Source organism: Narcine bancroftii, chromosome 3 (genome assembly GCF_036971445.1).
Source record: "Narcine bancroftii isolate sNarBan1 chromosome 3, sNarBan1.hap1, whole genome shotgun sequence".
Taxonomy (NCBI): domain Eukaryota; kingdom Metazoa; phylum Chordata; class Chondrichthyes; order Torpediniformes; family Narcinidae; genus Narcine; species Narcine bancroftii.
The window spans coordinates 238,761,294-238,829,895 of record NC_091471.1 but is presented as its reverse complement, the minus strand read 5'-3'; the positions used below and the strand labels follow the sequence as shown (position 1 = coordinate 238,829,895).

At 44.2% G+C, this 68,602-nt stretch overlaps 2 protein-coding genes across 2 annotated transcripts; both read right to left on the bottom strand.

The window, feature by feature from the left end:
* Positions 1 to 36,087: 36,087 nt before the first annotated feature.
* Positions 36,088 to 41,789, bottom strand: c3h19orf53 (chromosome 3 C19orf53 homolog). Its single transcript, XM_069927209.1, has 3 exons — positions 41,654 to 41,789; positions 40,880 to 40,935; positions 36,088 to 36,395 (listed from the first exon to the last, which is right to left on the bottom strand). Exons 1-3 carry the CDS (start codon positions 41,730 to 41,732, stop codon positions 36,273 to 36,275), a joined length of 258 nt encoding a protein of 85 aa, XP_069783310.1. The 5' UTR covers positions 41,733 to 41,789; the 3' UTR covers positions 36,088 to 36,272.
* A 1,121-nt stretch (positions 41,790 to 42,910) lies between these two features.
* On the bottom strand, positions 42,911 to 66,182 carry mri1 (methylthioribose-1-phosphate isomerase 1). The gene is made up of 6 exons (XM_069927208.1): positions 65,904 to 66,182; positions 58,360 to 58,595; positions 55,592 to 55,761; positions 53,934 to 54,110; positions 45,362 to 45,586; positions 42,911 to 44,196 (listed from the first exon to the last, which is right to left on the bottom strand). The coding sequence occupies exons 1-6, from the start codon at positions 66,171 to 66,173 to the stop codon at positions 44,063 to 44,065; spliced, it is 1,212 nt and encodes a 403-aa protein (XP_069783309.1). The 5' UTR covers positions 66,174 to 66,182; the 3' UTR covers positions 42,911 to 44,062.
* Between the last annotated feature and the right edge of the window lie 2,420 nt (positions 66,183 to 68,602).

Here is a 68,602-nt window from a genome sequence, read left to right as displayed (position 1 = left end):
AATTTTTGGCACAGTCAGTTTGGTGGGGTTCTGGTCATGCTTCTGAGGAGAGTTGGTGTTGATGGAATATTTCCCCTCTTGGGGAATCGAGAACCAGGGGGAACAGCTTCAGAAGAAGAGGTCACCCATTCATGGACTCCCAGGAACTTGAAGGCACTGACCCTCACCGCCATCATCCTATCAATGAATGGCATCAAAGGGTACAGTCATGTTGTAGGCAATGGAGGGAGGCTGACTCTGTCAGTGTCCAATTGTCGATTTTCATCCCTGATTCAAGATTCCTTTATTTTCATGTAATGAAAACCATGCAGTATTACACTGTATTTGCTTTCATCTGCCATAAGGCAGCCAGATTTGCCATCAGCAGAAATTGCCAGAAATGCTTCTTGCAGTCAGAGAAAGAGAATCCCCTCAGAGTCACCGAGCGTCTGTGGATTCCCATCCAGCGCTTCCACAGTCCAGTCCATCAGCAACCTGAGCTTCAGATCCGAACCTCTGACAGGATCACGAACCCTTCAGCACCCTAGGCACCTACTCTCATCCCGGTTCCTATCCCTGGCACCCCTTCAGCAAGTCTCCAGCCCGGTGCAAATCCCTTGACCTCAACAGCCCACAGCCCGTGTGGGTTCCTTGCCTCCGGTCACTAGCAGCCTGCCTCCTATGGGTTCTTCAGCTGCAGAGACCCTCACTGTTCCGCCGCCGTGGTCACCGTCCTCTGGGTTGTCTCCTCAGCTTCCCCTCAAATGGGGGAGGGGGAGGGTGTTCTCCCCTTTTTCTGGTGCCAGTCCTCTGCTCCTCTGGTGGCTCCTGCTGATCTTGGGTACCGCCGCCACCTTGGGCCCAAGACCCCGTGGTCGATGGATTTTAAATAAAACCACCGTCAGCTCTAGTTACGGGCCATTTAAAGCCTGTACGAAGCTGACAGCAGTTGGACTACCACATCCGAGCAGACAGGTGGAGAATAGTCCCTCAGTAAAAGGGGCACCAAACCCAATTGACTCACAGCACTGTGTTCTAAATGATGGGTCTCGGATGTCAGATGTTTTCTTTTCGTCTGCTATTCGACAGGATTGTTAGAATATTTTTCTGGTAAGATCTGTGCTGAGCTCCATCTGTGACACATGTTCTTTATTGATAAAATGCCAAACAGATGTAAGGATTATTGATTGTACAAAGGAGCAAAAGGGCACCACAAACATAAAAATGGGCTAATTTTCATCCTCAGGCATTTCGACCCAACCAACAAGTTGAATTTGTTTCAATAGAGACAATTTGAGAAGGCCTTTTTTTTTCAGTAATGACATCCAATTATCAACCCTGTTTCATCCCAGAAGCCAACCGAATTTCTCTTTCCGTGCAAAACTGAAGCCAATGTTTCTCATTTCCTCTTCACATTGTTTAAAGCTCAAACATAAGGAGCAGGAGGAGCACCAGGCCTTTCAAGCTTGCTCTATGAAACCCACGCTGATCAAGACCATGATCACCGCCCACCGTTAAGTCAACCTTCTACGAGGGCTCTATCGAGAGAGTCCTGGCCAGGTGCATCACAGTGCGACACGGTTGGCACGGTGGTTAGCGCAACACTTTTACAGTGCCGGCGATCGGATCCTTTTCTGCCTGTACATTTGTATGTTCTTTACGTGTCTGCAGGGGTTTTAGTCTAAATTTTGTTTTAAATAGATCGGAGGTGTGGTGTATTGTATGTGTTGTATGAGCTGGCCCGCCCCCTAAACCTGTGACTTCTCCCTCCCAAATATCCCCTTAAAGGCTGTTATGCCCAAACTCCTCCCTCAGTACCTGCCTTAGAACTGGGTCAGTGAGATGTGCTGATGTCTTAAGGTGATTAAAGCCTATTAATCACAACTTTCTGTCTAATGTGCTTGATCGATAGTGCTACAGGAGGTCAACCCACAGGATCATAAGAGTGGCAGAGAAGATCACTGGAGTGTCTCCCACCATACCCCCCCCCCCCCCACATCGACGTAATCCACTGTGATTGTTGTCTGCAGAGGACGTGCAAAATCTCTTCCACCCCACACACATCTTTCAGGTGCACCCATCAGGATAATGATCCAGGAGACAGCACCACCAGGCTGAGAAACAGCTTCTTCCCACGGGCAGTGAGAATGCTGAATGACCAAAGGAACGGCTCACACTGACCCTCCGAGACACTCGTTTTCACGAAACAATATTTATTTATTAATCTGTATAGATGAAATGCTTGTCTTTCATATGTATGTTTGTCTGTCTGTGTTATGTCCAGTTATGTGCCTACACATTTTGCACAAAGGACCAGAGAACACTGTTTCATCGGGTTGTACTTGTCCAATTAGATGACAATAAACTTGAATTGACTTGACTTGGCTCATCTCAATCACCAGATCCCCAGACTTTTCAGCATCAAAAACCTGTTAAATACACCCAGCGTAGTTAGATTTTTGGACTCTAGTGGAACTAAGGACTAGGTTGAAGCCAAGAGCATATCAGCCATGATCATACTGTATCTCAAAGCAGGTTTGGGGAGGTGGGGGGGAAATGGCTTTGCCCAAAACTTGGCTAAAGTGTGGAATTCACAACCAAAGAGACTCGAGGCAAACGATATAGTTGTATTTCAAGTGCAAGCCAGAAAGTACATGAGGAAGCAAGAATCAGAATTTATTGTCATGAGCACGTCACAAAATTTGTTGTATAGCAGTAGCATCACAGTGCCAACCTTTCTATGAACCACCTTATAAAAAATAAATAAAAATAGTGCAAGAAAATGTTAAAGTAAGGTAGCGTCTGTGGTTCATTATTTATTCAGGAATCGGATGGCGGAGGGGAGGGGAAGAAGCCGTCCTTGTGCCATTGAATGTTCGTCTTCGGGCTCCTGTACCTTTTTCCTGATGGTAGCAGAGCCAAGAGGGCATGGCCTGGTGAGGGAGTCCTTGAGGATAGAGGCTGCTTTCTTAGGCAATGTCTTGTTCAGTCATCGAGGCCTGCAACATCTTGTCGATGTCCTCCATGGAGTGAAGGCCAGTGCCCGTGATGTTGCAGGCCTCGATGACTGAACAAATCAGAATACACCTGGGGTTCCAAGAGCTGTGAAGACAGCAACATCATATAGGGTCCCATTTTGTGCCTATATAGCTCATTCTACCCCTGCCTCCTGGCTACTATTTCAAGGCAGCACTGCCCCTCACTGAGCGGATCTTCGCTCCACCGGTATCGTTGAAGGAAAAGGGGCACTTGTCCACACAGGTGTTGGAGTTCTATGTGGACATCCTACCAGCCTCAGCCACAGCTCAGATGACAATACTCAGTGCTCAGATTTGTACAGCCTCATCCTAATTAAGCCTGGGCTTTCAGAAAAAGACCTCAGGTTCAGTTTGAGGAAGGGTTACACAGCAAGAAGACCCTCTTTCAAATGAGTCATTCAACTTGAATCCTGTCTGCTCTTAAAAACACAATGCTGGAGAAACTCAGCAGGTTAAACAATGTTCCTTACATAGCAAAGATGCATAACCAACATTTTGGGCCTGGGCCCTTCATCAAGATATCAAGGCACTCAAAGTTCTGCAGAGTCTGTCCATCGCAGGTTTTAAATACTTAATTACATAAACTAAACTCATCAGGGGTGTTCCACCACATGCTGAGTAATGCACCTTCAACAAATAGATAGATAAAAGCTTTCTTCAGTCTGTGTGCAATAAAATTGCACGATCCATGCTTTATTCTAGGGCACAGTCAATTTGCAGCAGCTGTTAAAGGATCTTCAGCCCAATGAGGACATTCCAGATTGTGATCCTTTCTCCGAGGCCTTCCTGCCTTCCAAGATTCCGGATACTTTTTTCTGCTTCTCCCGATCCCTGGCCATTAGAGAAATCATGGAGACTTGAAATATCTCACCTCACAGCTCATTCTAGACCCCTGTGAATATATATTTAAAAAGCAACAGTTGATGTATATATGCCTAAATCAATGGTTCTCAATTATTTTTTGCACTCAGATATCACCTTAAGTATTCCCTTACTAACTACAGAGCACCTATCCCATCCTCGGCCATGGGAATACTTAAGGTGGTATGTGAATCTAAAGAAAAAGGTTGAGAACCACTAGTTTAAATTATCCCAGTCTCTGAGCTACGTACAATCATCAAAACATTTCACAATATACAAGGATGGACTGGCTTTGGAGGTGATGCAGAGGACGTTGAATCACCAGGCTGATTCCAGAGATGAGGGAGTTGGCCTATTAAGATGCAGAGGAGGTTCACCAGGCTGATTCCAGAGATGAGGGGGTTGGCCTATTAGGATGAGAAGGGAGGACCAGGCTGATTCCAGAGATGAGGGGGTTGGCCTATTAGGGTGAGAAGGGAGGACCTTTTCTTTTATTTTTCAAATTCATGAAGAAGAACTTTGAACTTTCTCCTTCCTTTATTTCTGTTTCATTTGGGTTAGGTGTTTTTCTTTTTGTTTGATGTTATATTTTACGACACTATTACCAATGTACGTTGGTCCTTTGAATTATGTTCATATTGGATATCTTTTTTCTATTTTTTTAAGTGTATTGCACATTGTATAATTGTATAATTCATTTGTTTATATATTAAGTACCAAGAAAAATATTTTAAAAAGAGCCTCGAGTTTACTGTTATATGTACAACGTACAGATACATTAAAATTCTTACTCGCTGAAGTTACACCAACATAACTGTATAAATTAAATGACCACAATCTGCCATAAGACACAAAAGAGACAACAAATACGGTAAAACCCCTGGTATCCGGCACCTAAGGAGATTGGTAGATGCCAGATAAGTAAAATTTTCCGGTTCTTGAGACTGCATGTTGCATGATTGGTGAACAAAAGGTGAGACACACCTAATTTAAACTTCCGTATTTTTTACCTATTTATTTTCAATGATTTTTTTTGATGGTTGCTTGAATTCCAGATAACAGCAGTTTTACTGTATCAAAGGATTTGTAAATGATCACAGTTGCCATTAGAGCAATAAAAAATGTGACGTGATAGATCAAGTGGTCCTGGATTAATGTAGTGGTTAGGGTAGTACGTACGAGGAGGTTCAATTGCTATTGGAGAACTCGGTTCTTGAAACTCGAGGCACCATTCCTTTTGTCTCAGTGAGAATAGAGCATGGTCAGGGTGATGAATAGCTCAGCCTCTGAGTCGGAAGGTCACACAATCTGACGTCAGTGTCGGTCCATGTAAATCTCCACTGGCTCTTTGGCAGTGCCGAGGGGAGGCTGTTTCTCAGGTGTTAAGCTGAGGGGCCTGTTCCCTGTGTAAGTGGTGGGGCAAAAAGTCCCTCTGCATTTTTAGCAGAGGGCTTCCCCATGATGTTCATTCTGGCATCTCTGTGAACGAAAGAGATGAACTGGCTACCCTTCTCATTCCTGCCTTTCTTTTACAGCAGCAAAATAAATACCCCTAGATGAATCTCAAAAGTAATTCATTCGTGGACAGGAGAAGGTACAAATCCCTTCTTCTGGCAGGTCTACTTCTTCCACCCCACACACAGCATCTTTCAGCTGCTCCCGTCGGGGAAGAGATCCAGGAGAATCAGAGCCAGCACCACCAGGCTGAGGAACGACTTCTTCCCGCGGGCAGGGAGAATGCTGAAGAACCCAAGGAACTGCTCAGGTTCAGATTTATTGTCAGAGTACATACATGACATCATAAACAAACTTGTACTCACACTAACAATCATATTCATGAAACTATATTTATTTGAATATATGAATACTTGTCCGGCATATATATTGTCTGTATGTGTGTTATGTCTGGTTGTGTGCCTGCATGTTTTGCACCGAGGACCAGAGTTCACTGTTTCGTCGGGTTATACGTACAATCAGATGACAATAAACTTGACCTGACTTCTCCAGGGTTACTGTTGACTCGTCTGGTACTGCTGCAGGGCAGAGTTCAGTGCATGGGCTCTAACCCTGGAGATATGCAGGAGAAGGCAGATGCTGGAATCTGAAGCCAAACACAATCTGCTGGTGGAACTCAACGGGTCAAGCGGCAGACCTGATGAAGAGCTTCAGCTTGAAATGTCAACCATTCACTTTCTGCCACTGATGTTGCTCGACCTGCTGAGTTCCCACAGCAGTATGTGTATGGCTGGCTCTTTCCCTCATTAATAACCATCTCATTTCTGAATCAGTAAGTCCTAGGATAAGAGTCTGTATTTATATATAACAAGCACCATACTGTAGGACTCCAAAACTCCAGATGCCAGAAATCTGGACCAGCAAAGAATCCAAACTTTTCAAAAAAAATCACAAACTTTAAAAAATTTAGCAGGCTTTTGTGTGCATAAGCACCACAGATGGGACAGCGACAACCTGGTCACCATTTTGAAACGAGCAATCAGACTGTGACAACACTATAATTTACTGCATGAATGGGTTTTGGTAAAACGATCAGAAAATATGGCAATTCCCTTCTTAAATTGGAATTTGAAAAGTACTGCCTGAGAACTTGGACTGACCCAATCCCTGACCAGTCCAGAATTTTGGACTTCTACTAGACTAAAGAAACAATGCAGTTTGGTCTTAATGTGCACATTTCCATCCCCCATTAGCATCTCCTGAATAAACCCCAAAATAGATCTATTATTCTGCCCAGTCCAACTTACCTGCACCCAGCCCATCGCCCTCCACACCCCTCCCATCCATGTAGGTCCAAATTTTTCTTCAATGCTAAAATTGAGTCCATATTCAGCACCTCAGCTGACACCTTGTCCCACACTCCCACCACTCTCTGTGTGAAGAAATTACCCCTAATATTCTTCCTAAACCTATCCCCTTTCTCCACCAACCCATGTCCTCTGGTTTTTATCTCACTTAAATAGTAAAATGATGCTGCCTTCACTCCATACCAATTGCTGTCTCCATTATTCTGCACTTCTGTACTATCCTACTTGTACTATGTATGAGATGTCCACTGGTCTGCTCACAAAACAACCTCTGTCACAGGTGACAATACACTTGAACTTAAACTTGATTCCTCCAAACCCTGTGACAAATGTTTTTGGAGTGGAAGCATTGCTGAAACTTTAAAAACTCCGCTTCACTTTCCAAGTACCCAGGAGTTGCAAAGAACAAGAATCCAACATTGCAAGGTTTTCAAGATTCAAAATTCTTTTAATGTCATGTAACAAAACAGAAAATATATTAAACAAAATTTCCTTTTGTCTAACATCAGGCAAAGATTTGCCATCAGCAGAAATTACCTGGCACCCCTTACAGTCACAGAAAGAGTCAGAGTGCCCGTAGATTCACCTCCAGCACTCCCGCAGCCACACTGTCATCAGTCCACACCACCGGCGGCCCGAGCTCCAGATCCGAATCTCCGACAAGATCAGAAAGCCATCAGCACATCCCAGTTCCGATACCTGGTACCCCTTCAGCCAGTCTCCAGCAGTCCACACCCTGGTGAGTCCTTTGACCGCAGTTGCCAGCAGCCCACACAAATTATTCACCTCGAGTCGCCAACAGCCAACCCTCCTGTGTGGTTCCGTCAGCCTCAGAGTCCCTCGCTGGTCTGCCATCATGGTCACAGTCCCATGGGTCATCTCCTCTGCTTCTCCTTTTCAAAAGGGAGTTGCTTTATGGCATGGAAGAAATCAATACCAATAAATATTGTTCTTTTACAAAGAAATCTCCGAGCTCCTTCTCATAATGAATAATTATTCTGAAATGTACCAATGCATATTCAGGCAGGGGACATGCAGCAACCAACATCATGTGTGAGCAGATGATAGATTTAAATCCACAAAGCAAATGGAGTCTGCACAAATGGTCAAAAATAGTCTGCAATTGACAACAGATGACAAGGAAGTACCCACGGCTTTAACAATCCCAACATCTAAAAACCCAGACCACGCTATTGACTTTAGCAGCGGTAATCAAAAAGGCAAAGAGAATGTTGGCTTTTATCTCAAAGAAGCTGGATTACAAAGCAGAGGAAGTTGGCGGGCCCATCTGGAACACTGCCTTCCCTTCTGGGGAGGGTAAGTTCAGAGAGGTCCCATCTCGGTACCACAGCTCGGAGAGAGCATGGTGCAGGTTTCCCATGACATTGACATCCAAAGGGTTCGAGAGAAAGGTCAGATCTTTATTCCCCTGATTTTAGAAGGAAATGTTTTGCATTTATAGAGCACCTCTGCAGTTTAAAAAAAAACGTAGCACCTGTTTGACAATAAACTCACTGCCATCATTCAGTTGTCTACTTTAGTGCCGAAGACAATATTTAACCCTTTGGACTCTGTGTCCCGTTCCAGGACTAGTTTAATACCCAACCACCAGCTGGTTCGTACTGGTGTTCACACTGTAGTTTACCCACGGACCCAGTCCGGTGTATATATTATGAAAGGTTAAAAAAGGCCGGAGCACAAAGGATTAAATTGGGTGACACAGTTGGCATAGTGTTTAGCACAACGCCTTTACAGCACCACCAATCGGGAATGGGGTTCGAATCCCGCGCTGTCTGTAAGGAGTTTGTATATTCTCCCCATGTCTGCTTGGGTTTTCTCTGGGTGGGTGAGCTTCAGTTTCCTCCCACCATTTGAAATGTACCGGGGTTATAGGGTGAATGGGGTGTAAATTTGGCGGCACAGACTCATGGCCGGTTACTGCATTGAATGTCTACATTTAAATTTAAAATAAATACATTTAAAATAAATTACATAATTTCCACCAACTCATGGATGTATTGCAACAAAGACTGAAATATGATTTTAAAAAAATGCACTGAACCATTTGCAGAGTGCAAAGTGGCTTTTGATTAACAGAGTATGACAAGACAAATACATTCGAGGCTGCATCAAAATCCTCATCCCTTTCACATTGGGCATTTTAATCGAAAGTTTCCATGGGCACTTTTGAATTATGTACAGGCCCTTCGGCCCTTGATGTTAAGCTGACCCATATATTCCTTTGGTGTCCCACTCCCAACCCCATAACCCTCTATTTTTCGGGTCAGGCAGCATCCATGGAGAGCAAGAAATAGTTGATGTTTTGGGTCGAAGGGCGGTATAGTTAGTGAAGTGGTTAGCGCAACGTTGCTTCAGCACCAGCAACTGGGGTTTAAATCCGGCGCTGTCTGTGAGGAGTTTGAACGTTCTCCCTGTGTCTGCGTGGGTTTCTTCTGGATTGTTCATCTTATCCAGCAAAGAAGCAGAGAGATTCAATTGTGTTCCACCTTTCTCGTGGGACCTTCCAGACAGCCATTCTCAATGGGGGCTGTATGCGACCCTCCCACCTCCCCCATACACCCAAGAGGGAGTGAAGCATGGAAGCCTGCAGATGCTGTGGTTGTAGTAAACACTCAGCAATGCTAGTGGAATTCAGCAGCTCCTGCAGCGTTCATAAGGGGTAAAGATACATTACCGACATTTCACGCCGAAGCTCAGACCGGAGGCTGCTGGGGCCAGGGTGAGAAATTGTGTCAGACGTCGGTCCTTCGGGTTGCTGGGGCCAGGGTGAGAGTTGGGGCCACAACATGTTTAATGAGGGCTTCGGACTGAAATCATAAAGTTTTCTTTTCTTTTTTTAATGCAGTCAGTCAGAGAAAAGTACGGAAGAAATCAACTAAAGCCGACTGCTTCACAGTAGCATCCTGAGGGGGCCATAGCCAAAACGAGGTTGAGAATGACTATTCTAGACTATAAGAGGGGCAGTGTTGTGCAGAATATGGGGCACTGACACAAAGGAACATCCCATTTGGAGAAAGAAACTGCAGGCAAAGTTAAAGTGCAGGAAGGGCATTGTCCAGGGTGTGAGTGGGATATTACCATGCAGCGCTTCTGGGGGTGCTTCAGTTGGCCACAGAAGTAACACCTCAGGTGCTCAGCGGTAGAGGTGAGATCAGGATGCCCCTAAGCAGCGGTAGATTGGGACCACGCGCCCCAAGATGGCGGTGCATTTGTTCCTCACAAGGCGGCCGCATAGTCAGATGCGAAGGAGTCCAAGTTCCGGAGGGCTACATCCAGCATTTTGGAGACTTTGAAAGCTTTCTCCAAGGTTAGTTCATCAAGTTCCAGCAACCGCTGGCAGATATAGTCTGAGCAAATCCCCGTTACGCAGGCATCCCGTATGAGCTCGTCTGTGTTGACTTCTGTAGACACATCTCTACAGACATCCGAGTTCACGCAGGCTCCGAATGTATTCTTCAAGGAGCTCACCGGGCTGTTGCTTATGTGCAGCCAGTAGATGTCTGGCGTAGACTGCATAAGTCCTGGGCCTGTACCAGCCACGAAGTTTGTTTATGGCCTCATCGAACTTCGAGCAGCCTCTATTGATAGCGTAAGCTTCAATCGTAGCAGGCGCAGCTTGTTGTCGTCGGAACTCATGACTCGAGCGTGAGCGTGTAAGAAGCTGTTAAAACAGAGAAGCCAGAGCTCTGGAACTTCAGGTGTTTGGGGATCTATGTTCAGTTGGTCCAGCTTTTGCGGCTTGTCCATCACAGTAAAAAAAACCTTTATGGCAATAAAAGCCTGTCATTCTCCAACTCCAGCCTTTTGTATAATTGATAGTGTATCAACAGAGAAATGGGATAGGCTCAGGTCAGCAATGGCCAGTATGGAGAAATTGGGTCAAAGGGTCTATTTCCAAGGTCTATGACCATGAGACAGGAAAAAAGTTGTGCAATGCCTCCACAAAATGGTGCCCATGGATTTTTTATGTTCACCAGTCGTCAAATTTAACATCTTGTCCAAATATCAGCTCCTCGACAATAAACCACTGTATCATCTTGGCTCTGAAATCTCAAAGATTTTTTTGTAATTTACTGTGCCTTTGTTCTGTTGTCTATCCTTGCAATTTAAGCTTGAAGTATTTTTCTGGATTAACCTGTTCCATGTCATGTAACCAACTTTTATATCAGATCTCAGATAGTGTTCTGGTGTTGTTGGAAAGATCAGGTTGCTCCAGTTTTTCCTCCTAACTCAGACCACTGCTCAACAAATGGTACATATCGAGTCAAAGATCAATCCAGCACAAACCTGGAGCTTGGCCTGCCGAGACTGTCTTCATCCATTTGCACAAATCCTACACTAATCCCAGTTTATTCTCCCCACATTCCCATTAACTCCCCCCAAGTTTGGAAACCCTACAGGAGTGTGGTGGAAAGGGTGCTGACTGGCTGCATCACGGTCTGGTATGGGGACACCAATACTCCTGAGTGTAAAGCCCTGCAAAAGGTAGTGGACCTCACAGGCAAAGCACTCCCCACCATCGAGAACATCTACAGGGAACGCTGCCGTCGGAGGGCAGCAGCGATCATCAAGGACCCACACCACCCAGCACAAGCTCTGTTCTTGCTGCTGCCATCAGGAAAAAGGTAGAGGTGTCACAAGACTCGCCCCACCAGGATCAGGAACAGCTACTACCCAACTCAACTGCATGCTAGGATTAATTTATAGCAGACAATTCCCCACCAGCCTACATCTCAGGGAGCTACAAGGAGCACTTGGGGGTACCCACGTGATAAAAGCTCCACACAGTGAACAGTGCTTCTACCATTACCTCTGACTTCCTGTTCCAGGCACCCACTGCTCTCGGTGTCACAAACATGGCCTGCACATTCTCCCTGCGACTATGTGAGATTCCCCCTGCACAAACCAAAGATGAAGGGGGTTGGTTGGTTAAAGACTGCTGCAAATTAGAGGGCACTGGAAGTCCGAAAATCCAGACTGCTTGGGGATTGGGTCAGCCCAGAATTTTGGATTTATCAAATTCTCAGGCAGTACTTTTAAAATTCAAATTTAAGGAGAAACAAAGGAGAGATGAACAGGTAAATTCTGATAGTTTATTCATTAGCAAATACAGCGCGTTTTATTTATCAGAACAAGCAGTTTTAAAAAAAAAGAAAAATGCCCTGTACATCTGTGGTATTTACACATGCGTGCAAAAGTCCGCTAAATTTTAAAAGTTTGAGTTTTTGAAAAGTCCAGATTTCTGGCATTCAATTTTTGGACTTCTACTGTAAATGGGAGAATGGGACTGCTTTAACACTGAGTTGTGGTCTCCTTCCAGGAAATATGAAACAAAGTGATATCCTCACATAGACACTTCCTGACTGCCCATGTTTCCAGGTGACACCTAGTCTCTTCCTACCCCCGGTAAAATCTCCAACTTGAATCTTGAAATCTCTGAGATAAAGGCCAACAATCTCTGTGCAAAAGGACAGGAGCAGGACACCAGAGGATGGGAAGAACATGCACTGTGTGAGAGGGAGAAGCGGAGGAGACGACCCGCGGGGACGGTGACCACGGTGGCAGAACAGTGAGCGGGCTCTGCAGCTGAGGGACCAAAGCATGCGGCAGAATGCTGGCGACTCGAGATGAGGAACTCGGGGAAGCTGTGCAACTGGAGACCGCTGGAGAGTGGCTTGAACTTTCTGGAGGGGTACCAGGTATCAGAACCAGAATGTGAGGAGGTGCCGAGGGTGCTGAAGGGTTCCTGGTCATGTCAGAGGTTCGGGTTGCCAATGGTTTGAACTGGACTCCTGGACTCTGTGCAGCTGCAGGGGCTGTGGAAGCACTGGAGGTGAATCTCTGGTGGGGGGGGGGGGTGGGGGGGATCTCTCATTTGCTTCTCTCTCTCTCTGACTGTGAGGCATTAAGGCCGGTGATGAATCTGTCATGAATCAAAAAGAAATTTCACGTAATACGAAAGTGTTTTATTACTATGATAATAAACTGAATCTTGATCTCGAAGTTTCAAAAGTTTTGCAGCCATGTCATCACCGTTGACTAAATTAACTCAAGTAATTAAACTGCACATCTAATTACGCAGGTTTGAGCATCTATGGTAATTACAATGCAAAGCTAAAATATTTGCCAGCCATTTTCTGTATGACAACAATCTCCATTCTAGTTCTGTTAAAAACCGATGCAATACCCTCAGTATGTGGATGCAATTCACGTAACCACGTTCAACCATGTTATTCAGCACACTTCAGAAACTGACATTGCCCCACAGAAACATCAAATTGTCTATTCTAAAACTGAGCAGAGTCACTTGTAGCTGTAATATCTTGCAAATCACATCGCAATGCATAACAACCAGGAAACTAAGTTGATAGATGAGTTTTGTGGAGTGATTCTTTTACAGATATGTATTATTCATTGTTTGCAGGTTAGTCAGTTAAGACATCATAAGGTTGAACGAAGTGATAGATTCCTAAATTAAAAGACAAAATTATGATGGGCGTAGATAGAGATTTTTGTACCAGGGCAGGGGTCTCCAAAGCTGGAGGGCAGAGGTTTAAGGTGAGACATAATAACACTGGACAATGGAGATTTTGCTTCCTGAACACTTTGGGTGTTTTTTGTGGATTTGGGCTGCTGATCACGAAAATCACCTCAACATTTTCCCATCAGGTACCATTTTTTAGATATAACCTATTTGTGATTTCCTGTCATATTTTAAGTCTACTTCAAGTAGACAAAACTATGAAGAGCGACATGTCATTGAAAATTCATTTTCTGCATTTGCACTTGGACATCGTCCCTGCTGATCCTGGAGCTGTCAGTGATGAACATGGTGAAAGGTTTCACCCAGGACATTGCAACCATGGAAAAGCAGGATCAGGGCGACTGGAATCCATCAATGCTGGACACTGACACAAGAGGCATCAGATGCTGAGTACAAAATCAGCGGCAAAACATTTTTAGGATGGTTGAACTAACGCACTGTGATTAAACACACTAAATTCAATCAAAGTTCATTTAATGTTTCTCCAACTTCCGATGTGATTCAGAAAATCTGAAATGATCTTTGTGTTCAGCTTGAAGTTGTCTATCCTAATCCCCAATTTTTTTTCAGGAAGCAAATCTTTTGAAAAAAAATTGTTGACCGGTGTAATTTAGAGGTGATTCGAGGAGTAAATTTATCATACAGAATGTCGGTGGTTATATGGACCGAGCTCTCATAAGAGATGTTAGGGACAGATACAATTACAACATTTAAAAGGTACTTGGACAGGCTCTTGGATGAGAAAGGCATGGAGGAGTTCGGGCCTAAAGTGGGCAATGGGATTAGCATAGTGAGACATCATGGACAAGGTGGGCCGTGCTTTCCATACTGGATGATTCTAAGCATATGCTTTGCATTTGGGGTCAAACATAGCTTCTCAGATTTTACTAAAACTCTTTGTTCACAACAGAGTACACCCAGACTCTCTGTTCAGTTTATGGAGATATATTCCAAACAAGGTCTGACTGTATAATCACAGAACGAGTTGAAAAGGAACCCAACGATATTTGTCCATCTGGAAAATCCTTGATTTTTACATTTGGATTTTTGCTCTGCTCTTGCACCCCTTCAGTATTTCTGAAGCCCTTCTCAGCCCCAAAGATTCACCTGCACTAACTGGCCACATACTCCACGTCCTGGCCCCCAATCTCCAGAATTCCCTCTAAAAGTCTACTTTTCCCTTCAGAGGTAAAGTCAGACATGTTTTTTGGCCACTTTGAACACCATGTCACTGGGGCAGAATGAGCAGCGATATGCTCCCTGGGCGGGACTTGGATTGAAGATGAAATTCACATCCCAACAAGAATCCGAGTCAAACATATTGAGAAGTAACCCAATACTCTGATGAACACAGAAGCAAGAATCGGGCACACGGCCCTTCAAGTGTGCTGCACCATACAATAAGATGGCAGCCTCAGGTCCCTTCTCGTTCTGTTTCCCAGAAACCTTGACTCCCCTACAGACCAATGATCTGTCTGCCATATACCTAAATTCATCGAATAACTCCTTCTCCAGCTCCCTGGGGTAGAGATTCGCGAGGGTGCCAAGGACGTTGAAGGGTTCCTGATTGTGTCGGAGGTTCAGGTTTGGGGCGTGGGCTGGTAATGATTTGGACTGACTCCAGGGGGAGCACTGGCGGTGAATCCACAGACACTGGGTGTCTCTGAGGGGACTCTTGTTTGCTTCTCTTTCTTTGACTGTAAGAGGCGCTTCAGGCAATTTCTGCTGATGGCGAATCTGTTTCCCTTCCTGCAGACAAAAACAAATACTGTGTAATCTTTTTCTTCTTTGGCTTGGCTTTGCAGACGAAGATTTATGGAGGGGGGGTAAATGTCCACGTCAGCTGCAGGCTCGTTTGTGGCTGACAAGTCCGATGCGGGACAGGCAGACACGGTTGCAACGGTTGCAGGGGAAAATTGATGGGTTGGGGTTGGGTGTTGGGTTTTTCCTCCTTTGCCTTTTGTCAGTGAGGTGGGCTCTGCGGTCTTCTTCAAAGGAGGTTGCTGCCCGCCAAACTGTGAGGCGCCAAGATGCACGGTTTGAGGCGAGATCAGCCCACTGGCGGTGGTCAATGTGGCAGGCACCAAGAGATTTCTTTAGGCAGTCCTTGTACCTTTTCTTTGGTGCACCTCTGTCACAGTGGCCAGTGGAGAGCTCGCCATAGAACACGATCTTGGGAAGGCGATGGTCCTCCATTCTGGAGACGTGACCCACCCAGCGCAGCTGGATCTTCAGCAGTGTGGACTCGATGCTGTCGACCTCTGCCATCTCGAGTACTTCGACGTTAGGGATGAAAGCGCTCCAATGAATGTGAAGGATGGAGCGGAGACAACACTGGTGGAAGCGTTCTAGGAGCTGTAGGTGATGCCGGTAGAGGACCCATAATTCGGAGCCGAACACGAGTATGGGTATGACAACGGCTCTGTATACGCTTATCTTGTGTGTAATATTGCACTGTCTTTATTCCATGAAAATAAATTGAATCTTGAACCTACTAACCCTGCACATGTTTAGAACATGGGAGGAAACCGGAGCACCTGAAGGAAGCTCAAGCAGTCAGAAGAGAATGTATAAACTCCTTACAGACAACCTGGGTCGATGGTGCTGTTAAGGCGTTGCGCTAACCGCGCCCTCCCCTTTTCTGCTGGGTTCCCACATGTGGACGTGTGTGTTAATCCAGTGACAAGGTGGGGAATTTAAAATAATGATCTCCTGCCGCCTTTCCTTCACGGAGGTTGGGATCTTGCCTTCCCCGCTCTGCAAAGCCTAATCCGATCCCGTCACACTTCACAGGATGCAGCCTTTCATCCTGAGTGTCTCTCATTTCATCTCTATTCATCACCTTTGCTTTGCCTCCACTTCTACTTGACCACCACAGTGATCTCTGCCACCACACTTTAATCTTTCTAAACAAGCACAAGGGACAGGAATAAGCCCATTTAAAATCAAAGCCCTTCAAATCCTTAATAAAAGATAATTAGATGAGTATGGACATGGGAGGGGGAGGAGAATGAGTGAGGGTGTAGGGATTTGGAAGATGGCGAGAGTGTCATGTGTGCAATTGGCAAGATTACAAAGACCTCATTACCAGACAAGCAAGCCCCCATACTTTCACTCAAATACATTTTCCTCACAGCCTAGTTGTGAAGCAGTGTTGGAAATTAAAAGCAAGTATTCCATTGGTCTTCAGCATTTGCTCAAAGCTAATTTCATCCACAGCATAATTACTGCCAGATCAGATCTTTCAAAATTATTTGGCACCAACTACAAAAATAACTAAGAGAAAAATTAACATTGCAAAGGCACCAATTAGATTCGCATTAGGTATTAAGTTGCAATGTACATGGAACAAAATTGCCCACGTTTTACCGACTGTGGATGAGCACTGATCGCACGTGCATATCAGAATCAGGTTTCTTGTCATGAACATGTCACCAAATTTTTTGTTTTGTGGCGGCAGTCTTGTATATTACAGGTGCAAAATTGCTTTAGATTTCAGTATTTAAGAAGAAATAATTTGTGCAAAAAGAGAAAAAGGTGAGATGGGTCTGTGATTCATGGTCTGTTCAGAAATCTGATGGCGGAGGGGAAGAAGCTGTTTTGTCTTTAGGCTCCTGTACCTCCGTCCTGATGGTAGCAGTGTGAAGACGCCATGGCCTGAGTGGTGGGGGTCCTTGACGATAGAGGCTACTTTCTTGAGATGTCCTCACTGGAGTGAAAATTATACCCATGTTCACAACCCATTTTTCTAATTCACCCATTCATGAGGATCCAGGCATTATTTCCATCCCTAAATGGGCCAGGTCTAAGAAGGCAGTAAAGAGTAAAAGATGGTTACCCCCTGTAAATAATTCCCAGACCCTCACACTGAACCCATCTGAGTAAACTGTTCACAGTGCAGATGCACCCTCCCTTCACTGGAGATTCTGGCATCCCATCAATGCCTGCAGAATGTAATCACACTAAGTGCAAACTTGCACAGCAGTCTCCTTTATAAATTTGGATCAAGGATTTAATGATTGGTATATGAATATAAGAGCAGTGTGTGACATTAAAACAGAGACTAAATTACTTCTGGGCATTGTTAGTTTTCATTTAAATTTAATTTAAAAAAACTAGACATACAGCATGGCAACAGGCCCTTCCGGCCCACGAGCCCTTGCTGCCCAATTACAACCAATGAACCTACCAGCCCAGTACATTTTGAAGGGTGGGGGGAAACTGGAGCACCTGGAGGTGCAGACATGGGGAGAACGTACAAACTCCTTAGACAGAGCAGGATCGAACCCCTGAAGATTTCTACAGGTGAGAGAAATCTGTACCATGTAAAAATGTACTGTGGAGAGCATTCTGGTCGGTTGCAACACTGTCTGGTATGGAGGTGCCAATGCACAGGACAGGAAAAGGCTGCAGAGGGTGGTGAACTTGACCAGCACCATCATGGGCATCAGTCTTCACTCCATTGAGGGCATCTACAAGAGGCAGTGTCAAGAAAGCAGCCTCTATCCTCAAGGACCCCCACCACCCAGGCCATGCCCTCTTCACTCTGCTACCATCGGGGAAAAGGTACAAGAACCTGACGACGAGCACCCAGCGGCACAGGGACGGCTTCTTCCCCTCCACCATCAGATTCCTGAATGATCAATGAAACATAGACACTGCCTTACCTTTCGTGCACTATTTTGTTTTACTTATAGAAATGCTGTAAGATGGTTATATGTTTGTACTATTGACACTGCCGCAAAACATGAATTTCATGACTTGTTCATTACAATAAATTCTGATTCTGAAGACTAATCTGTTCTTGTGCTGCTGGGTGCTCGTCTTCAGGTTCCTGTAACTTTTTCTTGATGATAGCAAAGTGAGGAGGGCATGGCCTGGGTGGTGGGGTCCTTTAGGATAGAGACTGTTTTCTCAAGACACCTTCTCTTGCACCCAATCCCCTCCATCTGGTTCCACTGTTTCTATCACCTTTACCTACTCACATTCATACGTTTCTAACCTTCTCCCTCTATGTCCCTCCAATTCCCTCCCACATCAACCTTTGGTCCAATATGCAATATCCAATCACCTCCGCTCCTCCTCGGCCTCTTTCTCATGTGCTATATTTTGCTGACCCACAATGCTGACTCACCAATTCCCTCCATGGATGCTGCCGTGTCTCAGGTTTGGATCTGGAGCTTGGGTTCCCGATGGATCGGACACGAGTCTGTGCATCTGCAGGAGCGCTGGAGGTGAATCCCCTATTGTTAGGGGTGCCGGGCAAAGCTCATGGCAACTCTTTGTTTGCCTTACGGGAGGCAAAAGTTGAAGTCAATCATGTATATTACTACTGTGGAGGGTCATGTGATCTCTCCAGCAGGAACCTGATTGGAAGTCACCACATCTGTTAGTCAAGGTCAAGACCACCCATGCTGAGTGCTAACCTTGGCCTCTTTGAAATGACACTCAGATCGCCACTGGCTCCGTTAATCAACTTCCCTATTTTGGGCGTACTTGGGCGAAGGTGCTCTGCCCACATCAGTGTCAGGGATCTCCCAGTGGCCAACCACTTCAATTCCAAGCCCCACTCCCATACTCACATGTCTGTCCATGGCCTCATGTACTGTTCCACCAAGACCACCCGTAAATTGGAGAAGCAACACCTAATTTTCTGCCTGAAGACTCCCCAACTGGATGACATTAACATCGACTTCTGTTTTCTGCTAGCCCACTCCCTGTTCTCCCTCCCTTCCCTTTGTCTTCTTTTCCTCGACCTGTCCACCCCCTCCCCTCTCCATTCACAGAACCATCCCTCATCCCCCTGTTTGCTGCAGTGTCCTCCCTCCCTTATCCAAATATTACCTCCTACCTGTGCCCCTCCGACTACCCCTCCCCCCACCATTTTTCTTTGGGCACCTGCCTACGTTTTCTTCATACCTTGATGAAGGACTCAAGCCTGAAACATTGGTTATGTATCTTTATCTTTGCTATATAAAGTACACTGTGTGACCAGCGTAGTGTTTTTACTTCAACCACGGTGTCTGCAGACATTTGTGTTTTACTTCTGACCCACCCACTTGCCTGGACCTGTCAGGATCTTCTTGTTTCACCTGCAGCAGAGCCCCGAGATCACACACAGGCCTGCCAACCACCTCAGAACCCTTGGAAATGGAGTGCAAGTCGGCCACAATCCTGAGGGACACCTGGAAAATTGCTACTCATGTCCCTACAGAAATACATGCACCATTTTGGAAAAAAATCACACATTCACATGCTTGTAAACATGCACACACCCTAGAAGGCACATGTACAAACATGCACACACAAGACCACACATCCTCAAGTCAATCAAGTTTATTGTTATTTGATGGCACAAGTACAACCTGGCGAAATGGTCCTCAGTCCTCAGACTTAACGCACATACAAACAAACAAAAAGCATCTCAGGGTTTTATGTGATGTCATATATGTACACTGACAAGAAGTCTGAAATCTGAATAATCTGCTAAGTACCAGGGATAATACCCCGGCAACTCCATTAAAGAGTACCATTAGTGATGAAACATAAGGATCCCTGGGATCAGTCCGACTGAGCCCAATGCTTTTAAACTGGATGGGCTGACATCAAGGCCAGACTCAAACAGTCCCAGTGAGCCTGTGGACAAAAGCCAGAGATTCAAACTCTGCTTCGTAATTCTTAAAGAAACTATTGAATACCATGAGTGCATAATTGAAGGAAACTACAAACAGATCTTTTTACTTCAGTTTATTTTGAGAAATACTTTGGAATTAAACCCAATTGTGGGCCCCCATGGCTTTTGCATTTTTTTTATTGGTGCTTCATGTTGTTGTTAACCAACAATTATCTCATTAAAAGTTATCTGAAAATTTAATTCCACACATGTTTTTATGCCGCAAAGCCAAAAGAATTGAAAACAGAGTGAAATTAGAGGATTAAGCTATGCATGGATTTCCACAAGAAATGGATTTGGGTTGTGAGACAAACACTGGTGCCCAGTGGTGCCATAAAACGTGCGGGGAAAGAACTGAAGCATTCCAGGTCAATCAACCACAAGAGCTCAGTATTATGATGGTATCATTACATTTTTAAAAATGGTGGCGCTGCCAGAGCTGCTGTCCGACTGCCATTGGCTCCACATGAGGTTTAAGCGACCTGTTAAAGGAGCCAATGTTTTATTTAAAATCCTGCGACCTTGGGGTCTGGCTCAAGATGGCGGTGCGGATGATTGGCAGTGACCACAAGGGGTTGCAGCTCCAGGAGAGCAGAGGACTGGTGCAGGGCACCCCCTGATTGAGAAGGAGAAGCAGAGGAGATAACCCAATGGGATGGTGACCAGGGCGGCGGACCAGTGAGGGGCTTTGAGGCTGAAGATCACACGGGCGGCAGGCTGTTGGTGACTCGAGGCCAGAAACCCATGCAAGCTGTGGGCGACTGCGGTCAAGGGACTCACAGCAGGTGGCAGACTACTTGAGACAGGCCGAAATGGACCTTTGATCCATTTCTCTGCAGCAGCCGTCCCACTCTGTGATCCAGCCAGCCACAAGTCTCCCGAAAGAGCTCCTGCAGAAGGTTGATGTGATGGTGGCCAGTGGCCTTGCCCAGTTCAGTCTTCTCAGGAAGTGCAATCGCTGTTGCATCTTCCTGACAAGTGAGGAGATGTGTCCATGATAGGTCAATCCACAGGACCATAAGAGGGGCAGAGAGGATCACTGGAGTCTCCATCCCCTTGATCTACCAAGGGAGTCACGTGATGGAGTAGAGGCCGGTAGAGTAAAACCAGCCCTCTCCAGAAAAAAAGAAAAAGTCAAGAAAAGACAAAGCTTAACAAATATAAAGTATAAGAAATAGAAGATAAAGTTGCAGAGAAGAGAAAGAAGATGGCACCCAAGAAGGAAAAGTAAAAACAATGGGGGAAAAAAAGAAGAAAAGTCACCGGAAAAGAAAGAAGAAAGCCTTACCTGCACGAAGGAACAGGGAGCCGTGGTGGCGAATAGTGTCCGATCTCCAAGGTTGGTGCTGGCCCCACGGAGTCACAACACCCTGACCAGTGGACTGCAAAAGTGGCTCTCATTGCCAAACAAAAGTGCGCAATCAAAGGTAAAAAGAAACACCGATGGGAGGGGGGCTCAGCCGAAGAGCAGGCAACCACGGCGCGACCAGCTGAGGGACGCCTGACCCCAGGGGTCTCAGCTGGAAGATGAGAAAGGTGGCAGAAGAGGGAGTGAGGAACCAGGAGAGGAAGAAAGTCGACGGGGTGAATGGCAAGAGGAGCAGCAGCAGGAGGCCTGACAGATGAGCAGCCCAGGAGGGGAGGATCAACAACAAGAGGCCCAGCAAGAAGAGGCCCGACAAGCAACTCATCAGGAAAATCAGAAAAGACACAGATACAAAGAAGAGAAGAAGACACAAACACAGGTACAAACACAGCAGAAGAGGAAGAAGAAGACCAAGATCTTCACAGAGAAATAGAAAGTAAAACAGATGAACAGAATATAGATAAAGCTTTTTGTGAAGAACAAATGAGAGCATTAAAACAATGGTTGTCATTAGAATTTAGTGCAATTAAAAGAAAAATGAAAAGAACAGAAGATAAAATGCAAAGTTTAGAACTAGTTATGACAGAAATAGGAAAAAGAGTAGAAAATGTGGAAGAACAAGAAACGGCTGTAGAAATGGAAGTAAACAACTTAAGAGGAAAATTGGCAGAAAATGATAAAAAAATTAAAGAGACACAAGAGTTGTTAGCTCAGAAAATTGATATGTTGGAAAATTATAGTAGGCGAAACAACATAAAAATTGTGGGCCTGAAGGAAGATGAAGAAGGCACAGATATGAAGGAATTTATAAAAGGATGGATCCCGAAGGTCCTGGGAACGACAGAAATGCAGGAAGAAATGGAAATAGAAAGGGCACACAGAACACTAGCTCCGAAACTGTAGACACATCAAAAACCAAGATCCATCTTAGTAAAATTTTTGAGATATACGACAAGAGAAAATATATTGGAGCGAGCAAGGAATAAAGTTAGAGAAGATAATAAACCATTGGAATACAAGGGTCAAAAAATATTTTTTTACCCAGACATAAGTTTTGAACTCTTAAAGAGGAGGAAGGAGTTTAATACAGCAAAATCAATCCTATGGAAAAAAGGTTATAAATTCATGTTAAGACATCCAGCCGTGCTGAAAATACTTAAACCTGGGGAGCAAAGACTGTTCTCAGATCTGGAGGAAGCTCAAGAATTTGCTGAGTGTTTGTAGAATAGAAGGAGAGATGAAGAGATGTAATAAGAATGAAGAAAGATGATAAAGTATATATAAAGATGTAAAAACAATGTATATGTAAAGAACTAAAGAGGGAAAAGAGAGGGGAAGGAAGGAAGGAAGGGGGAAAAAAAGGGAATGCTTTGTTATATGTGTAAAAAAAATTGTTTTCTGGGGGGAGTTGGGGGGGAGCGAATAACCGTCACTGAGAAATCAGTTGACGCTTGCGAGCAAGATCGCAACCCAAACGGAAAGGGAAGTTGTGGTTGTCCGGCAAGGGATAAGGGGCAACTCAGAGGGGGGGTGGGGGCATTTGGGGTTAAGGTCATATTGGGTATGGGAATTGTTGGGAGTATTTTATATTTTAAATGTGTTGTCATACATTGTGTTTAAAAAGGGAAAACTGAGAGATGAAAATGGGGAAAAGGGGGATGGAGGTGGTGAGGAAGCGGAAAAGAGATGTGAACAAGATATAAGATGGCCACATTGAACTATATGACTATAAACATTAATGGAATACATAACCAAATTAGAAGGAAAAGGCTATTAAATTTACTGAAAAAAAGAAAAATAGATATAGCATTTGTGCAGGAAACGCATCTAACTGAAGTGGAACATAACAAATTAAAGAGAGACTGAGTAGGATACGTAGCGGCAGCATCCTATAATTCAAAATAACAATAAACACAAGATTACACATGATACAGTATAACTGGTTACGCAAGTTATATATCACTCCTCAAAAATTAAAAGAATGGGATTCAACATTATCAGATAGATGTTTTCACTGTAAGAAGGAAATGGGAACAACAGTACATACAATTTGGGCAATTATGAAAGTGAATACGTTTTGGGAAGAACTAAATCAGATATTACATAAAATCACAAAAAATAACATACCAGAAAATCCAGAGATCTTTCTTTTAAGTAACATAATGAATTAGGCCTCTAATTGGATAAAGCGCAAAAAAGATTCATTATGATAGCCTTAGCAGCAGCAAAAAAGTGTATAATGTTAACTTGGAAAATGGAAGATAGCCTGAGAATACAGGAATGGTACATGGAAATTAATAAATGTATTCCATTGGAAAAAATAACATATAATTTAAAAAATAAAGTCACATTATTTGAACAAATTTGGGAACCGTACATGGAACATAACAGAGAGGGGTTGCCTTGAACCTCCACCCCCCCTAAAATGATAAGAAGACAAAACGATTTGATTCAGTGCGTAAAAACAGATGATTCATTTTTCTTGTTTATTTTTCATTGTGTGAAGACATTGTTTTATGGTTATATTGTATTGTATATGGAGGGGGGTGGGAAGGGGGGAGGGAGGGTAGGGGGAAAAAAGGGAGAAAATGCTACTGTGTATATTTAATGAGAAACGTTTGTATATATTTTGGTTGATATGGTTCACAGTGTGAAAAATAAAAATTTATTTAAAAAAACATGATCTACCAGGATAATTGTCTGAAGAGGGCACACAAAATCATTGAGGACCCCTTCCATCCTGCACACAGCATCTTTTCAGCTGTTCCGGTCAGGAAAGAGATACAGGAAGATCAGAGCCAGCACCACCAGGCTGAGTAACAGCTTCTTCCCACTAGTCATGTGAACTCCAGGGAACTTGGTGCTCTCCACTCTTTCTACTGCACAGTTGTTGATGTGTGGTGGAGGGTGGTCATTCCTGGTCCTCTTGAAGTCCACGATCACTTCGTTTTGTCCACATTGAGACTCAGGTTGTTCCTCTTACACCATTTCTTGAGATTTTCCACCTCTTCTCTGTCGTGCAACTCATGGTTGTTGCTGATGAGGCCGACGACTATTGTGCCATCAGACTATTATCAGACTAAAATTGGAACTTTTTTAAGAGGATATTAATTACCTAACTTTGTAGATGGCATCAGTCCCTCACAAAAAACACTGAAACTGGTTAACCTTCTCATTTCTGAGTAACTCTGTGCACATTGGCAGATTTCAGATTTATTGTTAGGGAACATACATGACATCACAGACAATCCTGAGATTCTTTTTCATGCGGGCCAGGCAGAATTACCACTTATTGGTAGTGCATAGAAACTGTAAACAATGTACACATGTAAACAAACATTGTGGAATTCAGAGAGAATTAAAAAAATCAATAAAGTGCACAAATAAGAGTCCTTAAATGAGTCTCTTATGTTTTTTACTCAGCCTCTGTGTTCCAGGAAATAAATGCCATTTTCCCAGAATACATGCTGTGTAAAAAGACTGGAATGGGAATATTTTACCTCCTAGGCCCTGAGTAAATTTCACGGAACGCCTGCAGTCTAACGTTAACTGCAGGCATTCCGTGATGAATGGCGCGTATCGATGACACAAGTCCCGCCTCTTTAATTCCCACACTTCCAGTATGCTGTGCAAACTCACGCAAGGAAATGGAGATTTTGTGTTTTTGTCGTTTGTGCCGAGACCTCTGACATTCTTCAGACGGGTAAAATTGAGTTTGTTGTTGAGGGGTCTGATGGTGGAGGGGAAGCAGCTGTTCCTGAACATGGTGGTGCGAATCTTGTAGCACCGAGATCTCTTGCCTGATGGCAGCAGTGAGAACAGAGCCTGCTGCCTCTGGGATGACAGAGAGTGCGCTTATCAGCCTGCAGTTCATTCTGACCGGAGGTCCTGAGATTGCGCAAGCCATCCTTTCATTCATGCCAGCATTAAATTGTAGGTTTACACTAAGTTTGGTGCACACAAGGCACTTGTAGGATTTGGCCCTGAAGTATACACTATAACATGCTTGCTAATCAGTGCAAATTTCACAGCAGTCAACATCTGCCTTTTATTGCAGCCTGTGTATAATTATTATCCATCATTAACAAATGCAAAGTAGTAATTAATGCCACAGTTTGCACTGATTGTTTGGATACAAATCACTGCTTTAGATATCTAATTAGCCAGTTATATTCTTCCAATAGGCCAGATTCTATTGGGAAGGGAAAAGGAGGGAGCAGATAGAAGATAGGAACCCCACAATGACAGTGTTCTGCAAAAAAAAAATCTTGCATTTACATAACACCTTGAACACCACAAAAAGGGAACCCAAAGCACCACCTGCTCACCACCACTTCTCCCCTCTCTGCTTTCCACAGGGACCGCTCCCCTCTTCCACTCCTCTCTTCCCACCAGTCATCTCCTTGATACCTACCCGTTACCTCAGGGAATGATCACTTGCACCCACACCTCCTCCCTCAACACCATTCGGGATTCCAAACAGTCCTTCCGAGTGAAGCAACGTTTCACCTGTGAATCAGCAGGGGTCGTCTACTGCATCCGGTGCTCCTGTTGTGGTGTCCTCTACATCAGAGAGACTGGGCGAAGACAGGGAGATCGCTTCACTGAGCACCTCGGCTCTGTCCGCCGCAGTAGCATGGATCTCCCAGTGGCCACCCATTTCAATTCCACACCCCATTCCCACAAAACATGCCTGTCCATGGCCTCATGCTACATGCAAATTGGAGGAACATCTGATATTCCGTCTGGGCCCTCTCCAAACAGATGACACGAACATCAACTTCTCCAGTTTGCGTTTAGGCCCCTCCCCGACTCCTTATCTTTCCTACCCTCCGTCTCCTTTCCCCCAGCTCCCCACTCTCTTTAGAGAGCGACCCCTTTGCCATATCAGTTCTCAGCTCTTTTCTCTTGCCCTCCTACCTGGATACCTCTTGCCTGTGCTCCTCCCTCCTCTCCCCACATCTACCTGCTCATGCCTAGTTGAATGGCTCAGGCATGAAATGCTGGTTACCTTTTACTTCCTATGGTTAGGTGGGGCATCTACCAATTGCAGGAAGTGAGGATTGTACATGAGAGAGAGAGAGAGAGAGAGAGAGAGAGAGAAATTGGAGAAATTGTGGAAAAATAGGTAAAGAAAATGAAAGTTTAAAACTGGCGCCCTTAGTGGTTAGTTCGCCAATCCATGTAACACCCCATCTCAAGCAACTGGAAAATTCAGTTATCTGGCATCTACAAATCTCCATAGGTGCCGGAGAAGAATAGACAAGCATATCAAGGAATTTAAAGTGGAGGGTTATGTGGGAGGCAGGGCCTCAGGATCGGCACAACATTGTGGACCAAAGGGCCTGTACTGTGCTGTTCTATCTTATCCATCCTCTCATTGAGGGGTCAGATTCCTGCATGTCAACATCTCCAAAGACCTATCCTGGGACGTGAAGAAGGCTTGCCAGTAGCTAAATTTCCTTAAGAGTTGAGGAGATTTGGTAGGTCACCAAAGACCCTTGCAAATTTCTACAGCTGTACCGTGGAGAGCATTCTGACAGGTTGCATCACTGTCTGGTATGGAGGTGCCAAAGCACAGGTTGTGAACTCGGCCTGCGCCATCATGGGCACCAGTCTTCTCTCCATCAAAGACATCTATAAGAGGCGGTGTCTCAAGAAAGCAGCCTCTGCCATCATGGGTGGTGCCTTCACCACCCAGGCCATGGCCTCTTCACTCTGTTACCATCGAGAAGGAGGTGCAGGAGCTTGAAGGCTTGAAGGCTTCTTCCCCTCCACCATCAGAGTTTTGATGAACCTATGGACACTACCTCTCTTTTTTCCTCTTTGCACCACTTATTTTTTTTAAATCTTGTATTTATGGAATTGTAATTTATAGTAATTTTGCACCTTATTACTGCACAATTCTGCAGCTGCAAAACAACAAATTTCATGACACATATCCATGACAACAAATCTAAGTGATTCCTTTCATAATTTTGCACATCTCTATAAGATTCCCCCTTCATCCTTCTAAATCCCAGTGAGTACAGTCCAAGATGACTCAATCTCTCCTCATAGCCTAGTCCTCTTATCCCTGAAATCAACCTGGGGAAATCTCCTCTGCATCACCTCCAAAGCCAGTCCATCCTTCCTCAAGTAAGGAGACCAGAACTGCACACAGTCCTCCAGATGCGGTCCCACCAGCATAACCTCCCTTCTCTTAAATTCAATCCCTCCAGCAACCATGGCCCACATCACATCTGCGATTACTTGCAATTGTACCTGAAAACTGACTTTCACCAATTTATGTGCATGTTCTCTCTGCACAACAGCCTGCTATTATGAAACTATTAACTAAGTTAACTAAACTATTAAATAAAAGATTTAGAAGGTATTGCTAAAATAGTTTCTGTAACTAAATGAGTGCACTTTCCAAGTGGCAGACACTGGGCTCCTTCCATACGGTTTGAGCACATCTGTACTTGACTCTGCATGGCTTTTTTGGAATTAGATTTTTTTCTCAAGATACCTCCTGTGAATTTGTATTGAGGATCAGATGTGAACCACTTAGGATGTGAGCTGTCAGTGACTACGGTTGAAGGACACACCAGATTCAAGACTAGCTGAAGGGGCACCAGGTATCGGAACCAGGATGCGAGAGAGTGCCGATGGCGCTAATGGTTTCCTAACTGTGTCAGAGGTTCGTATCTGGAGCTTAGATCGGTGATGGTTTGAACTGGACTCTGAATGGTTGCAGTCTGCGGGAGTGCTGGAGACGAATCCACAGAGACTTAGCGACTCTCTTTTGCGTCTCTCTGACTGTAAGAAGTGCTTCAGGCAATTTCTGCTGATGGCGAATCTGTCTGCCTTACAGCAAACTTAAGCAAATTTCGTGTAATATTACACTTTTTATTACATGACAATAAAGCAATCTTGAAACTTGAGGAGCAGTTATCCCTTGTCTTATCATATTTCTGTTTGTGGAAATGCTGCGTTTCTCTATAGACCTGTAAATTATTTAATCAGCAAACAATGAGAAGATGTAGGTCAGGCAGCATCCATGGAGAGAAACAGTCAGGGAACCTGGAGAACCTTGGATGGAAAAGGGAGATATCACATAAAAGAGAAGGGCTGAGGAGGGGCCAAGATGGGAGAGGGGGAGAGACAGATAAGGGAAGAGACCACTGGGGAGAAGGAGAAAGGTTGAGAAAAAAGTGAGCACACCAGCAAGTGAATGGCAGATGAAAAGTGAAGCGGATCGGGAAGGGTACCCGTAATTAGAAAATGCAATCTTCCTGCCAGAGTTTGAGGCTGCCCCTTATTTTTCCTCTTTCTCAAGTTCATTGTCATCTGATTGTAGAAGTACAACCCGACGAAACAGCATTCTCCGGTCTTCAGTGTAAAACACACCGACACGCAACCAATCACATACATACAAATAATACATACACAGGAGAAGAATTCATCGATACAAATAAATATTATTTGTGACTAAGAGAGTCTCGGAGGGTCAGTGTGAGCAGTTCCTTTGGTCGTTCAGCATTCTCACTGCCCGTGGGAAGAAGCTGTTCCTCAGCCTGGTGGTGCTGGCTCTGATGCCCCTGGATCTCTTCCCCGACGGGAGCAGCTGAAAGATGCTGCGTGCAGGGTGGAAGGGATCCTTAATAATTTTGCGCACCCTCTTCAGACAACGTTCCTGGTAGATCACGTTCCTGGAGGTGGTGGGGTGGTGGGGGGGGGGGGGGGGAAGCTCTAGGGATCCTCTCTGCCACTCTTATGGTCCTAGGTATTGACCTCCAATCCATTTCTCTGCAAGTTGCTTTCGCTTTAAAGTTGCTACTGAATCTGTCAGACAGTGCAATCCAGGTGACAACAAACTTTAATGCAAAAATGTTCTATAATTTAAGTCCATTTTCTGATTACTGATCCACCTGCTTCTGATTTTTAAGATTTTTTAAAAAATCCTCTCAATTCTCAGCATTAAATCGTAATGTGTTCTTTGCACCAAGCAGCCTCTCTCTAGTTCAATGTTTGTTGAGTTTGTCTATGATGTGGAGATCCAATTGTGCCTGCTGTATTTACTGTCCAGAGTAACTCAACAACAGCTTCAAAAATTTACATTTCCAAGAGACTATCACATGTAAGAGCTGGCACTTAAACCAAAGAACAAGAGGTAGCAAGGGCGGGGGTGTGGGAAGGAGTGACTACCATCACTGATCGCCCACAATGCTTTTATTCTTGCCCTTTATCTGTAAAGTTTCCTACCTTTTGTCTCAACTATGCACTGTCAGACAATGACTCAATGGATCTAGGTGTCAGCTCTGCCTGTAAGAGTTTGGACGGATTGCTTCAAACCCAAAGCAGTCACAACTTCTATTTCTGCACTACCTCTTTACCTCAGTGTCAAATGCAGTGGAACACCCCAAGCACTTCACCCACACACTAGCAGGCGGAAAATTTACGCTGAACCACCGAGGGAAATATTAAAGAGACCAAGAAGTCAGAGGAAAGTTTTAAAGAGGCGTTGAGAAGTGAAGAGGTTAAGAGAGGAATTTACAGACCCAAGTACAGTATCTCCACTGTCCAGAATTCAATCAACCGGAAACTCAAACAACCAGTAAAAAGTTGAGGAAATAAATAAATAAACAACATTTCAAATAAATAAGACCGGTCAGATGGATCCCGTGGGGGAGCGCTGAGACTCCGTTGGACACGCGCAGAATTGCTCTGCTGACCGGGTAATATCCCTCAGTGCATACACATTCTTCTTGCTGTCAGTACTTGGATGGAAGTGAGTCAGTAGGTGGTGGTGCGCAAAGGACCCGACCGGGACATTTACATGGAGGTGTGTGGTTAGGTCCTATGCAATGGTGCTCACTTCCAAAGGTTTCTCTGACAGCTCGCTCCAGACACGAACCACCTTCTAAAGGTTCCTCTGACAGCTCGCTCCAGACACAAACCACCCTCTGAGTGATAAAATCTCTCCCCTTCCAAATTTAAACCTGTCTCCTAGCTCTGGAATTGTCTGCCCTTGGAAAAAATACTAAGCATTCACTTTATTTTATTAACCTCTATAAGGTCTCCCCTCAGTGAATGAAGATCCAACCGCCTCCTATAATTCAAACATTCCAGTCCCAGCAACATCCTGGTGGATCTCCTCTGCTGGATATCCAGAGTTCCACGGCTTTTAAAGTGGCTGGAAGACAGATCTGTGTACACACACATGCAGATATATCACAACACAATCTGCTGGAGGAACTCAGTGGGACCAGCAACATTACTGGGAGATGTTTCAAGCTGAAACCCTTCACGAAGACTCATCACATATCTCGTGTAAACCTTTCAAACTACGAATGTGGAATGCTTTTCTTGTATTAAAAAAAAGCAGGAAACTGTCCCACTGTTCCAGAGGCAAAAGGGCGGGGTTTGCTGTGGGTACTATGCTGGCAGAAATTTGACCAAGATCGCAACTGTTTGCACTCAACCAAGCAGGCCACTGATGAGGTTGCAGTTTAAACCAGCAGTAGCTAATGCAGACCAGGAATCAGTGTGCATTTCCTCCCGGATACTTTTACCGGATCACCTGTTAGCTTTGTGAATGCCAACTTTTCCATCCAGGTTTTTTGAAAAACTTTAAAGGAAAGTCACTCATTACCACAGCAGGAGTATTTTAGACCAGACATCCGGAATAGCCAACCCTCATCCAACTATATCCACCATTTGGCTGCAGCATTCTCCAAATCCTATCGTGCCAATCTTCCTACACAATTTATTTTCATTACATATTTGCTGGGACTTTTCCCACAATTCGTGCACCAGATAATTAAAAAATGTAGACATCCAGCACAATATGCCATTCAACCAACAAGCGCATGCAGCCCAATTACACCCAAATGACCTACAACCCCCAGTGCATTTTGAAGGGTGAAAGGAAATCAGAACACAGAAGAAACCCACAAACACTGGGAGAATGTACAATCTCCTTACAGACAGTGCAGGGTTCAAAACCCAAATGATGGCCTTGGAATAGCATTACGCTAATCATGTTAAATCAGTATGAAGAAGTCCCAGATGTTCACTCCAGTGACCAGTCATCAGCTCAAATATGATCCCGTTTAAACCCAGTGGTATATGAGCTCTCTGAACCCTTCTCCATTAACAATGGTGTGAAGCAAGGCTGCGTTCTCGCACCAACCCTCTTTTCAATCTTCTTCAGCATGATGCTGAACCAAGCCATGAAAGACCTCAAAAATGAAGACGCTGTTTACATCCGGTACCGCACGGATGGCAGTCTCTTCAATCTGAGGCGCCTGCAAGCTCACACCAAGACACAAGAGCAACTTGTCCGTGAACTACTCTTTGCAGATGATGCCGCTTTAGTTGCCCATTCAGAGCCAGCTCTTCAGCGCTTGACGTCCTGTTTTGCGGAAACTTCCAAAATGTTTGGCCTGGAAGTCAGCCTGAAGAAAATTGAGGTCCTCCATCAGCCAGCTCCCCACCATGACTACCAGCCCCCCAACATCACCATCGAGCACACAAAACTCAAAACGGTCAACCAGTTTACCTATCTCGGCTGCACCATTTCATCGGATGCAAGGATCGAAAACGAGATAGAGAACAGACTCGCCAAGGCAAATAGCGCCTTTGGAAGACTACACAAGAGCCTGGAAAAACAACCAACTGAAAAACCTCACAAAGATAAGCGTATACAGAGCCGTTGTCATACCCACACTCCTGTTCGGCTCCGAATCATGTGTCCTCTACCGGCATCACCTACGGCTCCTAGAACGCTTCCACCAGCGTTGTCTCCGCTCCATCCTCAACATTCATTGGAGCGACTTCATCCCTAACATCAAAGTACTCGAGATGGCAGAGGCCGAAAGAATCGAATCCATGCTGTTCAAGATCAAACTGCGCTGGGTAGGTCACGTCTCCAGAATGGAGGACCATCGCCTTCTCAAGATCGTGTTATATGGCGAGTTCTCCACTGGCCATCGTGTCAGAGGTGCACCAAAGAAGAGGTACAAGGACTGCCTAAAGAAATCTCTTGGTGCCTGCCACATTGACCACCACCAGTGGGCTGATGTATCCTCAAACCGTGCATCTCGGCGCCTCACAGTTCGGCAGACAGCAACCTCCTTTGAAGAAGACCGCAGAACCCAGCAGAACCCACCTCACTGACAAAAGACAAAGGAGGAAAAACCCAACACCCAACCCCAACCAACCAATTTTCCCCTCCAACCGCTGCAACCGTGTCTGCCTATCCCGCATCGGACTTGTCAGCCACAAACGAGCCTGCAGCTGACGTGGATATTTACCCCTCTATAAATCTTCGTCTGCGAAGCCAAGCCAAGAAAACCCCTACTCTCTATGATAACCAACAGCAAGGAGGGATTTAGTGATGATTTAAACACAGTGGTGGATGCCTGGATTATTTAAACACAGTGGTGGATGTCTGGATTATTTAAACATAGTGGTGGATGCGTGGATTATTTAAACACAGTGGTGGATGTATGGATTATTTAAACACAGTGGTGGATGCCTGGAGTATTTAAACCCAGTGCTGGATGTCTGGATTATTTTAACACAATGGTGGATGTCTGGATTATTTAAACACAGTGGTGAATGTCTGGATTATTTAAACACAGTGGTGAATGCCAGGATTATTTAAACACAGTGGCAAATGTTTGAATTATTTAAACACTGTGGTGGATATCTGGATTATTTAAAAACAGTGGTGGATGCCTGGATTATTTAAACACAGTGGTGGATGTCTGGATTATTTAAACAAATTGGTGAATGCCTGGATCATCTAAACACAGTGGTGGATGTCTGCATTATTTAAACATAGTGGTGGATGTCTTGATTATTTAAACACAGTGGATGCCTGGATTATTTCAACACAGTGGTGAATGCCTGGATTATTTAAACACAGTAGTGGATGCCTGGATTATTTAAACACAGTGGTGGATGTCTGGATTATTCAAACAGTGGTGGATGTCTGAATTATTTAAACACAGTGGTGGATGTCTGTATTATTTAAACACAGCGTTGATGTCTGTATTATTTAAACACAGTGGTGGATGTCTGGATTATTTAAACATAGTGGTGGATGCCTGGATTATTTAAACACAGTGGTGGATGTCTGGATTATTTAAATGAAGTGGTGAACATCTGGATTATTTAAACACAGTGGTGAATGACTGGATTATTTAAACAAAGTGGTGAATGCCTGGATCATCTAAACACAGTCGTGGATGTCTGGATTATTTAAACACAGCGTTGAATGTCTGGAGTATTTAAACACAGCGTTGAATGTCTGGATTATTTAAACACTGTGCTGGATGCCTGGATTATTTAAACACGGTGGTGGATGCCTGGAGTATTTAAACACTGTGCTGGGAGGAAAGGGGGGGGGGGAGAAAAAGTCACTGTATATGTGTGAAAAGAAATAGTGTATATCATGGCTAATGTGATTTATGGTGTGAAAAATAAAAAAATTAAAAAAAAAACAAAAAAAAAAACACTGTGCTGGATGGCTGGATTATTTAAACACAGTGGTGGATGCCTGGAGTATTTAAACACAGTGGTGGATGCCTGGATTATTTAAACACAGTGGTGGATGTCTGGATTATTTAAACACAGTGGTGGATGCGTGGATTATTCAAACACAGTAGTGAATGTCTGGATTATTTAAACACAGTGGTGAATGTCTGGATTATTTAAACACAGTGGTGAATGCCTGGATTATTGATACACAGTGGTGGATGTCTGGATTATTCAAACACAGTGGTGGATGCCTCGATTATTTAAACACAGTGATGGATGTCTGGATTATTTAAACACAGTGGTGGATGTCTGGATTATTTAAACACAGTGGTGGATGCCTGGATTATTTAAACACAGTGGATGGCTGGAGCAGACTGCCAGGGAAGGTGGTGGAAACAGACACAATAGCAAGATTTAAGGGATGAGAACAGGCAGGGCATGGAGGGAAGCAGTCCACGTGAAGGCTGTTGGGATCAGTTAAAATTGGTACTGCGGTCAGCAGACATCCTGGGTCGAGGGGCTTGCTTCAACGCCGTACTGTTCCGTGTTGAAAGATTACCATAATAGCAATTAGACGATTACATCATCCTATTCCTAGAATTTCTGATTACACTGGGCAATTTTTTTTCCAAAAGCTTTGCTTCCTAAAAAAAATTAGGGATTATGATAAACAACTTCAAGCTGAACACAAAGATAATTTCAGATTCACTGAATCATGTAGGAAGTTGGCGAAACATTAAATGAACTTTTATTGAATTTAGCATATTTTATCATGTAATGATCCTGACACGTTGCGTTAGTTCAACTGACCTAAAAAATGTTTTCCTGCTGATTTTCATTTGTACTCAGCATCTGATGCCTCTCATGTCATTGTCTGACAATAGTCGGCTGGCATTGATGGACATGGTCACAATGTCCCGGTGAAACCTTTCCCTGTGTTCGTCACTGACGGCACCAAGATCAGCAGGGAAGACGTCCAGGAGCAAATGTAGAAAATGAATTTTCAATGACATGTTGTACTTCATGGTTTTGTCTGCTTGAAGTAGATGCAAAATATGACAGGAAATCACAAAAATAGGTTATATCTAAAAAAAACAGCAGGTGATGGGAAATTTTAAGATGAATTTTGTGATCAGTGGCCCAAAATCTATGAAATGAACACAAAAGTGTTCAGGAAGCAAAATGTTTGTTGCCCAGCGTTATTTATAAAAAGCCAAATCCAGTTGATACTTTGTGGCCAAGGTCATGGCACCCCTGAAGGACTTGAGCAGACCATCTGTAACAATACTCCAGTCCAGTTCTGAGCAGTGAGCTGCTGGAAATGGGGGAAAGTATTAAACAAGCTCCATATGCACAGAGATGAATGACAACCAGAGGTCCCTGACATCTCAAAGGTATGGCCCTAAAAGATTGGATTTAAAGGCTGTTGCTATTCCCCTCGACAAATCACATGTCCTCAAACTCACTGATGTGTTCAGATACATCACCTTTTTAACTGAGTGAAATGTTTCATGACGGAACCCCTAGTGTCTCGATAAAGTGAAGAAGAACGAGCGGTGAACTAATAGAGGTTTGAATTTGTACAGGGATGTGGATGGGAGGGGTATGAATGGCTTGGACTGGGTGCAGGTTAGTGGAACTGGGCAGAAAAATGGTTTGGCACAGATTAAAAGGGCCGAAGGAACTTTTTTTTGTTCTGTAATGTTCTATGGTTCTAGGTCTACAAGATTCTGAGAGGCTAAGGTGGACAGCCAGCAGGAATAGCAAACACCACAGGAAGCTGGGAGTCCCTTGTCAGAGGTGGTGATGGTGGAGGCTGCAACATTAGGGGCATTTAAGAGACTCTCAGGCAGATACATGGATGAAAGGAAAATCGAAGGTTACAAGGTAGGGAGGGTTTAGTTTTTATTTGGTAGGTATATACTGGTTGGAACAACATTGGTCTGTACTGTGCTGTAATGTTCTATACTTTAAAGCAGTGGTTCTCAACCTTCCCACCACCCACCCACCCCCCCCCCGCCCCAACACATACCACCTGAAGTAATTCCTTACTAACCACAGAATACCTCTGGCGTTGGACCATTTCTCCCCGAGGACGCTGCCTGACCTGCTGAGACCCTCCGGCAGCTCATTGTTTATGGGTCCAGATGAAAGCACAACATGAATGAACATTTTAGCAACAGCAGAATTCCATCAGCTTCCTGCAGCCACAGTACATTGATTGTCGAGTGATTTTTGCCTTGGCAAATTGGTACTAATACAGGTCATAAGTTTATTGACAACATTAACCAGTCAATGCAAGACAAAGTATTTTTAAAAAAAAACATGAAAAATCCCAGGGGTGTTCAGGAGGTCACATGTAGCAGCTGTTAACTGATGGTACTTTGCATTCCCAACATCTCCACAGATTTCCCAATCCCACGTATGCCCACCGTCCCTATTTGCCTGCCGTGTCCTTTTTCTGTGGTGCTTTCACAATGTTCAGTTTCTTGGGCATGCTGGAGCTGGCTTTCATGGTGACATCGTGTTCAATCTTGTTCCTTATTGCCACTTCCAGGTTCTGCAGAACAAGGTGAAAAGCCAAGGGTCAGCCCCCTGTCAGATTTCATCCCTCTTAGTTGAACAAAGACAGACATCAGTGCTGCCCAGGATCTCCATGCATGTAGAAGTGAATTTCCAGTGATTTATTAAAAAGAAAATGAGGGAAAGATTAGTATTTAGATAAAAGTCAGACAACAATTTGGGATCCAATTGTTCAGAAATCAGGACAATTCAACTTAGATTATTGTTAGTCTGAAATGTGAACAAGGGTTCCAGAGTAGATATGTCCCAGTGAGGATCAAAGGAAAGGCTGGAAGTCATAGGGAGCCTTGGGTTTTGAAGAATATTATAAATTTGGTTAGGGGAAAGAGGGAGGTGTACAAGAGGTATAAACAGCAGGGTGCTGAGAAATTGAAAGAGGACTACAAGGAGTGTAGAAAAATCTTAAGAAAGAATTTAGAAAGGCCAAAAAGAGCACAAAGAGGCTTTGGCAGGCAGAGTAAGAATAAATCCATTAGGTATAAATAAGGAGGTAGTGAAATGGATTCAGCAATGGTTGGATGGGAGGTGTCAGAGAGTAGTGGTAGAAAATTGTTTGTCCAATTGGAGGCTGGTAACTAGTGGAGTTCCTCAGGGATCGGTCCTGGGTCCACTATTGTTTGTTTTATATATATATATATATATATATATATATATAAACGATCTGGAAGTTGGGGTGGAGAATTGGATAAGCAAGTTTGCGGATGATACAAAGATTGGTGGTGTTGTGGACAGTGAGGAAGATTACCATACCTTATAAAGAGATATAGGAAAGCTAGAAGAGTGGGCTGAGAAATGGCTGATGGAATTTAATATGGATAAGTATGAAGTGTTGCATTTTGTACCGGGTACTGGGAGTTTTACAACAGCTTCTTTCTCACCCCTTTGAAGACATCCTAAAGCTCTAGTTATTAGTGCAGTCGAAGATACGCTGCAGCCAATCTGTGAACATCTAACTCCCAACTTCAAGGAGATAACCACATTTGTTACTGACAGAATAGGTATTACCTTTCATTTAAATTAGTGCTGCAGGAACCTTTATGGACACCAAAAGGGAAGATTGGATGCTGATTGAAATCCTAAACCATCTTCAATGACAACATCTTCATCAATGAGCTTAAAATTTCAAGAATACCAAGAGGAGTTACAGGGCCAATGACCTGGATTCGAATCCTGCACTGTCTGTAAGGAATTTGTATGTTCTCCCGTGTCTGCGTGGGTTTCCTCCGGGTACTCTGGTGTCTTCCCACCTTTCAAAACGTACTGGATCTTGTAGGCTAATTTGATGTTAATTGGCATGGGCTTGTGGGCCAAAAGGGCCTGTGTCTACAATTTATAAAAAAGTTAAAACATTTATAATGGATTTGGATGGAGAAGAGGGGTGAGGGAGTTTGTCAGAATAAGGAAGGGAGGCAGCTTGCAAACATGAGGAAGAATGAAGAATGTGAAAAGAGTGAGAAAGGGTTTAGCTCCAAAATACCTTCTGGTAGGTCTCCAGTCTCACCATCCTGCACCCCAGTCCAGAAAGTAAGTGTATACCAAGCCCCCTCACCACCAACCCCCTTAATACTTAAATCAACAAACACAATTGAATTCTTATCTTAAAGACAAGCTGCTGGAGAGACCAAACTGGTTGAACAATATCAGCAAGGAGGTGGGGGAGAGAATGGTCAACATTTCGAGCCAGAACCTCTCATCAATATGGGCAGCATGGTTAGTCCAAAGATGTTAAAGTACCAGTCACTAGGATCGGGGTTTGAATCCCATCCTGTCTGTCAGTTCTCCCCATCTCTGTGGGTTTTCCTTAGGGGTTCTGGTTTCCTCCCACCATTAAAAACGTACTAGGATGTAGGTGAATTGGGTGTAATTGGGCGGCATGGGCTCATAGGCCGAAAGGGCCTGTAACCATGCTGTATGTCTAAATTTAAATTTTAAAATTTAAAGAATGCTTAACAACTTAAGAAATAGGAGCAGGAGTCGGCGATCTGATGATCAGCTCATCTCCACTGACTTGCCTTTTCCCCTAAAAATCTATCCAACCTGCTCTTCAATACATTTACTGAGGTTGCTTTCACTGCTTCAATGGGCAGCGAATTCCACAGATTCACCACCCTCTGGGAAAAGCAGCTCCTCCTCCTCTCCATCCTAAATCTACTCCCCTGAATTCTCTTTCCTCAATCTACTACCCAAATCATCAACCATTCTTTTTCTCCCACTGATGGTGCTCCCAAGTGTATCATTTGCAGGCTCTCATGTGACCACTGGCTTCTTAAGCTGCCTTGACAACTTTTTTTTCATATCTCCGATCATCAACATGGTCTGCGCTTGGCAAACGCTCATTAGCACAAGTTTGCCTTCCTTCAATTACCAGAGGTTCCAGCACAGTTTAAGAAAGTCACTGGGAAGAGTTCTTTTCACTTCCTAGTAAAGCCACCACAGGCTGAGACATGGTAGCAGTTCAGAATGTGTGATTGGGAAATAGGGACCCCAAGAATTGTGGCTACAGAATTCAGTGCAAGTCTGATCACACTGCTCAGTTCCAGCCATTTGTTGCTCGCTGCCTCCCTCCGCTGGCAGAGTTCATGCGCTGCAGGTGTGCATATTCTGCCTGGTAAAACCAGATGCTGGAGTCGCAGCGTCCGTAGGAGGTAAAGATATATTACCGACCTTTCAGACCCAAGGTATAAGCAAAGAACAGGAAGGTGTCAGAATAGAGACTGAAGAATAGCAGGGTGGAGGAGTCCAGACCAAAAAAAGATGTTAATTGGATACAAGAGGAAAGGTGAAAATTGATTATGGCTCTTTGAAAGGAAAGAGGAGAAAGGCAAGAGAGAGAGACAGAATGAGAGGGAAGGAGATGGTGGGGGGGGGGGAGGGTTAATGGAAACCAGAGAAGTTTATGTTAATGCCATCAGGTTGGAGGGTGCCCAGTCGAAATATGAGGTGTTATTTCCCCCAATTTGTGGGTGGTCTCAGTCTGGCGTACACCAGACATTCTACATTTCTGCCTGAAACATTTGAGGTCAGGAACACAGTGGGTCAAGATCATAGCCCACTTCTGCTCCAACCCCCATACAGACATCATTCCAACTCAAACATTCTCCACCGGTCACTGGCAAAGAAATCCAAATTTTGTCATTAATGTTTGATGTACCCTTTGCAGCAATTAAGAATTTTAGTGAATCTATACATTGAATGCATGCACATGCCAAAACTCTCAGAACTCAAATATCAAGGGAGGAACATTTCACCACCTCAGCCGCAAGAGTGGCCGGAATGTGAAACTGTTCATAAAGGGAGCAGTTCATGGGAATAGTAGACACGTTTAAGCGGAGGCTGGAGGGGAAAGTGGGTCTTGCTGATAAATGAGCTAAGATAGGAGAAATATTGAAGAGCCTGGCTGGTTGAGCCATGTGAGCTGTTCTTTGTCTTCCATCCTGTGTGTCTCAGCCAGAGATGACCCTATCCTATTCTATCCTCATTCCTTTATGGATCCTCCTTCCACTGGAAAGAACCGCTCTGCATTTGCTCATCGAACAATAAACCAATGGGCAACACTTCACTTTTTAAGAACATAAAAAAATAGGAGCAGGAGAAAGGCTATCCATCCCATCGAGACTGCTCCGCCATTCATAGAGCGGCGCCAGCGATCGGGACCGGGGTTCGAATCTGCACTGTCTGAAAGGACAGTTCTCCTTATTTCTGCGTGGGTTTTCTCCAGGGGGCTCCAGTTTCCTCCCACCGTTCAAACGCACTGGGAGTGTAGGTTAATTGGGTGGCACGGACTCGTGGACTGAAAGGTCTTGTTATTGTGCTGTAGGTCTAATTTATTTTTAATTACAAATTAAAATTAGGAAAAACTAAATTCAATGAGATCATAACTGATCTGATGATAGGCACATCTCCATATCCCTTAATTTCCTTTCTTTAAATCTTGTATTTACATAATTGTAATTTTACAGTAATTTTGCACCTGGTTCTGCACCAGACTCCTGCCGCAAAACAATGAATTTCATGATGCGTGTACATGATGATAAACCTGATTCTGATCTATCTCACTCGGTTTTTCCCCCACAGCTCACTCATCTGACAGGAGCATGACTTGAGCCTGCAGCAAGGGGCTGCGGGGAAGCCTGCCTAGCGTCCTGTCTCTTCGACAGCAACGATAAAATCAGGGAGGTCAAGCTCAAACAGCACAAAACACAGGTGAGGACACAGAGTAGGGTACAAGATCCTTGTCACGGTATTACCGGAAGCACCAGTGAGAAGAGGAGGCAGGCTCACTGTTAAAGGAGACTTTTGGCCATACTCATCTTTCCAGACTTGGTCGATAATTTGTTTCAAAGTTTATAGCGCATGCATCGATCACGACATTATTCAATGAGCCATGCTCCACTGAGCAGTGGGAATTGATCTACACTACCCCATATACAATCAAGAGTGAATAAATGACAAAGTAAATACCTTCTTTAGTTTCTGTTGCTGAATCACTTGCTTCTTTTTAGGAACAATTATTCGCCCTAATGGGGTTTTTAAAAAAAACCATAATTATACAATATCAACTTGATGGATTGCTTTTTAAACTGAAGATGGGCGTTTAAAGGAGAAGCATTCAGACTCTTGTGCATCAAACATAGATGTGGCCTCCCCAGGCCTGGTAGGCTTCAACCCAAGCTCAGTGAGAAGAGAATCTGCAGACACCGAGGTTGAAGCAAAAACGCTACCCTGGCGAAACCAGCGCACAATCTGTAGCACGACCAGTGTTTCGAAGTTGAGCCCTTCCTCAAGTTATGAATAAAATGTAGGCGGGGGGGGGGGGGGGTGGGAGGAGCGCAGGCCCACAGGTAAGAGGTGGAGAAGGGAGAGGGGACGGGGGAGCCTACCCACATTAATGAAGGCCTCAAGCCCGAAACGTTGGTCCGTGTCTTTGCTGTATAAAGGACACTGTTTGACCTGCTGAGTTCCTCCCAATGTCTTTGCTCCAGTGCACATTGGGTCCGTGGGGAGAGGTGGGCTTTAGCTTCAATCCCGGTGTCTTCTCACTGACCACGCCTGGTTTTCCGCCCAACCACCAGCTGTGTGGCCTGCAGAGGGCGTCGATTTGAAGGGGGAAGCCGGCCACAGCCTTGGGAACAGGAGAGGGGGCAGGGCTCGGGCGGGCCGAAGGGCCTGCAGCGCGGGGCTCCGCGTCCCATCCCGCCCGTCGGTCATTCCAGCGGGCCCCCACCCCTCACTCACCTCCCTTCCTCGGCCCGCGGTCACGGTGCCTCCCGGACGCCGCTTTCCGCGCCGCCAGCTTGAAGCGACCCTGCGGCATTGCTCAGCCCAGCGGGGCACGACGGGAGGGGGGAGGTCGGCACGCGCGGGGCACGACGGGACGGGAGAGGTCGGCGTACCGCCGCAACGGGCTGCGAACGAGGGCGTGACGGGACAGAGAAGGTCGCGACAGGGCTGCGGACGAGGGCATGTCGGGACAGAGAAGGTCGTGGGTGGCCCTCTTCTCTCCTCACCGATGCTGACCGACAGAAGAGCTGCATGGATCACTGCACAGCCTGGCTTTATTGAAAAGGAACCATCCCACAGGAAGACCAGGCCCAGGCAAGGAGAGGGGAGTGTGGGCTCCAGAAGGGAAGGAGAACCGAGAGGAGCTGCCCACATCTGGTGGTCCACCTCTCCCCGTGGTCCCAATCTGCACTGGAGCAAAGGCACACTTATTTGGACGGTAGAAAAACAACAAAGTCTGTTGCCTCTGTGGTTGAAGTAACTCCATGTACTCAAATAAAGCATGGTAACAGCCCTACATGTCCTTGCCGCCAATTTTACACCCTATTAACCTAACCCCCCCACCCCCGTACATCTTTGAATGGTGGGAGGAAATCGGTCCCCTCGGTGAGAATCCACACAGACACGGGGAGAACATACAAGCTCCTTACAGACAACACCGGATTTGAACCCCCAGTCCTGATTGCTGGCGCTATAAAGGTGTCGTGCTAACTGCTATTCAAAGATCAACCGACGTTTCGGACTTGAGCCTTTCATCAATGCGGGAACAAAATGTAGGCAGGTGCCCGAAGGAAACTCAGCAGGCCAAACAGTGCACTTTATAATGATAAATACTTTGATACATTTCACCCCAATTTTTGTCAATTTTCATCAAGGTACCGACAAGATATAGGTAGATGCAACGGCCTGCAGACATTTTGCTCATACCTTGATGAAGGACTCAAGCCTGAAGAGTTTGTTATTTATCTTTACCTTTGCTATGTAAAGTGCCCTGTTTGGGGTAGCATGGTTGGTATAGTGGTTAGTGCAACGGCTTTACAGCACCAGCAATTGGGTCCAGACCACACAGCATCTTCCAGCTGCTCCCATCAGGAAAGTGACAGGAGGATCAGAGCCAGCACCACCACGCTGAGGAACAGCTTCTTCCCATGAGCAGTGAGAATGCTGAACGACTAAAGGAACTGCTCACACTAAACACCCGAAACTCTCATATGGTTCATGAAACAATATTTATTTATTTGTATATTTGAAATACTTGTCCTGAATGTATTGTTTGTCTGTACGTGTGTAATATCTGGATGTATGTCTACATGTTTTGCACCGACGACTGGAGAACAGTGTTTCATGTTGCACTTGTGCCATCAGATAATAATGAATTTGACTGGAAGTTTAGACAAGCAAGGGGCCACTTTGTTGAGGCAAGCACGATCCTGAGAGTGATGCTCCCTTCCAATGGTTGGCACAGGTTAGCCATTCGCAGAGGTGTGTCTCCACATGGGCGTCACCTCGAAATGAAAGGATGCTCAGTCAGTGGGAAGAGTCGAGATCAGATTTGGGGAGCTGATTAAAAAATACAGCAACGAGGAAGAAACCTGGGTTGAGGGATTCGCTGAAGGACTTCCCATTCCAAAACCAGCGCAAAGAGGAAACTACTGTGATACTCAGTTGTCGGAAGATTAAAGAGCAAATTTGGATCTCGTACCGAAAGGAAACCCTGGACCACAGTCGGGAAACAGTACAGTAAGTAACGTTGTTCAACGTTGTTTTGTTATAAGGTTGATGAGGGAAAAAAAAATACAGTGCCACACTTTGCTATAGTTTGGGTTTGTACCAAATGCTGCTAGGTGCTGCCTCTTACAACTTTTGCTTTTCAAACGTTTATTCCTTGAATTATCCCTGTTGCAATGAGTGCTAAATGTGCCCTATGCACCCCTGCTCGCTGTGGCCACAAAAAACAGAAAAAGTGTTGCATTAGACACAAAATGAGAAGTGCTGAGGAGTTTTGATGATGGACAGCAAGCTGTGAATTTTGGAAGAGCTTCCGGACTGCAAAGAATAACTGTACGAACAATTTGTAGTAATGGCAAAAGGATTAAAGCCAGTGTTCACCTTTAGCAGCAGCTTCTAAATTAACTTGGAGTAGTAGCAGGATAATGGAAAATTTCAAAAGACTTTTGAATATCTGGATGGAAGACATGGTTTGGGTCGTTATTTAGAAGTTTAGGGATTTTTTTTTGTGACCAGAAATAAAATTTAACTCTTGTTTTTAATCATTGACCCCGAGGTAAAATTGGTTTTGCTTCAGTTAAATTAAGTCCTTCTGAGAATGTATCAACAACATTGTGAGGACCTGCTGTTCATGTTTCAGCTGGTCTCTGTCCTCTCAGTGAGCACCTTCTGAAGCTCTTGAGGATGGTGAACTCCAAACTCCGTGATGATGCCTGCTGTGATCAGGTTGTGAGGGGTGATATCGAATGCAGGATTCCACACCCTTATCCCTGCAAAGAAAGAGTAAATCGAACGTTTTACATCAGCTGTATCTTCCTCCCGTGAGACCCTCCCAATTCCCAAGCCATCTCGATGGGATGGCATGGAGAAAACAATCCCTCATGTGGGACAATCTGGGTCATTGTTTAAAAATAAGCAATCACCTGTGTACAACAGAGATGAGGCTTAATCTTTTCCCTCAAGAAATACTGGAGGAACTCAGCAGATTACACAACATCCATAGGAGGTAAAGAAAGATAACCAACGTTTCCTCTCAAGGTTAATTAGAGCACCTGCAAACTTTTGTGCCTCTTTCATGGGGTGCTACGCTTTTAGAACACCTCTCCCAGAGCAATCTTGGAGTAACAGTAGGCTATTCAGGCTTTAAAGCCAAGGCTAGCATTCAATTCAACTATAGCACTGTCTCTGGCCTCAAACCAGATTCCTTATGTTCCTGCACCTCTTGTAACTAAAAATCTCTTTCTGGAATGTAGCCAGTTACATGTTGTGCAGCAGCTTCTTCCCTTTATTTATCTATTATATTTATATTCTATATAAACTATTTTATATTCTTTTTCTCTTTCATGGAACATTGGCAACACGGTTAGCTTAGCAGTGCAAAGCTGTTGAAATGCCAGCGATCTGGATTTGCGCTGGCTGTGTGGAGTTTGTACATTCTCCCATATCTGCATGGATTTTCCCTGAGGGCTCTGGTTTCCTCCCAATGTTCAAAACATACCATGGGTTGTAGGTTAATGGGGTGTAAAGTGAGCAGCCTGTTACAGTGTTGTATATCTAAATAAATGTATTTTTATAATTTAATTTGTACTAATGTTGTTGGTGTATTCATATATTAAAAATTCTCACCTCATCATACATTATATCAGGCAGCATCTATGGAGAAAGGAATAGTCAATGTTTCAGGCCACTTTTCCTCCACAGATGCTGCCCGTCCTGCTGAGTACCTCCTGAGCTTTCTTTCAATTTTAGGATTCCAGTGGCTGCACTATTCTTGCTATGTGATAGGATTTCCCAGTCATGCACGCAGTGGAGTGATGGGTGGCAGTGCAGCTCTGCACTGGGAGTTCCACTCCCCAAAGTCTGAAGTGGGTGGATGCCAACCTCTGGTGGGTGGTCCTTCCCGCGCTGGGGGGAGGCGGCAATACAGACACTCACCAGGGGCCGCCACACGGACTCCATTGATGTCCGTGAGTTCGCTCGCGGGCCTCTCCTCCACCACAATCTGCTCGCCGCTCTCCAGAGCCAGGTCACACGAGGAGCTGGGGGCTGCCACGTAGAATGGGATGCCATGGTACTCGGCCACAATGGCCAGCTGGTACGTTCCAATCTTGTTGGCTGTGTCGCCATTGGCCGCGATCCGGTCTGCCCCTACCATGACAGCTATTGGGGTGGGGGGGGAATACACAGAAAAGTTAGTCCAAGTCCCTCCTTCCCCGACCGGAGTCCAAGTCTCACCAGCACCACACAATGAAGATCAGTCTCGACGAAACTGATGACCCATAACACCGGTCAACAAAGGTTTTGCTTCCTAATCACTTTTGGGTGTATTTTATGGAACTTGGGCTGCTGATCATAAAATTCACCTTAAAATGTTCCTATCATGTACTAGTTTTGAGATATAACCTATTTTTGTGATTTCCAAAGATATTTTAAATCTGCTAGTACCAATTATTCTCATGTAATTGTCTAATTTTTTTGGATCCATTTTTCAGGTCAAATTGGGAGGGGGAGGGGGGGTTTCGACTTTTTACACAGGTCAAACTTTTGACCATGTTAAGTATTTGCATTGTTCAACGCATCGGGAGCTCAGATGGGCGGGTGGTCGGGGTGAGAGTTTGCAGGGCTAGAGTCCGCGGTCTGGGTGTCGGAAACTCGGATGGGCAGGAAGCCGGGGTGTTGGGAGCTTGGATGGGCAAGTGGTCAGGGCCAAAAATGGGGTGGGGGGGGTGGTGGTCAACTTTTACAGGTCATACTGAACACACACAATTTTTGGGCCAAAGAAAGGGACGGGGGTTGACAATTACATGGTAATGACAATTACACAAGTATAAATGGTGTATTGCCCATAAAGCTGTTTGGGTCAGTCCAAACATGCCTGGGTATGCACTCAGTGAAGGTGCTATGCAAATGTTGTCTTAGGTCTGGGCATGCTTAGTCAGGATAGATGCAGACAGGATATAAAAGTAGCTCACATACAGATGCTGTGCATTACTTTGATATAGATGGAATGAACGTTGATGCACATGTTCTTTGGGCAAGAGCACGAGTGTACTCATCATCAGGAAGATGCAGTACAGCAGAAATGTCTCGTTAATATTGTAACAGCTGCGATGCATTCAGTTACATTTGTGGCAAGTGTATGCTAAGGCTCAAAGAAGCAGCGTAACTGCAATTGTTAAGAAAGCCTATGAGCTCTACTTCAGTTGTAAAATTGGTGACTAACACAAACCCTGGGCTCCTCACATTTGCTATGCAACAGATACAGTCAACCTGAGTTTGGCTCAGAGGTACCCAATCTTTGGTGGGGCAGGAGGTCCTGCCCCCGCTGGGGGGAGGCAGCAATACAGACACTCACTGGGCGCCGCCAATGCGGCCTCCGTTGATGTCCGTGAGTTTGCTTGCGGGCCTCTCCTCCTCCACAACCTGCTCACTGCTCTCCAGAGTCAGGTCGCACGAGGAGCTGGGGGCTGCCACGTAGAATGGGAAGCCATGGTACCTGGCCACAATGGCCAGCTGGAACGTCCCAATCTTGTTGGCTGTGTCACAACTTGGTATGTGTTTAAATGCGCTAAATTCAATAAAAGTTAATGTTTCTCCAACTTACTACGTGACACAGCAAATCTAAATTTACCTTTGTGTTCAGCTTGAAGTTGTCTATCATAATCCCAATTTTTTTCAGGAAGCAAACCTTTTGAAAAAAGTTTGTTGCCCAGTGTTATGGACAATCACAGATATGGAGAAGGGAGAGGTACAAGGAACCCATTCTGCCCAATGACATTAAAAAAGCAACATGGTGTTTTCACCCCTCCCAAATGTTACACCTCACCAACACTAAGATAACCAGGACACAACCTTTCCTCGGTCTCGGGCTTCGATTCTCCACCAAGAGGGGAGTGTGGAGGAGAGAGTCCTGAAGGGGGAAACATTTTCACTCAGAGGATGGTCTGTATGTGGAACAAGCTGCCATAGGAAGCTAACAAAGCTAGCACCCTTTAAAAAGACATTAGGGACCAAATACAGGCAAATGGGACTGGCCCAGAATGCCGACTGGGTCAGCATGTCAAGTAGGGCTGAAGAGACTGTTCTCTGACTCAGCAAATAAGGTTAAAATTTGTGTCAAAAAAAATGTGTATGATATTTGCAGCACATTAATACACTTCCCTCGAATATCCCCTTGCTAGCTTGCGATGGATTCTCATCAAGGATGAAGAGATGGCCAATGCCACTCACTGCTGGGGCAACCCTCCAAAAGTGTCTCCCTATCCCTGTCTGGTAAGAATATTTATTACCATTAAGTAATGGTAATTACTTCTGGCCTAGCCCAGAAGAAGAGGACCAACAGCAAGAAGCCATGCAAGAAGATGCCCAGCAAAGTGAGGGAAGCAACTCAACAGGAAAGTCAGAAGAGACACAGATACAAGGAAGAGAAGAAGAAGACACAAACACAGGTGCAGACACAGAAGAAGAGGAAGAAGACCAAGCTCTGCACAGAGAAATAGAAGGTAAAACAGATGGACAGTATATAGATAAAAAATAATTTCAAGAACAAATGAGAGCATTAAAAGAATGGTTGACATTAGAATTTAGTGAAATGAAAAGAAAAATGAAAAGTACAGAAGAAAAAGTGAGTAGAATAGAACTGGTCATGACAGAAATAGGGAAAAGATTAGAAAATGTGGAAGAATGAGAAACGGCTGTAGAAATGGAAGTGAATGACTTGAGAAGAAAATTGAAAGAAAGTGACAAAAAGTTAAAGAAACACAAGAGTTGCTAGCTCAGAAGATGGATATAATGGAAAACTATAGTAGGCGAAACAACATAAAGATAGTGGGCCTAAAGGAAGATGAAGAAGGCACAAATATGAAAGAATTTATAAAAGAATGGATCCCAAAGGTCCTGGGAATGCCAGAAATACAGGAAGGAATGGAAATAGAAAGGGCACACAGAACACTAGCCCTGAAACCACAGTCACAACAAAAACCAAGATCCGTTTTAGTAAAATTTCTGAGATACACGACAAGAGAAAATATACTGGAGAGAGCAAGGAATAAAATTAGAGAAGACAAAAAAACCATTGGAATTCAAGAGTCAAAAAATATTTTTTTTACCCAGACAAGTTTTGAAATCTTAAAGAAGAGGAAGGAGTTTAACACAGCAAAATCGATCCTATGAAAAAAAGGCTATAAATTTAGGTTAAGATATCCAGCTGTGCTTAAAATATTTATCCCGGGGGAAAAAAACAGACTGTTCTTGGATCCGGAGAAAGCACGGGAATTTGCAGAACACCTGCAGGACAGAAGAAGGAGATGAAGAGATGTAACAAGAACGAAGAACGATGACAAACTACATATAAAGATGTAAAAATAATGTATAAGTAAGAACTAAAGAAGAGAAAGAAAAGGGAAGAAAGGAAGTAAGGGGGGGGAAAGCGGGTGAGCTTTGTTATATGTGAAGATAAAAGTCTTTTCTGGAGGGGATTGGGTGGGAGAGAATAACAGTCACTGTGAAATCAGTTGAATCTTGCGAGCGAGTTCGCAATCGAAATGGAGAGGGGAGTTGTGGTTGCCCAGCAAGGGACAAGGGGAAACTCAGAGAGGGGAGAGGGGGACATTTGGGTTTAAAGGAATTTTAGATGTGGGGGTTGTTGAAGTATTTTATGTTTTAAAAGTGTTGTCATACATTGAGTTCAAAAAGGGAAAACTGAGAGATGAAAATGGGGAAAAGGGAGAAGGTGGTGGTGAGGAAGTGGAAATGAGGTGTAAACAGAATATGAGATGGCCATGTTGAACTATATGACTATAAATATTAATGGAATACATAACCAAATCAAATGAAAAAGGCTGTTAAATTTCCTGAAAAAAGAAAAAATAGACATAGTATTTGAGCAGGAAACACATCTAACTGAAGTGGAACATAATAAATTAAGGAGAGACTGGGTAGGGCACGTAGCGGCAGCATCATATAATTCAAAAGCCAGAGGTGTAGATATATTAATAAATAAAAATGTACCCATCAAAATAGAGGAGGAAATAATAGATCCAGCAGGGAGGTATGTAATGATAAAGTGTCAGATATATTCAGAATTCTGGAATTTGATCAATATATATGCACCTAATGAAGAGGATCAAAAGTTTGTGCAAGATATTTTTTTGAAGATTGTATACACAGGGGAATATATTGATAGGAGGGGATTTTAACCTTAATTTGGACCCAATGTTGGATAAAACTGGACAAAAGACTAGCAAAAAGAATAAAGTGGCCAAATTTATGGTTAAATCAATGCAGGAAATATGGAGGAGGCAGCACTCAAGGGAGAAGGAATACTCATATTATTCGAGTAGGCATAAAACATATTCAAGGATTGATATGTTTTTGTTGTTGGCCCAGAGTTAGGAAAACTGAATATAAAGCTAGATTGCTATCTGATCACTCACCCCTGTTATTAGCAATAGAACTGGAGGACATCCCACCAAGAACATATAGATGGAGATTAAACTCCAAGCTACTTAAAAAACAGTAATTTAGATAATTTATTGAACGCCAAATTAAAATCTACTTTGAAATAAATATGGAATCAGTGAAAGACAAATTTATATCATGGGATGCAATGAAAGCCTTCATTAGAGGGCAGATAATAAGTTATGTAACTAAGATGAAAAAGGACTACAATCGGGAAATAGAACAGTTGGAAAGGGCGATAGTAAGTACAGAAAAAAACTAGCAACAAAAAGCGATACAACAAAAAGAAGAGAATTGGCGGACAAAAAAAATAAAATATGAAACATTACAAATGCATAAGGTGGAGAAGAACATAATGAAAATAAAGCAAAAGTATTATGAGCTAGGTGAAAAAACACACAAAATGTTAGCCTGGCAACTTAAAACAGAACAAGCAAAAGAATTGTATTGGCATCAAGGAAAAAGGACAAACAAATTGTATATAATCCAATGGAGATTAATGAGAACTTTAAGGAATTTTATGAACAATTATACCAAACTCAGAACAAGGGGAAAGAAGACAAAATAGAAGAGTTTTTAGCTAAAATTGAACTGCTGAAATTGCAAAGAGGAAATACAGGATATATTAAAAAAGCTGCCAAACAATAAAATGCCTGGAGAGGATGGATTCCCAATAGAATTCTATAAAACATTTAAAGAGTTATTAATTCCTCCTCTTCTGGAAGTAATGAACCAGATAGAAGAACCACAAAACTTCATGCAAGACAGCAATAATTACAGTAATACCAAAGATGGGGAAGGATCCACTAACATATAGACCAATATCTCTACTTAATTCAGATTATAAGATAATAGCAAAATTATTAGCAAACAGATTGGCTGAGTGTGTACCAAAAATAGTAAAACAAGATCAAACTGGATTTATTAAAAAAAAGACCAACAGTGGATAGCGTCTGCAAATTTATTAATTTAATTCATGCAGTTCAAGGAAATAAGATGCCAAGAGTGGCTGTTGCTTTAGATGCAGAAAAAGCCTTTGACAGGGTAGAATGGAATTATTTATTCAAAGTATTACAGAAGTTCAATCTATCAGAAAAATATATTAATTGGATTAAAGCATTATATAATGGACCATTGGCGAAGGTGACAGTAAATGGATATGTATCGAACCATTTTAAATTAACTAGTCAACTAGGCAGGGATGTCCACTATCTCCCTACTGTTCGCTTTAGCAATAAAACCATTGGCAGAACTGATAAGAACAGAAAATAAAAGGGATAAAAATAAAGGAGAAGTATAAAATCAGTTTATTTGCAGATGACATCATAGTTTACTTAACAGAATCAGAAATATCAATAAAAGAACTACATAAGAAATTGAAGGAATATGGAGAAATATTGGGGATCAATGCAAATAAAAGTGAAGCGATACAGAATTTAAAAAAGAATCACCAATTAAATGGCAAACACAAGCTATCTGATACCTAGGTATTAGATTAGATAATAATTTAAGCCACCTGTACAAATTAAATTATCAGGCATTAATGAGGAAATTACAGGAAGACTTAGAACATTGGAAAGAATTACCACTAACATTGATAGGGAGGGTAAATTGCATTAAAATGAATACTTATTTCAATTGTTGCCAGTTCCTTTAACAGAGAAATTCTTCAATGAACTAAAGAGAAAAATAAGGAAATTTTTACGGAAAGGGGGGAAACCGAGGATAGCGTTCGATAAATTAACAGAGAGATACAACCAAGGTGGATTGCAGTTACCAAACTTTGAAATTTATTATAGAGCAGCACAATTAAGGTATTTATCAGATTTTTATCAGACAAGGGAAAAACCAGATTGGACTAAGATAAAGCTAGATAAAATAGGGGAGACGGTACCGGAACATATACTTTATAAGTGGGATGAAAAGCTGGTGCAATATAAAAGCTCACCAGTACTGCATCACTTACTCAATATATGGAAGAAGATTCACTTAGAAAGGAAAAAAACAAATTACCAACTACCAAAATTATTATTGATGCAAAATCAGCTAATCCCTTTTACAATAGATAACCTTTCCTTTAGAGAATGGGAGAGAAAAGGAATTAAAAGAATAGAAAATTGTTTTTTGGGAAATAATTTATTAACATTTGAACAAATGAGTACAAATATGGAATAACTCATGGTACAATGTTTGCATAGCACCAAATGAAAACCTACTTAAAGGATAAATTGGGAAGCAGACTGAGATTACCAGAAGGAAGCTTTGAATATGTGATTACAGAAACAATGATAATAAAAAGATTTATAACAAACATGTACATTAAGCTGCAAGAGAAGGAAAATGATGAAATAAGGTATAAACCCAAACAAAAGTGGGAAAAAGATTTAAACAAAGATAAAAAATGAAATATGGGAAAAGTTATGCTTTGGAACTATGAAGAATATAATAAACACAAGGTTATGCATAATACAGTATAATTGGTTACACAGGTTATATATTACACTCCAAAAGTTAAATAAATGGGATCCAACATTATCAGATAGATGTTTTCACTGTAAGAAAGAAACGGGAACAACAGTACATGCAATTTGGGCATGTGAGAAAGTGAAAAAGTTTTGGGAAGATCTAAATCAGGTATTACATAAAATCACAAAAAGCAACATACCAAAAAATCCAGAGATCTTTCTTCTAAGTAATATAAGAAGTAAAGAATTAGGCCTCAAACTGGATGAAGTGCAAAAAAGATTTATTATGATGGCCTTAGCTGTCGCAAAAAAATGTATAATGTCAACTTGGAAATCAGAAGAGACCCTGAGAGTATAGCAATGGTGCATGGAAATGAATAAATGTATTCCATTGGAAAAAATAACATAATTTAAAAAATAAAGTCACATTATTTGAACAAATTTGGGAACCATACATGGAACACAACAGAGAGGGCTTGCCTCGGACCTCCACCCCGTAAAATGATAAGACAAAATGACTTGATCCAGTATGTAAAAGTAGATGACACAATTTTCTTGTTTAATTTCATTGTGTGATGAGATTGTTTAATGGTTTTATTGTATATGTTGAACATTTAATGGGTTTGGAGGGGGGTGGGAAGGTGGAGGGAAGGTAGGGGGGAAAAAAGGGGAGAAAATGCCACTGTATATTTAAGAGGGAAATGTTTGTATGCATTTTGATTGATATGGTTCAGTGCGAAAAATTTAAAAAAATTAAAATCCAGAAAGTATATTAGTAAGGCTTGATCTGTAAATTGGGGGAAAGGGGGTTAATTATGATGGCGACACGGTTAGCGCAACGCTGTTACAGCGCCAGCAACCAGGGCTAATATTTAAATCTTGTTAGTTATAGGAATTACCTGATTAAAGTGGACTTTACATAATTAAATACTACAATGTCTGTACTGATTTTTTCTTTCAAATTATTTTACATTTTGCACTGCCTTTTGTCTTTTAAACGGCGTATTCTTAATGCATTGGAAGAGTGAGTCTTAGTCAACTGGTATTTCCAGTCTCCGCGATTCCTGTAGGTGCCAGATAATGGGAATTCTACTGTACCTGTATGGCTGTGTATATTGCACAATGGACTAGACAATAAAGTCATTTTAATATTACCTACAGAGTGTCAATTTAACAAGTGGAGGTTTTTTTGAGGAATTGAGAAAATTGTTATTTCACTTAATAACTAGTCAAGTGTGGAACATTGCTGGGAAAACTGCAAGAACTAGAAGCTTGGGCCAGTCCTTGAGGAACTGGGATCTGCACCAAGAGCTGGAGATGGTTTGAACCCAAATTTCACTGTGTCTAGCAAGGGCTAGAAGGGCCAAATGGCCTCTATCTGTGCTGTAACCTTCTGGAATATCATCAGACTGAAAACCATTGTGCAGGGAATAGTGGAGTTATAAACCGTGCCACACAAGGGGCAGGAAGGGTGATGACAGGCCAGGGAGGGTGACAAGATGTTTGTCCTGGCTAGTTGTCACATTCACAAGACCGGGGTGGGACCTGTGATCCAGGACGATGTGGCCACATTGAAAACCTACCTGAGATGTGTTTCTCCTTCATCAGCATAGCCACCATGCTGTCGGCAATGAGCGTGGCAGGAATCTTCTCATGGGTCAGCTCATACGCAGTCAGTCTCGCCCCTTGGTTGTACGGACGGGTCTCTGTGCAATAAACGTGTTCAAGTCGACCAAGAGCCCAGAGAGACCGGATCACACCTTGCAGGAGAGAGGATAACAAGCTGCATTTACACAGCACCTTAACCAAGAACATCTGAGACATTCCTTGGGGGCATTTAGCCCAAAACCTCAGAGTGTAGTTTTGCGGCTAGAGACTCGGTTACATTCAAACAGAGCTCAAGGAGGTGGAGAAGTTCAGAATGGAGGGATTCCAGAACTTGGGATAAGGCAGTTGTCTGGAGATTGGCAAGGCCAGCCATCTTGTTGTGGGCCGACAGGAACGTGCGAGGAGCTGAATGGCTTACTCCTGATTTTGTGCTAATGTTTTGGACCTCTGAAAGCCTGGCTGCCAATCCACGAGTGAAGCAGTTCAGCAAGAAAGTCTGCAGACATTGGGATTGCAGTGCAATGCATGGAAGTGATGGAGAAACTCGGCAGGTCATGCAGCATCTATAGGAAGTAAAGGGTAACCAGCGTTTCAGACCTGGGCCCTTCGTCAAGGTACAAGCAAAAAGATAGGCAGGCACCTGAATAAAAATGCGGGGAGAGGAGAGATGAAGGGGTAGGGGGAGGAGTACAGGCTGAGGTCATAGGTGGATATAGGTGGGAGGGCAGTAGATTTAAATAAAAGCTGAAAGTATTTGGTGTCAGGGGTATATTTCTGAATGGAGAGGGAAGAAAAGGGGATGGGGGAGAGTAAAAGAGAGAGACTCGAGGGTGGGTTTAAGGTTGATGTTAATGTTGTCCGTTTGGAGAGTGTCCAGATGGAATATTACCATAAATACTCGTGTAATAGTCTCCCTCAAACGAAGGATTTTCTGTATAACCCATAGGCGGCACGGTTAGCATAGTGGTTAGCCCAACGATGTTACAGCGCCAGCGACCAGGACAGGGGCTCGAATCCCACACTGTCTGTAAGGAGTCTGTACGTTCTCCCTGTGCCTGCATATGTTATCCCCGGTGGCTCCGGTTTCCTCCCACCCTTCAAAACATACTAGGGTTGCAGGTTAATTGAGTGTAACTGGGCCGAAATCTTTGACTTCCAAATTTTTGGCTCTGATCACCCATACAGCCGAGCTCCCGACGCCCCAGCTGCCCAACTATTCAAGCTCCCGATGCCCCAAACATGGACTTACCACCCATTCCTGGCCACCGGAGTTCCCAACACCTTGAACAATGCAGGTACTTACTGAGGTACAAAGTGTGATCCGTGTTAAAATTGAGACCCCCCCCCCCCACCCCAAATTTGACCTGAAAAATTGGTCCAAAAAAACTCAACTACGCAAGTATAAATGGTAGGTGTTGGTTCCTCCAATTTGCGGGTAGCCTCGGTTTGACCTGATGAGTTTCTCCAGCATTGTGTTTTTAACTAAAATGGCGGACCACTGGGAGGAGGGCAACAGCGCAGGAGGTTGGGTTTGACTGAAGGAGACATGCAGGGTCAGGGCGGGGGGCACGGAATCAAAGACATCAGAGAAAGCCCTCGCCCCATTCACTGTGGGGAGGGAGCGGGCACTTACCCAGTGCTGTACCATATCCTGCAGTTGCCAGGGATCCTGTGTTACAATGGGTGAGAATCGTCACCTTCTGCGTTTTCACCCTGGACAGGATGTGCTCGGCTCCATAAGATCCAATACTGCGGTTGTTACAAACATCCTTCTCCAAAATGGCCTCGATTCTGCAAATCAGACTTCCCGTTGGGAAAGACAGGAAGGTAAATCAGATTTCAGATTTACATGACATCACATACAACCCTGAGATTCGTTTTCATGCGGGCAGAATGACCACTTATTGGTAGTGCAAAAAATACTTTACACATGTACATGTAAACAAACTGTGCAATGCAGAGAGAATTAAAAAATTCAATAAAATGCAAAAGTACGAGTCCTTAAACTCAATCAGGGACTCATTTGTTTGTTGTTGAGGAGTCTGATGTTGGAGGGGCAGCAGCTGTTCCTGAATCTTAGATTCAAACACAGTTCATGGAGGAGGAGAATTTCAGGAAGGGGGGAATTCCAGAATTTGGGATAAGGCAGGTGTTTGGAGATTGGCAAGATCAGCCATCTTGTTGTGGGCTGACAGGTACGTGCGAGGGGTTGAATGGCCTACTCCTGATTTGTGCTATTGTTTTGGACTCCTGAAGGCTTGGCTGCCAGTCCACGAGTGGAACAGTTAAGCAAGAAAGTCTGCAGACATCAGGATTGCAGTGCAATGTATGGATGTGCTGGAGAAACTCGGCAGGTCATGCAGCATCCATAGGAAGTAAAGGGTAACCGGCGTTTCAGATCTGGGTCCTTCGTCAAGGTATGAGCAAAAAGATAGGCAGTCACCTGAATAAAATTGCGGGGAGAGGAGGGAGGAAGGGGTACAGGCTAAGAGGTCATAGGGCAGTAAGTAGCTGTTCTTGAACTTGGTGGTGCAAGACTTGTGACACCTATACCTCTTTCCTGGATTAACTGCTCCCAATCCAGAGGCCAATCCATCAGAGAACAGTTTTCCAGTTGTAAGGTTGAGTGAAAGGAATTGATCTGGTTTATTTTAACCAAAGGGGATTATGTTTAAGTAGACTGTTAAAGGAGCTGAAGGTGTTTAATTTAAAATCAAGCGACCCTGGTGTCTGGGCCCAAGCTGGCAACACCTGTGTTTGGCAGCAGCCTCGAGGGGTTGAGACTCTGGGGAGCAGCAGACCAGTGCAGGGCACAAGAAAACGGGGAGACCACCCTCCCCCCCAACCCAGTTGAGAAGGAGAAGTAGAGGAGATGACCCGAAGGATGGTGACCACGGGGGCTCTGCAGCTGAAGGACACACAAAGAGGCGGTGAGCTGTTGGTGACGTGGACGAGGAACATGTACAAGCCGTGGTCTGCTACTGACTTGAGGTCAAAGTGTCTGTAGATTCACCATCAGCTCTTCCACCGTCCTCACAGCCATACCATTGGCAGACCCGAGCTCCAGATCCAAAGCTTCGACACAGTGAGGAGCCCTTCACTGCCCTTGGCAACTCCTTGCATCCTGATTCCAATACCTGGTACCCCTCCAGCCAGTTTCAAGCCAGTCTCCAGCAGCCCGGAGCCCAGGTGAGTCTCCTGACAGCAGCATACAGCCACTGGTTTGCCATCGTGGTTATTGTCCCTGCAGGTTGTCTCCTCCGCTTCTCCCCCTCAGACGGTGCATTATTTTCCCGTCCTATGGTGCCCTGCTCCAGCCCCTCCATTTCCCCAGAGTCTGCAGCCAATTAATAGATGCCACCATCTTGGGCACAGACCCACGGTTGCGGGATTTCAACTAAAACCATTGTCGGCTCCCTCAATAGGCTGTTCAAGGCCCATGTAGGGTTGACATCAGTCGACTGGGCATCTGGACCCCGCAGGGCCACTGCATTTCCACTCCCTTGCCACCCCCGCGGATCCACACCAGCGGCAGCGCTGCCACTACAACGGCCCGGGCAGTGCCACCATCTTACATCAACCAGGTATCGGAACAAAAAGAAAAAGTGTATAATCATGGCTAATGTGATTTATGGTGTGAAAAATAAAAAATTTTAAAAAAAATTTTAAAAAAAGGTATCGGAACCGGGATTCGATAGGTGGGCTCCCGACGAGGCCTGGGCATGAAGGCTTCCGCGTCCTGTCAAAGATTTGGATTCAGCCTGCCGATGGATTGAACGGGGGTCTGTGCAGCTGCGGGAGCGCTGGAAGCAAATGCACGGACACTCGCTGTCTCTGAAGGGACTCTCTTTTGCTTCTCTTTTTCTAAGGGACACCAAGCAATGCTCACGTCTCCCTTAATGCAGACTAAAGGCAGTTTCATGTAATATTTCATTTCTGTTTTATTACCTGACGATAAATAGTATCTGATCTGACCCATGTGGCCACTTTCATGGAACCCTGCACCTGTACCTCTGGGTCTCTCTGCTGTAATACAATACACTCCAGGTCCCTGCCATTCTCTGAGCAAGTCCAGTTTGACTTAATGCAGCACCTGTCAGAGTTAAATTCCATTTGCTGCTCCTCGATTGATCTGGATCTTGACGTACACGCAAATATCCTTCCTCACTAATTTTGGTATCATCTGCAAATGTACTAATTTTGTTAACTGTATTGCTAATTAAATTTTTAATATAGATGACTAAAAGAAGTGGGCCCAGCACTGACCCGTGTGACACATCCTGGTCTGAGTAACTGTATCCTTCCCCTAAGTAGGTTGAATCCAGCTCTCCTTAGAGAGGTGAGGTTTAACCACCCAGCATGTGGATGAAGAGGAGCCAGACCCTGCCCCGCACAACTCACCTTTCCTTGAAGCTCTCGGGAGTGGAGTCTGGCCTCTTGACCTCACATGATATGTAGTCGGCCAGCTGCTGTGCTGCCCTTGCCATGTTCACAGCCGTGGGCCGAGCCGTTACCAGGTAGTCCAACGACTCCAGAGCGAAGCTCGCCACTGCTGCCTTATCACAGTCCTGCCTCCCGTGAAGTTCCACAGCCAGACTCAGGCACCCGACGATGGCGATCGCTGGGGCACCCCGCACCTGGGAGGGGAGAGCAACACAGGGGGCACGGTCAGCAAAGACCTTCCCTTACGTTTCCCTTTTGCACCCCCTCTATTCCTGTCTCTACCCCCTCCATTTCATTATCCCCTACCTTCTCCATCCTGCTCTCCACCCCCCTCTGTGATATAGAGAATTTAGGTTAAAAAGACTTAAGTTAAAATGTGATGATTAATCATAAACAGGGAAGCCAGAACGGACAGAGAGTTTACTAGCAGTCAAGGACAGAAGGAGCTGCTGAATATGTTTTTTTAAACCTATCTTTTCATGGTCATAGTGAGAGACATGCAGGAGACAAAGGATTGATAAGAAGTGTGAGAAACAGAATTCAGTGAATGTAGAGTTCACAGCGTACGTAACGAACGTGATAATTAATAATGCAGTTATACTTAGAATGTTTTTGTAATACTAACCAATTAAAACAGTATTAATAAGAAGGGGAAGGGCAAATAATAAAGGTATAAAAATCAATGCACTGTATGTATCGGGGCTTAACTGGTGAGAAACCAGTTGAGTCCAACTCTGCAGACTTGTAAATAAAGCTTGTCGTGTCATCAGTTTTAAAGAGACTCATGTGTGAGAAGTTTTATTTCTGACAAATGGGGGCTCGTCCGGGATCCACACTCCGGCCGTGAGGGGAGGCGAGAAGAGGGACATCGGAGGCGGTGCACCCCGCTGAGTTCAGCGGCTCCTAGTCCCTTGCTCGTCGCTTCGGGCGGCTTGAGCGAGTGGTATCCGGACAGGGTGACACGACAAGACGGAGAGGAGAAGGGTGACGGTTCAATCCCCGGGAAGACACCGGTAAGTGACGACTTACAATTGTGGTGTGGGGATTGGGTAACAGGTGTAACGGGATACACCTGTTTGGATAAAAACCTAACGTAATAGATTAGGTATAGATCTTTTGTCGTTGTGTGAGGACCCTGTCGCGGGACTCTAGGATAGACCCCAGGGAAACCTCGGCGGTAACCGAAGGAGGGACAGCACCTCCGACGAAGTGCCGAGAAGAGAGGGGTCAACCCCAGGAAAACCTCAGCGGTAACCGAAGGAGGGACAGCACCTCCGACGAGGCGTCTGAGAGGAAGGGAGTAGGGTCCAGAGCGAGAGGGTCCTCAGCAACGATAAACAGATCTAGGTGGGAAAATGGGAGGATCAAAATCTAAGGGCTCGTCTGAAAATTCAGGACAATTCCTGGGAGTACCCCTTGACAGCCCTTTGGGGAGAATGTTTGAAAATTGGGATAGTAAAAGATATCGGGACAAAAACAAGAAAAAGATGGTCCAATATTGTCTCCTTTGGTCAAAACAACCTATTAAAGGTTCCTCGGTCTGGTGGCCGAAATTTGGATCTGATGAGGATTGGGTTAGACAAGCATTAAACATATATGTAAATTCGAGACCAAAGGTGAATCAAGAAGAGTCAGCATATGCATTTTGTTGGGTTCCCTGGCCAGGATCCTTAACAGAATGTTTTAAATTGAGAGTGGCAGGAGAAAAGAAATGGGAACCTCTGGACAACCTTCCCCCTCCTTATATTCCCCCGGTGCCTACTGCGCCCGAGGAAAGCTTATTACCGGAGGGGAAAGGTGATGAATCTGATTGCCCCGAAGGGGGCCGGGATAAAAAGGATGAATTAAGGGAGTCGGACCCTAAACTTCCACCGGTAAACCGACCCTGGACAAGATCCCAGACTGGTCCAGGACCATCAAAGTTTTCAATAAACCTAAATCCCCTGAGAGAAGTTCCTATGGGAGGACCGGGAGGGGGAACGGGATATGTGAATGTTCCCCTAACTAGTACAGAGGTGCGGGGATTTAAGAAAGAAATGAAAAAGTTATTGGAAGATCCTATAGGACTGGCTGAACAGCTTGACCAATTCTTGGGACCAAACACATACGTGGGAAGAGATGCAGGCAATAATGGGAACATTATTTTCACCCCAGGAGAGGCAGATGATTCGACGGGCTGCCCTCCTCATGTGGGAATATGAACAACCTGGGGACCCTAGACCCCATGAACAAAAATATCCCTTAAATGAACCCAGGTGGGACAAACGAACACCCGAGGGATTGGTAAATATGAGACAATATAGAGAGTGGACAATTAAAGGGATACGGGAGGCTGTGCCAAAGGGTCACAATTTTACCAAGGCATTTGGGAACCACCAGGGGAAAGATGAATCCCCTACTGATTTTTTTGGAGAGGGTGAGAAAGAATGTCCAACAGTATGCTGGTGTGGACCCTAGTACACCAATGGGTGAACAGCTTATTCGAATTGAATTTGTTTCCAAATCATGGCAAGACATTAGAAAGAAACTAGAAAAGGAGGAGGACTGGAGTGAAAAACCCCTAAGTGAACTGTTAAAAAAGGCACAAAAAGTATATGTGCAGAGAGAAGAAGAAGATCAAAAGAAGGCGACAAAGGTTATGGTACAGACTATCCGACAGATGAATGCTGAATCCAGAGGGGAAAGAAAACAAAACCTTCCTCTAAACAATCCAAAATATCCAAGAGAGGGAAGACCCCGGAGGTTCGTTAAGTGCTATTACTGCAATGAGGAAGGACACTTTAAGAGGGAATGCCCCCGATACAAGAGGGAATTGCGTGCCCTCGAACTTATGGAAGAAGATTAGGGGTGTCAGGGGTTCCAAATGTTAGGGACCAAATATAAGAGGGAACCCCTGGTAAAACTAAAAATTGGTCCCAAGGGAGAAGAGGTGGTGTTTATGGTGGACACAGGAGCGGAACGAAGTAGTGTAATAACTGTGCCAATCGGAACTGAGCCTATAAAAAGTAATTTGACAATTTCTGGGATAGAAGGGGCTCCCAGAATGGTATCAATAATTCCCCAAGTAACAGTGAAACTGGAAGAAAGAGAAGGGGTACAAGACCTCTTGTTATTACCTTCGGCTGGATTTAACCTCCTAGGAAGGGACTTACAGGCTCTCCTAGGTTTGGGTGCTCTCCCTGTGGACGGAGAAGTGCGAGTCCACCTCTGCGCTTTAAAGGAAGAGGATGAACGGCAGATTGACGAGAGAGTCTGGTATAAGGAGGGAAATCGAGGAGGTCTGGACATCCCACCTTTACATGTCACATTAATACCAGGTCATCAGCCGGTAAGGAAACGTCAGTATCCTATTTCTTTGGAAGGGAGAAAAGGGCTACAGCCGGTAATTGAGACTTTAATACGAGACGGACTATTAGAAGAATGCATGTCACCTTATAACACCCCTATACTCCCAGTAAAAAAGTCAGATGGATCCTATCGCCTAGTTCAGGATCTAAGAAGTTTGAATGCTATTGTTCAGACCCGCCACCCAGTGGTGCCTAATCCCTATACTATTATGAGTCGGATTCCCCCAGACCATGAGTGGTTTAGTGTTATCGACTTGAAGGATGCCTTCTGGACTTGTCCGTTAGAAGAGGAAAGTAGAGATATGTTTGCGTTTGAATGGGAAAATCCATGGACAGGTAGACGGAGACAGTTTCGGTGGACTGTATTGCCCCAAGGGTTCACTGAATCTCCAAACCTGTTTGGACAAATGCTAGAACAAATCCTGATGGACTATCCACAATCTGATGATTCCCAACTAATGCAGTATGTGGATGATTTACTATTATCAGGACCCAAGGAACAAGAAATGAGGAGAGAGACCATTAGACTCTTGAATTATCTGGGGAAAAAGGGTCTACGAGTGTCCAGAAACAAGTTACAGTTTGTTGAGAAAACTGTGATATATCTGGGACACCAGATAAGTAAAGGACAGAAACGGATTACCCCTGAACGAATTGCGGGAATCACTAGAATGCCTTTACCCCGTAATAAGAAGGAAATAAGACAATTCCTGGGACTCTTAGGATACTGTAGGTTATGGATAGAGGACTACTCAGTTTTGGTGAAGTTTATGTATGATAAACTGACAAATGAAAATGACTATCCATTGAAATGGACCCAGGAGGAGGAGGGATGGTTCGAGGACTTGAAACATCGCCTAACACGAGCCCCAGTGCTCACTCTGCCCTCTTTAAAACAGCCCTTCCAGCTATTTGTCACTCATAACCAAGGAACAGCTGTGGGAGTTTTAACACAGGAAAAAGGCGGTCAGCGACACCCAGTAGCTTTCCTTTCCAAAATGATGGACCCAGTGTCTCGCGGATGGCCGACGTGTATCCAGGGAGTAGCGGCTGCTGCTCTGTTGGTAGAGGAAGCACGTAAACTTACTTTTGGAGGAAAGATGACTGTGTACACCTCCCATTCTGTGAGTGTTTTATTAACACAAACTGCCCATCGATGGCTGACTGATTCTCGCATATTAAAGTATGAAACCATTTTAATGGTTGGAGAAGATTTACAGTTTGCAAAAATTAATAGCTGCAACCCAGCTCAATTTTTATACGGCAGTGAAACAGAGAAAGAGGTGGAGCATGACTGTGTCGAGTTGACAGATCTTCAGACCAAGACCCGAGAAGACCTTTGCGATACTCCGCTGGGAGAAGGATATGAATTCTACATTGATGGCTCCGCCAGATGTGTTGACGGAATGAGAAGAAATGGGTATGCTATAATAGAAGGAAATACTTGGAAAGTAGTAGAATCCACGAGACTACCCGGAAGCTGGTCAGCACAATCCTGTGAACTATATGCCTTGCAGAGAGCCCTCAGAATACTGGCAAAGAAAATTGGAACGATTTACACAGATTCCAAATACGCATACGGGGTAGTGCATACCTTTGGTAAGATCTGGAAGGAGCGTGGTCTAATTACATCAAGAGGAAAGGAATTGGCACACGAACAGATGATTACTCTGACTTTAGAAGCCTTAACATTACCCCAAGAAATAGCAGTAGTCTACATACCAAGCCATCAAAGGGGAGATAACCCGACAGCAATTGGAAACAGACTGGCTGATGAAGAAGCCAAAAGAGCAGCCATGCAACAAGAAGTCCGTTTGCTGACTTTAATCCCAATAAGACAAGGCATAAAGACAGCTCCCATTTTCACTGCTAAGGAAGAAAAGAACATGGATCAGCTGGGCGCAAGCCAGTTACCTGATGGAACATGGAAAACACCAGATGGAAGAATTGTTCTAAATAAAGAAATAACTCGCAATATTTTAAAACACCTGCATCAACAGAGCCACTGGGGCACCCAAGCCTTATGTGACACAGTGCTTCGAGAATATGTGTGTAAGGGAATCTACACCTTGGCCCAACAAGAGGTGCAAAATTGTTTCCTATGCACAAAAATTAATAAAAAGATAATGAGGACAGGGACCATGGGAGGTCAACCATTAGCCATACGCCCTTTTCAACGTATCCAGATCGACTTCACAGAGTTACCTCAAGTTCAAAGATGGAAATATCTGTTGGTGATAATAGATCACTTTACCCGATGGGTAGAAGCCTTCCCAACAATAAATACTACAGCCTCTACAGTAGCTCGCCTCCTCCTAGAGCAGATAATCCCCAGATATGGTATAATGGATTCTATAGACTCAGACAGGGGTCCACATTTTTCTTCAAAAATCCAGCAATTGATTTGTGATGCATTACAGGTCTCTTGGAAATTACATACCCCTTGGCATCCACAAAGCTCAGGGAAGGTCGAGCGTATGAATGGAACACTAAAAATCCAATTGACAAAGTTAATGGTGGAAACTAAAATGCCTTGGATAAAGTGTCTGCCCCTAGCCTTATTGAGAATTCGTACTGCCCCACGAAAAGATGTAGGGCTGTCCCCTTATGAAATGATGTTTGGGCTTCCCTTCTGGAGTACAGTTGAGGGGTGTCCCACCTTGGGGGAAGGGGATATATTTGTTAGGAACTATTTACAGGCACTGTCACGCTCTCTTACAGATTTACGAAAGAGAGGACTATTGGCACAAACACCGCCTCTAGACTTTTCTTTACACAAAGTGGAACCAGGAGACTGGATTCTTATCAAGACCTGGAAGACTGAAAAACTCCAGCCCCAGTGGGAAGGTCCATACCAAGTTCTCTTAACTACAGAAGCTGCAGCACGAACAAGAGAGAAGGGGTGGACACACGCATCCAGATTTCAGGGACCTGTAGAGGCGCCACAGGACCCTGATACGAACTCAGATTGGACTTGTATTCCTGGAGAAAAACCTCTTACCTTACGATTTCGCAAAAAGACTTAATTCACAATGTTATTGTTATGTTCTTTGATTTTTCTTAGTTTGCCTATGTCTTTATCAGGTGTGAAATGTAAGAAATGTAGAGATACAGTGGTCCTGTTTCAGGACCACATTTGGGGAAGAAAGGAAGGTAATTTCATTTCCCATACCTCAGTTCCTGAGAAATGTTGGGCAGAAAATACCACCCAACATCCATATACCCCTTGTGTGGAAAAAGAAGGAAATAATATGGGTCATTATATACAGATTCCTAATACCACTCCTTTCCCTCTTAACGGTTGGAAAGGTGACTCAAGCCCACCATGCCCTGATGGACTCTGGTTTTGCATAAAACATTTCTCTTCCCTAGCTTAGAATCCCCATTCATATCTATACATATATTCAACACATTTTAAAGAGAGAAAGGGGTGGATTGTGATATAGAGAATTTAGGTTAAAAAGACTTAAGTTAAAATGTGATGATTAATCATAAACAGGGAAGCCAGAACGGACAGAGAGTTTACTAGCAGTCAAGGACAGAAGGAGCTGCTGAATATGTTTTTTTAAACCTATCTTTTCATGGTCATAGTGAGAGACATGCAGGAGACAAAGGATTGATAAGAAGTGTGAGAAACAGAATTCAGTGAATGTAGAGTTCACAGCGTACGTAACGAACGTGATAATTAATAATGCAGTTATACTTAGAATGTTTTTGTAATACTAACCAATTAAAACAGTATTAATAAGAAGGGGAAGGGCAAATAATAAAGGTATAAAAATCAATGCACTGTATGTATCGGGGCTTAACTGGTGAGAAACCAGTTGAGTCCAACTCTGCAGACTTGTAAATAAAGCTTGTCGTGTCATCAGTTTTAAAGAGACTCATGTGTGAGAAGTTTTATTTCTGACACCTCCATTCTACCTCCCCACCCCCTTGTCCACCCTTTCCCCCTCCATTCCCTCCTCTCCAGGCCCCTTGTCCACCCTCCATTCCCCTCTGCCCTCCCTACCCCTCCTCATTCTACCTCTCCAGTCCATTCCCCTCTCCACCCTTCCATATTCCTCCCTCCATGCCCTTTCACCCTCCCCCCCACCTCTTACCCACCTCACCACCAACCCCCCACCCCCCGTTCTCCCCCGGCCGCCATCGCACCCTCATGTCCCGGATCGCCGCCCAGCCGGTTCGGACGCCGCCGATGTCCCGGTAGAGGCTGCGCTGGGGCAGCAGCAACTGGTCGAGGACGCGGAGACATCCCCGCTGGTAGCGAATGGCCTCGAGGCTCATGGCAGCGGAGCGAGAGGCCCCGAGGCGGAGCGAGAGCGTGGGATCCCAGGGCGTGGAGACGTCCCAAGGTGCAGCGCGGTCCAGTGGCAGAGCGTGTGGGCCCGTGGTGGAGCGGGAGGGGTCCCGGACGATGGACATCTCCCAGCCGAGGTATTGCGACTTGACGAGCTCAACACAGCAGCAGCCTTAACCCTTCAGCTTTTGGACGTTTAAATAAAATTCTGTCAATGCACACTTAAACCACAGCAAATACACCAGAGTCCCTTTGCTTTTTATTAACGCGAGGGTACAATATGTATGCAAAGACCATGTCAGTAGTTCATCTTGGCGCCTCACAGTTCGGAGGGCAGCAACCTCCTTTGAAGACCACAGAGCCCACCTCACTGACAAGACAAAGGAGGAAAAACCCAACACCCAACCCCAACCAACCAATTTTCCCCTGCAACCGTGCCTGCCTGTCCCGCATCGGACTTGTCAGCCACCAACGAGCCTGCAGCTGACGTGGACTTTTACCCCTCCATAAATCTTCGTCCGCGAAGCCAAGCCAAAGAAGAAAGGATACAATGGCTCCAATATGAAACTACAAAAAAAATATTTTCACTTATCTATTCACAGCATATCAAAGCACAGACAACTTTCCACACTCGCAGTATCATTTTCCATAAGTCTCTGGCAACCCATAAAACATTACAATGACAGAGAACCATTCAGCCCTTCTAACCTATGCCGAACTATTATTTTGTTGGGTGCTCACAATTGTTCCTCTGAAGTGGTGAATGTCGGCTCAATTTTAACATTGAAGAAGAATTTGGAATGGGAGGGGAATGGAGGACTGTGGACTGGGTGCAGGGCTGTGGGACCAGGCAGAAGAAGAGTTCAGCACAGAAGGGCCCAATGTTCTCTGTGCTGTAATATTCTATGTGAAAGGAGATAGGGAAAAGGGAGAGAGATAGAACTGGGGGAAGACGATTTGGGGGGCGGTGTTTAACAAGTCAGAGGTTGATATTCATGACATTTGGTTGGAGGGTGCCCAGTCAGAAGATGAGGTATTGTTCCTTCAATTTGCAGGTGGTATGGGGAGGAGTCACGTGATGGAGTAGTGGCCGGACGGTGAACTCCAGCCCTCTCCAGAAAAGTCGGGAAAAACAAAGGAAAACACAAAGGCACAGAAATAAAAGTTACAGAAAAGTGAGTATAAAGGTGGAAAGAAGATGGCGACAAAAAAAGAAAAATCGAAAGCAACGGTAAGAAGAGAGGAAGAGAAGACAACGGAGGAAAAAGGTGAAGGCCTTACCTGTCCGAAGAGGCCCGCTGCGGAGAGAGAAACCCGCTCCCTCAGGTCGGTAAATAATGGACTACAAAAATGGCTCGCAGAGCCGAGTAAAAGTGCGCAACCGCGCATGCGCGATACTTCGCGCATGCGCGATGCGAATGAAAAAAACACACTGACGGGAGGGGGGACCAGCTGGGGAGTCGATCTCCACAGCCGGCAACGACAGCTGCAGAACGCCTGCAGCAAGAAGAGACCACAGAAGACAATAGAAACAAGAAAGAAGAGGAGGAAAGGGCAACAAAGAAACAACAGATGGTCAACCCAGAGGAAGAAGAAGAGGAAGAGGAAGAGTACGGTGAAATAGAAGAAAAGAAAGGCAAGGTAAAGGATATACTTGCTCTTATTAAAGGATACATGGAGTCATTTAAAGAATGGCAAACACAGGAATTTAAGGATTTAAGAAAAAGAATAAACAACACAGAAGAGAAAATAAATAAAATGGAGATGACCTTAACAGAAATGGGAAAGAAAATGGACAAGATGGAAGAGCGGGCAGTAGCAGCAGAAATGGAGGTAGAAGACTTAAAAAAGAAATTGGAGAAATCTAATAAAAAATCTAAAGAGACACAAGAACTACTAGCTCAAAAAATAGATACAATGGAAAACCATAACAGAAGAAATAACATAAAGATAGTGGGCCTTAAGGAAGATGAAGAAGGCAAGAATATGAGGGAGTTTATAAAAGAGTGGATCCCCAAGACCCTAGGATGTCCAGAACTACAGCAAGAAATGGAAATAGAAAGGGCACATAGAGTATTGGCCTCTAAACCACAACCACAACAAAAACCAAGATCTATTGTAGTAAAATTCCTAAGATATACTACAAGAGAAAAGGTACTGGAGAAGACAATGGAAAAAGTAAGAGAGGGCAACAAACCACTGGAGTATAAAGGGCAAAAAATCTTCATTTATCTTCATTTATAAGTTTTGAACTCCTAAAGAAGAGAAAAGAGTTCAATACAGCAAAGGCGATTTTATGGAAGAAAGGGTATAAATTTATACTAAAGCATCCAGCGGTATTGAAAATATTTATTCCAGGACAACAAAACAGACTATTCTCGGATCCAGAAGAAGCACGAAAATTTGCAGAACAATTACAAAAGTAGACTGAGGGAGGAAGACGGGTAATGAGAGTTAAAATGATCACGATTGATATGTATGTGGGTAAAGACAAAAATAGACTGAGGGATGAAGACGGGTAATGAGAGTAAAAATGATCACGATTGATATGTAT

Excerpts from the sequence above, each read along its gene's own strand:
- c3h19orf53 (XM_069927209.1), bottom strand. The coding sequence starts at position 41,732 with ATGCCGCAGGGTCGCTTCAAGCTGGCGGCGCGGAAAGCGGCGTCCGGG. Across the intron at positions 40,936-41,653 it reads CCGCGGGCCGAGGAAGGGAG|GGCGAATAATTGTTCCTAAA; the intron begins GTGAGTGAGGGG and ends AAACCCCATTAG. Across the intron at positions 36,396-40,879 it reads AGCAACAGAAACTAAAGAAG|AACCTGGAAGTGGCAATAAG; the intron begins GTATTTACTTTG and ends CTTGTTCTGCAG.
- mri1 (XM_069927208.1), bottom strand. The coding sequence starts at position 66,173 with ATGTCCATCGTCCGGGACCCCTCCCGCTCCACCACGGGCCCACACGCT. Across the intron at positions 55,762-58,359 it reads CCCGAGAGCTTCAAGGAAAG|TCTGATTTGCAGAATCGAGG; the intron begins GTGAGTTGTGCG and ends CCCAACGGGAAG. Across the intron at positions 44,197-45,361 it reads AGTCCGTGTGGCGGCCCCTG|GGATAAGGGTGTGGAATCCT; the intron begins GTGAGTGTCTGT and ends CTTTCTTTGCAG.